The 62120-nt window shown below is 45.5% G+C and overlaps 2 protein-coding genes and 1 long non-coding RNA gene across 5 annotated transcripts in view; 1 reads left to right on the top strand and 2 right to left on the bottom strand.

Annotated features, from left to right (window-relative positions):
* LOC113181525 (uncharacterized) overlaps positions 1–1282 on the top strand; it is a 2294-nt gene extending 1012 nt beyond the window's left edge. Inside the window, exon 3 of the long non-coding RNA XR_003300596.2 lies at positions 994–1282. This is a non-coding gene — a long non-coding RNA (uncharacterized LOC113181525). The remainder of the gene's footprint in view (positions 1–993) is intronic.
* A 5721-nt stretch (positions 1283–7003) lies between these two features.
* Positions 7004–13982, bottom strand: Slc35b1 (solute carrier family 35 member B1). Of its 3 annotated transcripts, none has more exons than XM_026386998.2 (9): positions 13769–13982; positions 12858–12961; positions 12161–12291; positions 11838–11868; positions 11079–11236; positions 10153–10279; positions 8877–8983; positions 8330–8483; positions 7004–7728 (listed from the first exon to the last, which is right to left on the bottom strand). In XM_026386998.2, the coding sequence occupies exons 1-9, from the start codon at positions 13978–13980 to the stop codon at positions 7676–7678; spliced, it is 1077 nt and encodes a 358-aa protein (XP_026242783.1). In that variant the 5' UTR covers positions 13981–13982; the 3' UTR covers positions 7004–7675. The 3 variants fall into 3 exon arrangements, with proteins under 3 accessions (XP_026242783.1, XP_026242785.1, XP_026242784.1); XM_026387000.2 differs by having other exon boundaries at positions 12161–12266; positions 13769–13850; XM_026386999.2 differs by lacking the exons at positions 11838–11868; positions 12161–12291.
* Positions 13983–16412: 2430 nt separating this feature from the next.
* On the bottom strand, positions 16413–60744 carry Fam117a (family with sequence similarity 117 member A). The gene is made up of 8 exons (XM_026387037.2): positions 60549–60744; positions 34686–34855; positions 25470–25565; positions 23986–24096; positions 23423–23557; positions 21973–22171; positions 20619–20769; positions 16413–17556 (listed from the first exon to the last, which is right to left on the bottom strand). Exons 1-8 carry the CDS (start codon positions 60742–60744, stop codon positions 17256–17258), a joined length of 1359 nt encoding a protein of 452 aa, XP_026242822.2. The 3' UTR covers positions 16413–17255.
* Between the last annotated feature and the right edge of the window lie 1376 nt (positions 60745–62120).

Raw genomic sequence — 62120 nt, 5'->3', positions numbered from 1 at the left:
TTCACTTTTGATTCTGTCCTTTCCCTGAGCAAAAGCCTAAACAATTCAGGATCCTTGCCCCACTGTCTCTGCCCTCTCTTCCCTTATTCCCTTTTCCCCAAGACCACACACAGCTTGGGACCACAGTCCCCTGGGTGCTCCTGTCTCAGTTGGTCACTCTGGGACAGAAACCTGATCTAGAGCTTGGAGTCTGGGCCAAGTTAGCACTGCCTGCAGGAGGGATTGCTTCCTGGGAAGTCCTACTTCAAGCTTCTGGCTGGCCTAATGCTGGGTAGGGAGCATAGGAAATGTGGATACCGGGGTGGTTTTGGCTTTCAAGGTACCTCTCTTCAGAGAGAGTGAAGCATGGGACAGAAATTTCCATAGACCAATCTAGAAAGTGACTCCAACCCACTGAGATGGCCCCAGTACCCTCTGATCTGTCCCATTCAGAAAATTGCCACTTCCAAGCCTCCCAGGTGATTTCGGGGTCAAGATGGAGGCTCTGATTCTTGAATGATGTAGTTACTTCTCAGAGAAAATATACCTTCTGAAGCTCATGTGTCTACTTTTCAAAGATATGTCCTTATTCACTGGGAGGGGGAGAACGCATATGGGTTGCTCCGTGTGGGCGTGAGGCAGCATCCTTGCTGGATAAAAAGGACAGCACACCTTTCATGGAAAGTAGCAGACTACTCAGGGGTCAAGTGCCTGCTTTGCTTCTGGGGGCTACAACAAGGAGTGTAAGCCACCCCCATCCTTCTCTTTTACTTGGGAGTTTTGATTGCTCATAAGTGTCCTCCCCCAACGCAGGGTAAAGGATCATTTTGATGATCCCGTTTTGGACAAGTGAGAAGAGAAAGCCTTTTAATTCTGATCTGCATGACTGCTTGCTATGCAGTGGGCACTCGGGTGGGTAGGCAGTGGGTGGCAGCAGCTGCCAGACACCTTCCCCTGAGGATGCATCAGTTGGTGCCAAAAGCCTATCTAAGCTCTTTCTGATCTCTGTGCCAGGGGCAGCCAGTCCTGGAAGGAAGCCAATAAGTCCACCATGAGACCTGCATTCTTCTCCTCCCCCTCATCCTCCAAGAACAAGAAGGAGTAGCTTGAGAGCCCACAGGAAAAGGAGCTGATGGGTCTTGGACACATTTTCCAGCTGTCACACCTGCTAACATGGGAACTCACACTTGTATGCACACACTCACACTCAGCAATAAATTCAGAATCAGGCTTTCTTGTTCCATCTGTCCTCTGCCCAGAGCAATGGCAATAAGAACTTCCATCAATAAACTGTTGTTCCCACTTTGTCTCCTCCCTCTCTCCTTCTTTTCTCCCTTCCACCAATATTTATCAAACTCTTAGATGAGCCCGTCACACTGCATTAGGGGTTAAAGATACAAATATATAGTCTTGGGATTAAAAACATCTATGAGCACTAATATGATAAAAGGCGGGCTGGGATTGTAGCTCAGTGGTAGAGCACTCGCCTAGCACATGTGAGGTCCTGGGTTCGATCCTCAGCACACATAAAAATAAATAAATAAAATAAAGGTATTGTGTTCAACTACAACTAATAACTTCTTTTAAAAAAAAAAGCAATGATGCAAGTGGTGCAGTATGGAAGGTGACAAACTGGTGGCCCTGGGCCAAATCTGACCTGCTTATATGTTTAATCTGGCAAAGAATTCCAAAAAATGGGAGAGTTCATGAAAAATCAGGATTTCCAGCTTTTCTTTTCTTTTTTTTAATGTTTTTTTTTTTTTAGTTTTTTAGGTAACACAATATCTTTATTTTTATGTGGTGCTGAGAATCAAACCCCAGTGCCTCATGCATGCCAGGCAAGCACACTACCACTTGAGCCACATCCCAAGCCCCAGCTTTTCTTAAAATAACAAATTTGGCCTCAATCAGGAAGTGAAAAGTCACGCACATTGTAGGTGGGACAGGCACTCTCAATTTATCACAGGTCATAGTCCCCTTCACTGGCTGCTCACTCCCTTCCCTACTGACTTAAACCTAACTGCTTCACTCCTGCATGTTCTCAGCAATGATTTTGTGGGTGTTGGGACTTAGAACCTTCAACATGAAAGCCATCAGAGGCCCTAGGTATGAACAGTCAACTCTATTTGAGTAAAACATGTTAGTTAACCCTTGAACTAACTGCCTTGTTTATTTGTTTGTTTATTGTCCCTCTTCCCATCACCCTCAATGTGAATTGTAATCAAGGCTCCAGTCAGTGGCCTGCTTCATTGTACCTGCAATGCAGAGTGTGGTGCCTGTCATGTGATCCATCTGAATGCATAATGGTGAAATGTGTTGAATGAACAGTCACTACTAGAAGGACCAATTGGAAAAGGAATTCTAAGAGGAAATTTCAGGCACAAAGGCATGACAGTAAATAGCATACAGGGAAACTACAAATAGTTGCTGGTGAATGGGGGTGCCGGGAGTGTGAGGTGGGTGAGATAAGCAAGCTGGAAGTAGCAGGAGTTGATGATGCTGGGAAAAGAGACTCCAGTAGGATCCTGAAGGGCTTATTTTATGCTGCATTGAGAAGGTAACGGTGGAACCGTGTAAGTGAGGAGTGGAGTGACAGGATCAGATTCTTGATTCACAAAAATAGCTTTGGCAGGATGGCAGGGTGAGAAGTGAGCTCCAGAGGAAAGACAGGAGCAGCAAATAGAACCTTCGACTCTCAAGTGTCCCCCCTTCCCCTTCCTGAAGCCCCTGGAACTCTCTTGGGAATCTATTTTTAGAGAATGGTGCCCCCTGCTGACCGAGTCTGAACCTGCACCTCCCCTGGTCCATGAGAGGAATTATAAAATTTTGGGCCCAGAACAAAAGCACCTGAAAGCCTTGCACACAGAACTTCAAGTTGTGATGTATGTGAAAGTGCCTTCCTAGGAAGAGAGGAGACTATGAGAACATTCGTGATAATGACTAATGCTACTGATAATGTTGCCAGATAAAATACAGAATGCCAGTTAAATTTGAATCTGGGGATATACTTAAACCAAAAAAGTATGTGTTGTTTATCTGAAATTCAAATTTAGCCAAGCATCCTGTATTTTTATTTGTTAAATCTGTTAGCCCTAGATAGTGTGTGGATGATGCCAGGTGAAAACTAGAAATGAAGCTGGATGGGTTGCTCTCCTCAGGTATTTCTGTATCCTCAACCCTAGTCCTCCATGCAAGCAGAGATGCAGGTGATGGCTTTTCATATTTTACAATTCTATTTGGGAAATCACCTTTAACTAATGGAGTCCAATGAGTATGGTGGAGCCTATGTACTAACCCCCTTGTTAATCTGAAGAGATCTGTATATTCCTTTTATTAAAAAAAAAAAAGTGAACCTACCAGCTTGACATATCTCCTCTCTTCTCTCACGTGTGCTTTGTGTGTGTGTGTGCGCGCACATCCACACACCCAATTTAATAAAATTTCAGAGAGTTCCCAGCCTTTACATAGGAGTAACACATTCCCTCTAGGGCAGTTTGGGGTCCTGAATAGGAGCAAACAGCATCTGGTCCAAACTTAAGCTAAAACAAGGTGCTCCTCTATTCGCTCTGGACCCCTGAACCCTGTGACAAAACCAGAAATAGCATTGTCCCTCCCCCTCGGTAAATGCTTTGAACCAATTCTTTTTTTTTTACTGCTCCCAGAAATTACAGGGAGTCAGGCGTATTGGGACAGAAAACCCAACAGCCCTTGTGGGCTCGTGCCTCAGCTAAGCGGAAGGTACTATATGAATCACTCTTCAATTCAAGTCCTTCTCAGTTCCCATTCCCATCCTTCATGCCAATGGCAGGCCCAGCCCACTGGCTCCCAGTCTGAGGACTGCCTGTCAGAAACTGGCTTTCACCAGTAGATGGCTACCCTTTAGAATACAGTCTGGACCCTCGACTGAGTGATCAAAGCCAGTCTGATCACTGTGAGCATGCTGGGGATATATATCTGGTAGGGCTGCCCAGGTCTCCTCGCAACCCTTCCTGGAAAGCCCTTGGAGCCTCTACAGCCTACTCTCCTCGTGGCCCCACAGAGGGAAAGCAGCAGGAGCCAATGCCAGGGGATGTTTTTGGGTTCTCAGAATGTTCTAAGTCATGAAAAATCTCATCACAGTCTGCTTCTATCGTTCTCCACATTTATCTGATATTGTAGTTCCTTTGCATTGCGCCATGGAACATAGCTGCCAAACCCCAAGTTGTATCAGGCAAATAATCATAACAATATACCCTACAATATATTATCAGAGTAATATTTTCTGCATTTAACTTGCAATTTACAATAGCAATATGGTTTCCAATTATAATTACCTTGAAAGGCAGAAAGCCTTTCCTAATTTTTTTTTTTTTTAGTTAAAATGTCCTTTCCTAACCTACAATGGTAATTAACTTTTTAAAAATGTCTTGAAAAAATAAACGCCAGCATACCTGTATCAGACCACCAAATTATTTGGAATTTCAACTGGGAATTTCTAGAGAACCCAAACAGCTGGGATCCACTGGCTTAGGTGAGGGTTAAAGAGCTCCCTGACCCCCAGTGGTGGGAAGTCAGATAAGAGGCTCACTTCTGATTCCCACACTCCCATGGAGTCCTGCCACCTTCAGGTGATGCACTTGGGTGGGTTTCAGGATTCCTACTCCAAATATGGAGAGACCTGCTTCTGGCCTAACCTCTCCCCCAGGAGTGTTCTAAGGATAAAATGTCACGTACTAAAGAGCTTTGGGGAAACAGGAGCTCTATAAATATATGAGATTACTGTTCCTAAAGACAGCTGGTAGGTTTTTGATGGGAAGGGCTGAATGATCCCGCAGAGACCTGGGACAATTTCTCTGCCAGGGCATCTGGGGAAAATGACCAGCTCCACTCATAAATGTGCAAACTGTTCCCTGACAAGTGGAGCCAGACAGTGGAGGCTATAGGGCTTCTGAAGAGCTTTATTTTCCTTCCTTGGAGGACACAACTCAGGGACATACCCAGGAACCTACTGCTAGTCACCTTATATTCTTTTAGGTTCTTCTATCTCTAAAAAATGCAGAAGTTTGCTCAGTCCTCTTTACAAGGGTATTACAGAGCAGTGGAAAAACACATCATTTATTCCTAAATACCCATTTCATTGCTTATCCAGTTAATGTTTAATTCCTGCCAATTGAAGTCCTTTATAAAACAATGTGATTTTTATTTCTTTTAATGTTTACTTCCAGAATAGCTTATCCTAGGATGGTACCCCAAATTACATTTGTGGGTCCCTCCCCTTGCTGTAGACTGAGGTATACAGGAAATGAAAAATCACTATACCATGAGTCTATGCAAGAACAGCAAAGGAGGTGGACCTGATGCTTTGACCAAAATAGAAATAAGTACAACTTGCCCCAAACTGAAAACACAGGGCTTGGAGAAATTTGCATGCTGGTTCCCTCCCTTCTGCACATAGCTGAGAATTAACTGCAGATGAAAGTCCTTTGATCTTTAGAAACCTGAGGCATCAGGCCGCCCAGGGTTAGTGATCAACAACGCTTCTGTTTGAACTTGTCTGGTATTTCACATTTATCAGCCCTAATGTTACAAGCGAACAGTGGTACCTATTTTAGTCAAATCTGGCACTCTCCGTCCCTGTGATGCTACAGGTAAGTATGTCACCCGGGATAAGCTGGCAGCTTACAAAACATTTTCAGATTATCTTCACGTTGAGTAATGAAAGCTATTGTCCTGCCATGTGTTCTCACTGGAACTGACCAGAGGGGTAAAAGGGGGAGCAGTCAGGCAGTTGAAAACCCTTTTCCTGCTTGGCAATGCTGCCACGCTCCATCTGCTACTTTCATCTTCCTACACTTTCCAGTCAAGCCTCACCTTGCCTGGACACCTTCCTTCGTTGTTATCCCTGCATTTCTGAGAAGCAGTGATTCGGTTTTCTTATCTCCCAATTAGACTGTGAGCCCCCTAGAGAGTAAGTACTAGTTCTACTTAACAGAACTCCCAGCTTGCTCACAGTGGGTGGCATCCAGAAGGAAATAAATGTTGGATGAATGGACAAGAGATTGAGTGAACACATTAGAACAGGACCAGCCACCACTGGTAGAACAGGCTTACCCTGTGAGCCATCTCTCCAGGATGCTGAGCTGCTGTCACCCCGTCTTGCTCTTGGTGATTAGTATTAGGCATTTTTGAGACAGCTAGTTGGGAATGGCAGAGGGAAGCGGTGGAAGGGCCAAGTCTGATAGCTGAGAAGATGTCTCTTTTTTAAACAGCAGGCTTCGATAATGCTTGCTTGTCAGCCCTGACCCCGTAACCCGATCTAACCATCTAACTAATCTGCAGAAGACACTGGAAGAACTATCAGTCTAGCAGGCAAGAAGCCAAATGATGAAACCTTCAGGATGAAAAAACAGGGGAAAGGGTGGAGAAAGGAAGTTAGTTCAGCCAGATGTACTTAAAACTTCTCAAGGAGGAGTTAAAAATGGGGGAAGGAGCCACTGTGGAGGCAGGGCTGCAGTGACACCCTGGCCCCTAGGGAGCAAGATGAGTGCAAGTGAGGCAGGGCTTGAAAGTCAGGGGGAGGGGGGGTGCCAAGGCTGTGTTCAGGAAGGAGGCCGCGCGCTCCCATCTGGAGAGCCAAGGGGCTGGGGCTGTTGAACAGATGGAGGGAAAGTTGCAGCTGGTGGAAATGCACTTTCATGTGTAAAGTTTGGTCCTTGGAGGATTGTGATTTCCAACTCTGAAGGCAGAAGTGGGCAGGTGGCTCTGCTCCATGCTCCGCCTTCTCCCCCCATTACCACCCAGAAAACTCTACAGCGGCTCTGTGCCAGGACTCAGCCACCATGCCTTCCGCCAGCATCCCTTTCAACAGGCAGAAGCTGGCATGGTGACACCTTGGCACAGCCAGGATGGCAGAGGACTGCAATGCTTTCGCAGCTGAAGGGGGGCAGGGGAATAGGAGGGATTAATCCAGCCTCCCTGGAGGGGACCAGGTGGACTGAGAACAGACGGAGAGATGGAGGGAGGGAATAGGAAAAGTACATTCACAGACTTTCCAAAGCTGTTTATGATACATGCATGGGGTCTCTCTGTCATGCTTTGGCTGAGAGAGGCAGTGGGGAAAAGAGAAAAACTAGCAAATTCTGGGAATCTGGGTTCATTTAACCCTAACCTTGAGGTACTTCATAAGGAGAGAACATACCTTCGGTTTTTCATGACATGCTTGCCCACCCAAACTTAAGAAGTGATGCCTACATCCGTAGTTGTAACAGTCAGCCCCCTGTCATAGTATATTTAGAGCTTCGCCCGTAGGAACAGAGACTTTTGGCACAGCCATACAATCATACAATCTCTCAAGGTTCCACCTTATCATGCTCAGACTCTTGGGGAATCACTTGGCCAACCATGCCACCCACACCTAAGAGAGCAGCCAGGGGCAGAGTGGGATGCGGGCAGACCCCTGCCTCTTCCTTCTCTCTTTAATTGTACTAGACTATGCCCCAGTTGATCAAGAACAGAAACTGCCCACTCATCTTATGAAAATCCAAGAGCTTTTTTTAGAGTATGTGATTTTGCTTCCTTTGATTAAAAACAAAACAAAAAAAAAACAACAAAATCTGGAACCCAGTTCCTTATCACTACTAAGTCCATTTTCCCAGGAGATGTCACTGTTGGAGATAATAACTTAAGTATTCTTGGAGTGGAGGTAGTCTCTCTCTTCCTAGTGGGTTGTCTTCTTTGTTCCCTTCCCAAACTTGGCATCAAGACCAAGACCTATGGAAAGGAGAAAATGGACTTAGCTTCATGGGGAGACACAAAACCTACCAATGATTTTGGGGAGTTAGTCTTGGTTCTCCAAATGGGGACTTTAAATAAACTGAATTTCAGAACACTGGTTCTACATAACTTTCTCAGAGACAACAAAATAGCACCAAACAAAAAAACAAACAAAATGACCAAGATACTGGTTAATGACAAATATATGTGTGTGCACGCATGCATGTTCACATATGCATATTTGTGTGTGTGTGTGTGTGTGTGTGTATACATATAGCAAGTCTGAAAGAAGGTTGAGTCAGAATGTCTAAGATAGTTTTCTCAGTTCATCTATGTCATCACAAGTTAGTAGGGAATAGCATAATTTTGTCTTGCTCAGGATCTGGGTAAATCAAGTCAGTGGAAGGAGACCACTGAAGAAAAGCACATTAAGAAGAATACATTAGAAATAATGCTTCCTTTTCTCTTTTGAGAAAGTTTTCTCTAAAACAGCTAAATTTTCAAATATATAACTATATTTTAGGGGAAAAAACATAAAGAGCTCTGTCATCGCCCCTCTGTGTAGCCAAGAGAGGTGTCTTCTTTGGATGGAACTTACCCAGGAACACAAGCACAGTGCCTACCCATTGCATGGGGCTAATGGGGTTGGCAAAGAGGATCACAGAGGCCAAAATAGTGAAGAACTTCCGAGTTGTCGTGATGATTGAGCAGGTCAGGGGACCAAAATACACAACTGTCATGAAGATGAAGCTCTAGAGAATGAGAGAAAGGTGGCTCAGGTTGATTCTTGGGTATCTTACCATTAGGTCTAAAGTAACAGACATCAGGGCTAATTTTTTTTTTTTATTGGTTGTTCAAAACATTACAAAGGTCTTGACATATCATATTTCATACACTGGATTCAAGTGGGTTATGAACTCCCATTTTTACCCCAAATACAGATTGCAGAATCACATCAGTTACACATCCACATTTTTACATAATGCCATATTAGTAACTGTTGTATTCTGCTACCTTTCCTATCCTCTACTATCTTCCCTCCCATCAGGGCTAATCTTGACATTTCTTATCCCAGCCAGGCCAGTCTTTCCTAAGGAACCAGCCCTTCCACAAGGAAGCCAAGATATCCCCTCTCAAGAACTCACCTGACCCAAGGCACTGGTCAGGCCAAAGAGCAGGATATTATAGATGATGATTGGGTACCTTTCAGCAAAGCTCAAGAACTCCCAGAGCTCCCCAGTGAACAGGATTCCTAAGAAGAAATAGTAAAAGATAAATGGCACATCTTATGTGGCACACACACCTATGCATGGTCTGCTCCAGTACTATGAAGGAGGATGAGTATGGAAAACTATATGGAGTGCCTTTATATTGCCTGTCACACATCTTTCTTATGTTTTTGTTTTGTTTTCTGATTAGAAAAACTAACTAAGGACTTGATTTGGTGAGAAAGGCTTGAAAGTTAAGGAGTTACTTCCACTCCAGTGACTGGAGGCAGCAAAGATCCTTGGGTGCTGTGGAGAGAGATAGTGACCCATATACCTCTCACTCAAGGAAGCTCCTTGCATTAGTCACCTCCAGCCACCTCTAGCCTCCTCCACTATCCTGATGTGCTACACAAAAAATACTTTCTACAGGTGCCCAGATTTGAAAAATTAGGAAACAATCATTTCAAAGCAAAATATAAGCCAGGGAAAGTGGCAGATGCCTATAATTCCAGGCTTTAGGGAGACTCGGGCAGGAGGATTGTATGTTTGGAGCCAGCCAGGGAAACTCAGTGAGACCCTGTTTCAAAATATAAAAAGGGCTGGGGATATAGTCCGGTGGTAGAGTACCCCTGCGGTTCAATCGCCAGTACCAGGGGAGAAAAATGCACTCACATTTGAATTGCATTCAGTGTATACCTGTTTGTTTCCTATGAACACTATTCCAATAACTTGTTTGCCTCTAAGAGGGAAAGTTCCCAGGTACTTCCATGTGCTTTATTTATTTATTTATTTATTTATTTATTTTAAAGAGTGAGAGAGAGAATTTTAATATTTATTTTTTAGTATTTGGCAGACACAACATCTTTGTCTGTATGTGGTGCTGAGGATCAAACCCGGGCCGCAAGCATGCCAGGTGAGCGCGCTACCGCTTGAGCCACATCCCCAGCCCCACTTCCATGTGCTTTATAATGTGTGTGTTCCCGTGATATCTGACGCAGAGAGAGACCCCTGTTGCATTTGTGACAGGTAGTAAGCAAATCCTGCTAGTGCAGGTCATTCCAGGAAGGTTTCTCAGGGTTTAGACAGAAGGGCATCTTGGAACCAAGCATTGGTCTGCACAAAGTAAGCAACTGGCTGCAGAGACAGGATCAACTGGACAAGTGCAGTCTGCCCTCTGGTGATACATGGAAAGAATAGCAGAACTGCTCCTTACCAGCTCCTAGCAGCAATGTCGACCAAAGGTTGATGTTCAACATCATGTGGTTGGAGCCTGTTTGGTAATGAGCCCGCATGTGGTCCTGGGAAACACCTGTCAGTCCATCCAGGGTCAGAGACAATAGCTGGGAAAGAAAGGGAGCAACCTGCAATGCAACCACCAAGTCCTCTCCCTAATTCAGGACACAGGATTCCTATCCTCAGGGCTCCTCAAAAAGCCACTACCCCAGGACAGAAACCTGATGTCATTTGGTCCTGGGTAGAAGGTGGGCAGAGATGATGTCCGTCCCCCAGGCACTGAATTGACAGGCTAACTGAGCTGTAGAATGGAACTATAATAAAGTAGAGCTTTCATTAAAGCTGGAGAAATCTAATCCCATCAGGTTAGTTTCCTAGCTTGAAGTACAGTGCTCCAAATAACGGATTCTGTGGTCAGACTGCCTGGTTTGGAATCCTGACTCCACCATTTAAATAGCATGGACAACAAGCCTCAGTTTCACTATCTGTAAAATATTACCTGTGTTAGGAGATTGTTGTAAAAATCAATTAATATGAAAAAGATTTGGAATGGTCCCTAACACATAAGCAATAGCTCCCAGTGTATTATTTTTAACCCTGGCCTCCACACTGCTTAGAAGTTCACAGTAAGAGCTACATTATTCCTTTTTTCTCAAGTCTCCATGACCTCACATTATGATCTAGACACAAACCTCAGAGTTATCTGTTCCCCAGAAGCTGTAGTTAAATATTTCAGGCTTCCCATCATGGGTTCAGCAGAGCCCTGTAGCAGAGCCCAAAAATGGAGGGCAAGGAGTACCACAACCTTTCTCAAGATATGTAACTAACCTTCTGTCTCCAAAGTTAACCAGGGCTGTCCTCTGGTTAACTTTGCCAGAAAAGTCTGCCCTCCCCAGGACTGCATACCAGAAGTAATTCTCCATAGCCGATTGTGTGTTCTTCCATCCCAACTACTTTCTTGGGTTTGTACATGAAAAGAGCCACTCCAGCCACAATTAGTAACACACACAGGTACTTGGCCAATGGGTACTTCTTCTTCAAGAGGGTCACCCCAAGAAGCATGACTACAGGGAAAAAAACAGAGTGGAAAATTCAGGTACTCACAGGTATCAATTACTCCGGTTACCCTCCTCCCAGGAGCCAAGAAAAGACTCAGGAAGAAAAGAATGTCCGAGAAAGAAGTCCTAAAGAAAGTGAGAGGAGGGGTGCCAAGCTGGCACCTAGATAAAGATGATTGAGCAACAAGCTTGAGTAGAGTATAAGGTGGGGAAAAGGTAGAGGACAAAGGTGAAAGTTACGGGAAGAAATGCAGCATGAGTGGGAAACGGTGGGGAAAGACGAGGGGTTGAGAAAAAGAAACTGATGAGAAAAATGGGACTTAGGATATTAGGATATGTAATAATAATGTAAACACATGGACACCAAAATGACTGACCACGTGAAGCTGACTAGGCTAGTCTCCAGCTTGCACTGAGGTTTACCAGCCAATACACACCACAGGAAATGGCAAAGATGCCTAGATGGGCAGGGAGAAGGACTGAAGGAAACTCTTTGGAGAAAGCTATGATGAAATCCAGAGAGACACAGATCTCTCTGGCAGAGGAAAAGTGAGTTTATTCCAAGAAAAGTGAGGACAGAAGATGGAGACCATCTTCTTCTGCTTACCTGGGATTGGCTTGCAGGATTTACCAAGGACCTGAAATTAAATTCAGCAAATAATTTCTGAGCATTTGTGACATGCCAGGAACCATACTACATGTCACATTAAGTAAGCAAAAGGCCTACATGGGGCACATTAGCCTCAGAAAGCAGCCCTGTCATGGCCCAACCCACCACTATACCCTAGCTCCAGGTTTTATACTCTTGAATTTCTCAAATACTATTTCCCAGGGCTGTTTCTTTTTATTTAAGTCACAGACATGACAGAAGCCCCCTCAGTCCTTTTCAAACAATTCTGAGCCAACACTCATCCCACCCTGAAGTTTCACCTGAGTTGGGTAGTTGACAAACTGTAGTGCTGAGTTGCTGGAGACCATAGCACCCAAATAGGACAAAGAACAGGCAGCATAGAGCCAGCTCCGAGTACGATCCACCCTGGCAGTGTCAAAAAACTGGATCACTGGGAGAAGAAGAAGAAAAAAAAAACATACAAGAGAAACCTGGTGGGGCTAGGATGGACCACTAAGCAAAAGTTGAAGCTGCATGAAAGGAATTTGCCAAACTATTTCTATCTTCTTAGACTGAGGAATTGCTGAAAATCATTCCAACTCCCCAATTCCACCTAAACTAACACAAGATGACATGTTGGGTGGAGATGGAGGTCTCATTCCATTCAAGAGAGGACTTAACCCTGCTGCTAGTCTCCTGGAAACAAAAAAAGTTCAAAACATGTTTGAAGATGACACACAAAGGAAAGTCAAAGGGCCAAAGGAAAAAAAGTTTTAAGTATTCTCAATAGGGATTTAGAACACAAAAGATCCACTTTCTGCATATTTCTAACTCAACTGTTGGGCTAATGTAAGGAAATAATATTTAATCTCATTTCAAAATTATTAGTTTTACAGACTGCAGAGAGGTTGTGTGATTACTAAAGTGGGTGGAGTTTGAAAAAGTAAAACTTTAAGGTGAATGTCCAGGGTGGCAGGAGGTGGGGGACACTCAACAATTTACTATTTAGGTACTCACAGATCTTGGCAAACACAGCATTGATCACACACTGGATGAAGACCAGGGTTAAGGCAAAGGTGAACGTCTCCTGTTTGGCTCCCTCCCCATATTTTCCTCTTGTTCTAAAAATAAAATGCATGAGAAAAAAAGGGGGGAGATTAGTATATTTCACTCAATTTCATCTAGTGTGCCTAGAGCCACTGAAGGCTTTGGAGTTACCTTTCCTCTTTGGATGTAGGGAGAGAGTGTCTGTAAGGATCACTGGGCTCATTTACAAAAGGGACATAGGCATCTCAGCCTGTGTATCCCACAGTCGAAGGAAATAATATCCATAAAGGACAGAGATAAAGGACACAAGTAAAATGTGACAGTGAAACGAAGTACCCCAGGCAGAAGTATTTGCACTAGACAGCAAAGCCGAGAGCAAAAGAACAGGCTGGGTGCAAGCATCTGGGAGTTTCAAAGAGCAGCTGATTCAGGTCAAGGAAACCTGCTCTGGGGTAGAAGTTCCAGGTTTTTTGTTATTGTTGTTGTTATTTTATTTTGAGACAGGGTCTCGCTAAGTTGCTGAGACTGGCTTTGAACTTGGGATTTTCCAGCCTTAGCCTCCCCAGCCGCTGGGCTTACAGGCGTGCACCACCACGCCCAGCAGTTCAAGGTTCTTGAAACCAGCAAGAGCAAAAACACTAAAGGAAGAAAATTAACCAGGTACCGAAAATCCAGAGGCCAACTCTGGTGTTTTGGAATTAGCGGGTGGCTCAACTGGGGATACAAATGTAGCGGAATACTAGGAGAGCCAGAGCCAGGCGGAAGAACAAGAGGAAAGCCCAGGGCCAGAAAATGAAAGTCTTGAGAACTGGGACGCAGGCTGGGCAGAGGGGAATGGATGAGGGGGAATGTCTGCGTTCCCTCCCCGGGGGTCCGCTCACATCTTTTCCTGCAGGATCCCATAGTAGAAATAGCAGACAAAGACACCAAGGAAGCAGAGCGGCAGGCGCAGCCGGTCGGGCACCAGAGATTTGCTAGCGGCCATGAGACGCCCGGACGAGCCGACCACAGACCCGCTCACAGCCGGTAACGGCACCGGCGGCGGAGGCGACAACTCCAGGCGGACATCGCCGACCGGCGGCAGGGGCCTCATAGGAGCTGCATGCGACCGCCTCTCACTAGGCCCCAGAAGTCACCTCCAGAATTGCCAGCTCAGGGCTGCCGAGAGGGAAATTCCTTAGAACCCAGCAACCGCCTTCTAGGAAAGAATAGCGACGCTGAGACCTTGGCTCCATTCCTAGTGGTCAGGAGAATAGGAATTCGCAAGGTTAACGCCTCGCTAAAGAGATTCTTTTGACCAGGCAATTCCGAAGACAACTGCAACCCGGAGCTCACAGGGGTGGCTTGGGAGATACCCGGCGTGTAATGATGACGTATAAGGATGTGGAGGTCACCAATTGGCTGCACTGCGTGAAGATAGACAGGTGGGCGGGGAAGGAGGAGGGGCGCCGGCGGAGCTGATCAAATAGTCTTTCTACGGGTCGGCAGCCCGGCTTCTGCTGGGTCCTAACACCAAGAAGCAGGTGGAGCCTTGGCGCCCTCTAGCTGCTACGTAGCGTCAGCAACTCGAGCGGGCTCCTCCAGAGCGTTCAAGGCCTGGCTTAGAGGAGCTGGGGTCTTTACAAAGCGGTGGGTCAGGGCTCTTGTCACTTTAGATCCGGGCATCCTACACGTGTAGTCTAAATTCCGAGCCACGTTCAGAAAACTAGAGAGATAATTAGTAATAGCCGCGTTGTCGCCCCTTGACTGTTCTGAGGATCAAATGAGCTGAGGTTTATGAAAGTGTTTTATAAACTGTAAATTGTGATGTGGAAATTTAAGATATTATTGGTCATTACTGTTTCTCAACTCCGATCTTATTTCATCACATCCTGGAGGTGGAAATGCAAGCTTATTTTGAAGTGAATTTTCTTAAAGGCCTTCCAGCTCACCAACAATGGAGCAAATACTTTGGCTGCCCCCCAGCTTCTTTCCCACCATTATTAAGCCCTCTTGGGACCCCCCCCCCCCCCCGCATCCAAGGGTTAGATCTCCACCCGCTGAACAGAATTGCCAGGGCAAGACTGACACTAGGTCTTTCCACTGCCACCCCCCACCCTCCACTTAATAACTGGCCCAATTCTCAGGTGGCCCCTTGGACTCTGAGCTTCTCTCTAGCAGCTTATTCCTTTGGCACCACCTCAGGCAAAGGAAGGAAACGCTGGGCAGCACCACACCCATCGCCTGGGGCCTGACTCACTAAGGCTTTGGGGGCAAGCCAGATATCTTTCATGGAGTGGGAGGAGTAGTAGATAGAAGACAGGGTCTGTCCCCAGCTCTTTTTATGGGTGGGAGACAGGGGTCCCCACACCTTTGCTCTCTTGCCTCTTAGCTTACGCCACTGAATCAGGTGGCACTTCCTGGGAACCAAACAGGAGCTGGGACCAGACCTGAGTTCTAGTTCCAGCTCTGCTTCTTTGCCAGCTGGGACCTCAAACAATTCACCTGACCTCTGAGTCAAGTTTCCTCATGTAAAATTAATGGGAATATAATAACAAGCAGGAGAGCACTGTCATTAGAAGCATGGACAATGTATTCAAATGATCAGGTTTCCAATCCTAGCTCCCCCACTATGTGTCTGTCTTTTGGGAAAAGTTATTCAATCTTTTTGACCTTCCCACATCAGTACAATGGGACTTATTACATTTCTCTCCTTGGGTGGTTGTCATATTTTGATGGCATTTCATATGAAGCACCTAACAAGGTATCTGCTGCTTTACCAAGCCCATGAATGGTTACAAGTGGCCTGAGATAGGTAGAGTTATTTATATCATTATTGTGACTCTTCTTCTGGTTGTCAACTTTTCATCTATGCAGTGGGGATGTCCTTTGTGAGAATGCTTTGTGAATTCCAAAGCACTGTCAGAATGTTTAGTGATTATTCAAATTTTCACCAAAAGCCTCAGAACTCTTACAGATGCAGCACTGCACCGAGAGACTGCAAAAGGGCAAGGACGGTTTCTTTGTATTCTCTAAGGTTGCACACTGTGCTGGGGGGTACTCACTGAGAATACCCATGGGAGCAAAGCCTTCTTTACTGTGCCATGGGAGTCCACCTGAGTAGTCTTCCCTGGTCTTGTCCCCCTTGCCAGTGCAAGGGCATACTGTCTTTCCTTGGTCACCTTCTTTCCTCTACGAAACCCATTCTGCTTAGACTCATAGAGAAACAGGTAATTTCCCTAATGATTCCCGCACCCCACCTCCAGGACACACCATTCTGGAAAGATTTTTCTTGGACCTGTTTTTTTTGTTGTTGTTTTTGTTGTTATTCTTGGGAAGAGTTCATACAGCACCCAAGCCCACTAGTTATATATTAAGGAAGGGCTCCTTCTCTTGAAGACAAGACCAAGTGATGAATATGGTACCCTGTATCTCAGCCCCACTCCTCCTACCCCAGGTATTTAAACAGAACTTCAAGCTGCTGGGAATACTTATTGATTTATTTGGTCTATTAACACCAAGATCTGAAAAAAAAACTCTAAACACAAGATAAGAAAACTTGGAACATTAACATTCTTCTTCAATTTTGTGTAAGCTCTGCAGTACGGAAAATATACAAACTTCAAACAGCTGCAAAAATAGTGTCTTTGGGAGAAAATAGAGTTTCTACATTGATACAAGAAAAATAGGCATTTTTCTAATCCAGCCCAGCCCTGGGGCAGGTGGAGGGTGTAGAGTCACCACTTGCCACCTGGAGGAATGCCAGCCCTCCCTCTCCCCCGCCACCCACCTGGGGCTGGGCTGCTGCTTAAGACAATCTTTAGTCAGGGTGAAAGTGAGATGAAAATGCCACTTGGGAAACACTTGGTTCCTCCCTCTGCCAGCAGCTGAATTGGTCAAGTGTTGTGGCCCTCTAGGGCCGCTTTGGTCAGCTCCTCCAAAAAGAGGGAGGCATGGAGCTGGGATGTCTGTCTTCTGGACTTCTCTTCCGTGTTTCTGGAGGTGGAGAGGGAAGGGAGTCTGGCCTTCCCCTCTCCTTCAATCACAGCCAGCTTACTCCACCACAACAGGAGCCTCCTATAAGTCATTTGGACTTGCATCCTGGGGTGGGAGACTCAAGACCTTCTTGGGTGAGTTTCCACTGAGTGAGGGAAGCGGCAGGTACACAGGTGTGAGTTGTCAGCTGCCCAGCTGCTAAAGGAGAAGGCAAGTCCCCTCACATTTGGAGGGGCTGGTGTCCGTCAGAAAGAGGACCTGGGGCTTTGACACAATAAGTGAAAGTGCTCAAAGGCCGAGAGGGAAGGGCTCCTCCATCCCCCTGCTTGGGGAGCTAGAGAGGGGCCTGCCACCAAGGCACTGGTCTCCATGGTAAAGTTGAGGGGGGTCCCCTCAAACCACCAGGGAGCTCTGGAAAAGCACAGACTCTTCTGATGGTGGGGTGCGCTGCCATGGCTCGAATGGCAGTGGGGAGGCCTTGGAGGCCTCTGGATCCTTCCGAGACGGTGCCCTGGGGCTGGGGGGGGGAAGGGGAGACCCCGGGCTTGAGGGGCAGTTACGGAAGATGAAGCCCATGCCAGGGAAGAGTGGCTTCATCAAGCTGACAGGGCAGAAGGCTGAGCCGGTTGGGTTGAAATGGACTTTGTTCTTGTCAGGACAGGAAGTCAGGAAGGCCAGGTCAGGACCTGGGGACCTGGAGGATGGAGAGAGACAAACACATACAAACACACAGAAAAGTGGCCAGTGAGAGAGGGTGAGAGATGTTGCCAGCAGCCAGAGAACTGGGTCTCTGCTCAAACAGGATGGTAGCTTTTTTATTTTTATTTTTTTTAATATTTATTTTTTAGTTTTAGGTAGACACACAATATCTTTATTTTATTTTTATGTGGTGCTGACGATCAAACCCAGTGCCTCGCACATGCCAGGCGAGTGCGCTACCACTTGAGCCACATCCCCAGCCCCAGCTTTTTTATTTTAAATGGCACTGGGGATTGAACCCAAGGGTGCTTTACCACAAGGCTACATCCCCAACCCTTTTTAATTTTGAGAGGCTCTAAATTGCCCAGACTGGCCTTGAACTTGTGATCCTCTTGCCTCAGCCTCCCAAGTTGCAGGGATGTCACTGCACCCAGCTCAAACAGGAGAGTAACTTGATCGATCAAAAAATGAAAGGCTACAGTCTTTAGGCTCCTCAGCTCTCTATTTTTTAAAAATATGGCTAAACAGATGAAACACAATTTAGCTAGAAATAGGAGGAACAGTTCCCAGTAATGTGATTCTAGGAGACCAAGGGATCTTTTCATTGGAAAATTTTCTCCAGGGAGTAGTGTTTGAGGGGCAGACCACATGCCTGAAGGCAGAGATCTAGGCACAGTGACAGAATTCTAAGACTTTATAGCCTAAAGCAGGGTTCTTGGCCTTAGTGCTACTGACATTTTAGCTGCATAATTTTTTGCAGAGGCGAGAGTGGGAAAACACTGTCCTGAGATCGCAGGATGTTTAACAGCATTCCTGGCCTCTGCCCAGGACAGTAGCAATACCCACAGTACTATGTTCTTCCCCCTTCATACACACTTGTGACAACTAAAAATGTCTCTTAACATTGTCAAATATCTACCTCAGGGCAATTATGTCTCCTGAAGATTCTAATTCTTGAGCAGGTTTGGAAGGTAAGATTATCAAAAACTTTCACTGGGAGGAAAGGACAGCAACAACTATGAGAAAGGCTGTTAGACTTTCTCAGAAGGTCTGGATTCTGACTCCCCACGTCTCACCTTTAAAGTGGGAAGAATCATCCCTTCCCTTCTGACCACTAGAAGAAATGGAAGGATGAAAAGAGGTGAGTTCAGTGAGCTCCTGAGTAAGGAATCCTTATGATAAAAAGTGATCCTTATCCTTATGATAAGGAATCCTTATGGAGTGAAGCAGCCCTGAGAAGCTGCTGGCTGTGAGGCTTCCAGTAAGAAGACAAAGGTGTGGGAAGATGATGGAGCTCTATCACTAGTGGTTCCCTTTTCCGGTACTTTTTATTGAAGGAAAATATACATGGAAAAACCCACTTAGGGGGCTGGGGATCTAGCTCAGTTGGTAGAGTACTTGCCTCCCATGCACAAGGCCCTCAGTTCAATCCCCAGCACAGCAAAAGAAAAAAAAAAAAAGAAAGAAAGAAAGAAAAAAGAAAAACACACTTAGGGTAAAAATTGATACATTATTTTCCATTTTAATCCTAGAATCCTAATAATTCCAAGGCCTGAGAAGAAGAGTGAGGTGGGAGAAGAAGAGCAGAGTTCTGGCACTAAGTGGGAAGAGGTGGCAGGCGTGATAGGCCACTGTGCCAGGGGAAGGCCTGTGGGCCCGGAGACTTCAGTGGCAAGGTGTTCCCACCAGAGAAGGGTTTAAAAGAACCCCTCTTTATGGAGGAGTGGGAATGGGCAGAAGAGGGAATGTTTTTGGTGTGTGACTAGAGGAGTCCAAGCAACAAAGAACATGAGTGCAACCAGCATGACCTTGAGCAGCCAGATACCCTCCCTGAGAAATCTAAGCGATCTCAGAGGAAACAGCAGCTAAGAAGAGGAAAATGTCGCCAAAAAAACTCACTGTACACGAGAACTCCCCAAAGGAAAGATGGTGAAATGAAGAGACCTCATGAGCTACAGAATTTCAGACCCAGGATGTCTTAGAAAACAACGGATCAGTCACACTCTCTTACAGGGGTAATGCAGAGGCAGAAAGCTAGATGAGATGACTTGAAGACTACTTCCAGCATTATGAGTCTGTGAAAGAATCAGGACATGCAATAGCCTAATTTCTACCAGCATTTCCAGGATGTGACTATTAATCTATAACATGGAGTGAGGGAGGACACAAGAGCCTGAGATCTGCTTAAGCTGTAAGTGCTGGCCTTTTGCTTCCACAACACCTCGTTCTTAAAGGACACAAGGCAACAGCAACAGCAGGAACAATCTCCTACCCTCATGGGTTGTCTTCTCTATTGTTTGAGATACAAATGGTGCCCTCAATGCCCAGAACCCAGTCCTAGCTAAAGCTTCACTCACACACCATGACTGAATTCCCTGACTGCCACTGAAACCATGACTTCCAATGTGAATCTGCCCTGATGGATATGAAGCTGCAGGAGAAACCAGAGGCCCTTTAGGGGCCTGCTAAGGGGTTCTGTGTGTACCTTTGGAAGGTGACCTCTCAATCTTCTGCTAACAGGAGGAACTGTAAAGAAGTCACAAAAGAATGGCCTCTGAACTATCCAGTCTGGTTTGGGAATATTCCACAGTCCTTACTTGCAAGGTCTGGAACTTTCTGTCTGCAAGTTCATGATACTTGATCCATTACAGCCACAGGATAAAGAACTATTAGTATGTTCTCTCTCTCCCTCTCTCTGATCATGGTTTAGCAAATTCTCACACTTTCCCTAGGGATAAAAAAATAAAAATGGAAGAAACAAAGGGCTGAAGTTTCTGATATCTTTCCTTTTCAGCTCCTGCTGTGCTTATGGCTGGCATGTGGGCAGAGAACAGGTTTCTATGGAGATAATGATAAGCAAAGATTTAAGTGCTCAGAGTAGGTAATGTCAACAAGTTTGATCATGAGAAAACTGCAATACTGAAAAATCTGATGTTGCCAACACCTCTAGAAAAGACAGAGTGCAAGAGTGAAAAGAGCCTGGCAGGTGGGATAACACAGGGCTTGACCTCCATCTTTGTCCCTCCCTCCCACACCCTGTCCACTTGATGTACTCACGTGGCCTCTTCAAACACGCGCACTCTCTCACAGCCTTCTGGGGGCTCCCGTTTGAAGACATAGCTGTGATTGGGCCGAGGGGAGGCGGCAAAGGCAAGGACTGGAGATGGGCTGCCATCTTCAAGGAAGGCTGGGTGACCTGGAGAATAGGCTGCAAACAAAGTAAGGCTGAGTCCCAGAAGGCCTCTGCATTCCTCAGCTCAGACCTTGGGTGTAAAGGGGTGAGGCTGGGAGGTACGTGATAAAGTAGGTGGTAGTGGTTATGCTAACCAGGCTGCTCTGTTTCATATTCACCTTAAAAAGCCTTTGAGGTAGCTTACAAACATACATAACATATGACAGAATACAAGAACAGTGGAGTTGATGGGAAAAGAATGTCTTATAATACTGCACTCTTGGGAGGTAGAAGAACACTTGGACCTCCAGACCTCAGACTTAAAGGAATCCTATATAGCATCCCTCTTTGCCTTCTCCTGAGACTGTGATGCCCCTGACTGTCCCTACCTGCCAGCATGTCAGGACTTCTCCTTGCTGCAGTCTGGAACATACATCGCTCCTTGCAGGGAGCACTCTTGTACTAACTTTGAGGAACCAACTTTACACAGGATAAAATTTTATCAGAGGATAAAATTCTTCTTATTTTCTACCTAGAGACTGTACTTTGCCTAGGTTACAAATATTCACTTTATCTGCATTTATCTCATTTATTCCTTGTTACTCCTGGCTCTATTTACCTATGTGTATTGTTAGATCATTCTGTCCCTGAGAAATCCAGCCTACATCATGTGCCCTTGACCAGCCTGCCTCATGAAGTGGCTGGGAGAATCAAATCAGGGGATGCAGGCACAGTGCTCTATAACATATGGATCATTAGTAGGAGGCAGGAATCCTATCTCTTCTTCCCCATGAGAAGTCAGGGCACAGGAGAAAGTCAGGCTTTGGAATCAGAAAGTTCACGTATCAGTCTGGTCAAACTGGGCCCTGGACCACATTCTCTTATTTTTTATCATTTCCAGTCACCCTGAAGGCTTATGCTGGTAACAAGTAGTGTGGACACCAGAACGGAGATGCACTGTCCTCCTACTATAGCACTCTAACCCTCAGCCAAAAGTAGAGACAGGAAGGATTGCTCTTCTGGACTCCACTGAAGATTCAGTAAAGTATAGGTATAGAATTTATAAATTACAAATCAGAATGTCATGAAAGGGACATTATTGTTGGTATAGTGTACAGAATGAAAGACTAACGTTTGGCTCACAAATTGTGCTGGGCCTAAAACTGCTGGGTGGGAAAAGGGAGAGATACCCTTCTTGCAGTCCAATGTCAGTCCTGCTGCCTTGGCTCCGTGGCTTACCTTTGTCACTGGGGACAGATGCCAGCTCAATGGCACCCCGGTGCTCTTCACGGCTGGCCCTGCCAGAAGGCTGGGGGGATGCCAGGGGCACGGAAGGAGAGCTGGCAAGATTGCCTGGCTCCAGCAGTAGGAGGGAGTGATCACAGCTGCCATTCTGGGGAGGAGCAGGAGCACGGTGTCCATCAGGGACTTCAAGGATCTGACAGAGAAAGAAGGCGAGACTCTCAATGCAGGATCTTCTCAGGCCTACAGCACTGCAATGACCCCAAGGGTACTCCCCGCATCCTTCCTTTCAGCCTCTATTCAGAACACGCACACAATAGAACACCATGGGCTCGAGATCTTGATTTCCCTGACCTCAACTCCATTTCCCCTCAGTCTAAAGAAACCCCATTTCTCCTCCCATGGCACTTTGTTCTTTTCCCTCCTAGCACTGGCAGTCCAGTGTATCATCACATATTCATTTGTGCAGTGGATCAATGTGTCCCCCCACTAGTGTATAAGCCTTATGAGGGTAAGGACCTTCGTGGGCAGGGCTCCGGGAACACAATGGTGAGTGCTATATGCAGGGGGACACATATAGCACTGACATTTAGTGGTCTATGAGTGTGTCATTCACCCTCAGCAGTTCCTCTTCACCCTGCTCCTTCACAAGAGACAGGGCACCAAGATGTGCTGTAAGCCATCGCAGGGTGAGTATGCAAACGATTATCATGTATAAATACCTATTTTCTCCCTCCTTAATAAATATCAACAGTACTTGTACCCACAGCTCACTAAATTGTACACATGTGTTTTGGTGTATATGCAATCCTGCATATATCCAAATTAAAAATAAACCAGGAGGTAAATCATAAACCGAGGAGTGTGCCCATTAGAATTATATTAATACTGTCCAACTGGCATTCCCCAATTGTACTGTGTCAGTATAAAAATGTGCCTGAGACTGCAGAAAAGGTAGCACAGAATTCTGCCTGGGAGTGGGGCAGGGAGAAGGCTGCACAGGGGCAACTGGGCACGAGGATGGATGCGTGTTACCAGGTTAAGCTGGAAGGAGGAAAGTGGCGACAGGGCAGTGGCATGAACTGAGGTACAAATGGGTAAAGTTGCCAAAGATTCAAGGAATAGTGAGCTGGCAATGTGGCTGAAGAATGATGCCCTGCCTGCTGCTTCCTGCTGGGGACCCTCTCCTCTACCAATCCTTGCTCCTTTCCTCTATTCACCATCACAAAGCCTTCCCCAGGTACAGCCACCCCCTCTGCCACCTTGTGCTTAAGTCCACTTGAGACTAATGAGCTCCCTGTGTTGCTCTGGCAGGCAGGTGTTTGTCCATTCTTGTTTACACAGCTAGAGCCTGAGAGGCCTAGACGGGCACGCCCATCTGCACGCCCATCTCCCCTGACACCACCTGTCCACCTGTTGCTGCATACAAGGAGCAGCTGCCACTTACTCTCAGCAGTTCCTCTTCGCCCTGCTCCTTCACAAACACCTCCTCCAGCTCTTGGTTGAGCCCTTCCAGGCTCCTGTGCAGGCAAGGGCTGAGTCGCAGGACAGGAGACCCTGAGGGGAAGCTGGGAGGCGACGCCTGAGGCCGTAGCAAATGAAACAATTAGGTGGAGCTCCACCGAGACCTATCCAGCTATCAGTTCTGACCAGAGGGTAATAGTGTCCACACAGCAGGACCCAATGAATAAAGGACAATTTGGTGACAGTTACAGATTGTTATTGGCCCATTTGGTTTCCTCTGGGAGTTGGGACTTTGAGGTCTAGAGTGTGATTTTAGAGTCATTGTCTCAAATGCTCAGGGATGGGGTAGAGAACAGCAAGAAGCCTTTCCAGTGTCACTCAGATAAATCCAAGTTTGGACTAAAACTTCACCTGTCCCCCATGTGGCCACAAAGCATGCAATGTGGTGGGACTCAGTAGCCATAAGATCCAAAAGAACTCTGCCCACCAGGAGAGTCCACTCTGGAGGGAAACAGAGGGGACTGTGTCTGGGGAGGAAACACATACCCTCAGTGCTCCCCGCACAGCATGGTCCCCTTGGAGCGGGGAGCTCCGCTCTTTTTCCTTCCCACTGCGGCTCAGCTTTGTCCTCTGCAGTTGTTGCTTCAACTTGGTAATCTAGAGGCCAGAAAGAAGAAGAGCAGAAGCGAGTGAAGCCAAACAAAAATGTACTGGGTCCCTCCTCCCAGGTATGTCCTCTGTCACAGGCCCAAAGACACATAAAGGGACATGGAAGTTAATCTTCCATCTCAAAATAGCTCAGCAGTGATTAAAACCTGTGAAGATCAGTTCCTCCAACAAGGTGGATGTTTCATGAACCAGACTCTTGCATTCTTAAAACATTACTATGTATTTTATAAACAGATCAGTCTTTAACCATTTGAAAATATGCAACACTGGAACTTTTTGTCTCTTACAGATTGCAAAAGCATGGCATACTACTCCACTAATATCGGGAAACTGTTTTGAATGTCAATGGCCATACATTTTCAATAACACCAGCAGTCCTGAGACGGGAAGGATGGAAAGATTTCCCCCCATTTAAAACTATACCATGCAAAGATAGGTTCTCTAGAAGTCATACCACATTTCATCTTGACTCCATGCCCTGTCACAATTACAGAGTATCATCAACAAGTTTGGATATTATTCTTGTCACATTTGTAATGCTGGACCTTCTTGCCCCCAGCTGGCAAATGCTCACGGGATACAGAGTTGTAGAAATGTGAGCCTAAAGGGAACTCAGAGAGATCTGCTGTCCACAGAAAACTTGTGAAGAAAAGTGAATTTGTCATTGTGGATCACTCATAACATGACTCCCCACTTTGTGTGAGTAACTTGCATACTCTGATCGTTAAAGACTTTTAAGTACTTTTTAATTTAGCCTTAAACTTAGCCTTAAACTCTCTTAGCTTTAAACTTCCAGGGCATTCACGTCATACTTTCTCATTGTTCTCAGCAATGAGGAGGACAGGAGCAACTTTCTTTGTGAAGGGGTTGAGAGTGAGTCCTGGCAAATTGATCCTCATGACATGTCGAGGAGCTGGATTGAGAGCTCTGAATTCCAGCCTATGACTCTAGACTCAACTTTGGTGTCCTGAGCCCTCCTGAAACAGAGGGAAGGCCAGAACAAAGCATTTAGGAACACATCATGAGTGAATAGTTAAGTGGTAATTGAGGTTGGGAGTTCCTAATTCCCTGGAACTTGTTCCCTATCTTCCTTCAGTTTCTGAACCACTTATGTGGCTCCAACCTCAAATGTAAAGTGAGAACAGCAGCATCTACGGCCCTGTGCCTGGCTGCCAAAAGGCAACAGCAGCCCCTGGCCTGATCTTTCCCTAGCAGGAGGATCTGGGCTGCTGAGAGTAGGCACTGAGGGCCATCTCCTCAAGAAAATGCTGGGTGGAGGCAGGTGACACTGGAGGTAAAGTGTGGCTGCCCTTTGGAGCAGAGGCAGCTGGCCCATTCAGAGAGTCCAAGAGGGCAATTACCTCTTTTCGGTGGTCTGTGCTGCCCCAGGATGCTGAGCGCTTATGTGTGCAGGAGCTGGCCCGATCACCTTCTGGCTCTTGCCAGGACAGGGGTGTCTGTAGGGGAGAAACACAATGAGACTGAGCAGTTTCAAAGGCAGGCCCAGGAAGCAGAGTTTCCTGGGTAGGGGTGGTGGCTTGTGACGCCTTCTGTACCTGCTCATCAACCTCCTGTTGTGTTCTTCCAGGCAGGACCACCACGGGCACTGCCTCCTTCCTGGTGTACATCCTCCAGGAAACCCTCCTGATGCCCCGACAGGGCCAGCCTCTCTACTCTGTTCTGGCTTTCAAATAGGTTTTGTACCTACAGTTATTGCAGGTGCTCTCAATGGTAAGGACAAGTACTGTTCCTCCTTTCCTAACCAGCTCTCAAAGGGCACAAGCTCAGGGAACCTCTGCAATCTTTGTTCTCCATGTGCCTAGCACAGGCCTGGGAACCTGGGGAAAACAGTAAACAGATCCAGGGAGGAGTCAGTACTTGGTAAAATAGGAAAAAGGCCAACACCCTCCTACCCCCACCACTACTGAAGCAGGAGGCTCCTGTATAGAGCAGCACCTCAAGTTTGCTCCTTGATCTATTCCAGCACACAGAATGGGGCCCCACAGTCCTCCTGAATAAATGAGCCATGAGTCCTTTTCAGAAAGGAGGGAGCCAGAATTCTTAGCCCAGCCCTGATTTCAGACCCCTCTTGGCCTTATCATTTCTGGTCTTAGGCCCTCTTGCCCTTCACAAAGAAGGCCTCTTCATCCCCTATCTTCCTTCCCCTGCTGCATGAAGACAGGGGTCCAAGATGGAGGAAGGTTTGGGGGATTTGTAGAGCCACTTCCTGACCCCCCCCCCACTAAGGAAGGAAGCTGAGGGACCCAGATCTCTCCCCACCAGCAACATCCCTACTTCAATTCCAAGGGAGAGGCCTGAGGGGAACACTCCAGCGGCCCAGCTCTTCTCTGACTTGTGTGCATGCACTGTGAAAAACATGACAGTCTGGGAACTGTCTCCTCCAAGAGATCTGCTGGCCTCCCCCAAGAGGTTGCTGCAAACAGAGAGGGGGAGGAGAGGGGAAAACACCACCACTCACCACCCAACAGCTGCTAAGGGGAAGCTCAGCAGGCAGTCTGAGCCGGATTGTGAGAGCAGACTGCCGGGTGTGACAGCTGTGTGGAGGGGGCCACTGGGGACTGAGTCTCCTAACTCTTCCTGCCCCCAGCTACCCACTGACCAGGACCTCTCTTAGGCTGTGCAACACGACCAGGGTGAGACAACCATCCTAACTTCCTTATCCTGATACTAGTGTCACAAGGGAGGACATCCAGAGATCCATTCCCACCATTCCTCCTTTAGGACAAGGGCAGACAGCATATCCTATAGGCCCATGGTGTAGGCTCTCGGGATGACACTGGCTCTGACAGTTTCTGGAAACCAAGCAGCTGGAATTATTCCACATGCCCCCCCCCCCCCGGTACATCAGCTCCTCTGAAATGGCTACAGGAGTGCTGAAAAGGGAGAAGGAAGCCCATGTCTCCCTCAGCCACCTGAACCCAGCAGACACACACGACCTCCCTTCCTAGGGTGCCAAAACCAAGCCTGAAAATGACTAGTTCTGTCAAAGCTGAGTCCCATACAAACCTGTCATCCCTTGAAAGGTGGCAGGGGCCACAGAGGAGGGATGACAACAGCTAAGGAGGTGGTGCCCATCCCTTCCTCCAGGAAGACACTGTGCTCACAGAAGGGCAGTGAGAAGGAGAAAAAATAGCCATGTACAGCCTGTCCCTGGCTACTAACTAAACTCTTCTCAGACTCTTTATCTATCTTCCTTCTTCTGGGATGTGTGAGGGGTGGAAGGAGGACATGTGGGACAGCACAGGATTTAGAAAGGATATGAAAATGTGGCCGCTGGCATCAGCTCCTCCCCACCTCTGCTCAGGAACACCACTGTTGCCTACTCTGTGGAACTTCCTGCTAAGGCCTCGCTTGGTCTCAACACCACTCCATGGCCATAGGTACCACAATCTCACCTTGCATCCCAGGGGTTCTGTGTCTTGCCCAGGCAAACCCATCTCCAGCTCCTTCTTCATACTCACCCCTTGGCCTCTAAGCCTGGTCTGCCCACTAAGAGGTCCACCTGACAGCCATTCCCAGTCTTGTTATCAGGGGGCCTGTCCTCACTTGTCTGCCTCGTACTAGGTGCTCCTCTGCCTCATGTCTCCCTGGGCACATGGGCACGGTGTACATCATTCATGCATTCAATAGTTACTGAATGCATACAACGTGCCAGGTACTGATCTAGGTGCTAGGGACACAACAGTATACAAAACAAGAAATATCTTGGACCCCTGAGTTTATATTCTAATTGAGGGCAGAGTTTAAATAGTGATTTGTGCGAAAAAGAAAAATAAGGCAAACAAAATGGATAGGAACACTGGGCAGAGGGACAGGATTTGAAATGCCAGGGAGGTCCTCAGTGAATAGGTAACATCTAAATAAAAACAGGAAGAAGGTAAGGGAGCAAACCACGTGGGTATGTGAGATAGGAGTGACAGAGGGAAGAGCAAATGGAAAGACCCAGAGGCAGAGCAAGGCCAGTGTTTCAGAATCATTAGGTGGCCAGGGTGGTGGGAACAGAGTGAGGTAGGGGCAGAGTAGCAGGAATAGAGGTCAGTGTGACAGGGTGGAAAATCTTCAGAGTCAAAGGGGGATTTTTATTTTCTATTTTAGGCTTTTCAAGATTTTATAAACATTCTCTAGTGCTTCCTGATCTCTACTGGCAACAGTATTGGTTCTTCTAATTATAAAATGATGTATGTCCACTGTAGGATATCAAAAACTTTTGAGGCAAACCTAAGTGTATCTGGGGGGCTAGGGTTGTTGCTCAGTGGTAGAGCACTGACGAAAGACAAAGCCTATCACATGTGAAGCACTGGATTTTATCTTTAGCATCACATAAAAATAAATAAAATAAAGGAATTATGTCCATCTACAACTAAAAATATTTTTTTTTTAAAAAGTAAGTGTCTCTGCTGTATTTTGGTGTCACCTCAGTGGGGTATGTAAGATCATAAAATGGTTTTATTTTTTCTAATATTTCCTCCAACCATATTCTGTTGAATTGCCCAGAATAACTGATGGAGGGAGAAAAAGAAAAAAAAAATCCCAAAGATTTAGAAACCTACAAATGTTACCTTATATGGCAAAGTTTTTGCAAATGTGATTAAGTTAAGGATCTTGAGATGGGAGGATTATTCTGGAATCATCTGGGTGGGCCCTAAATGCTATTATAAGTATCCTTGTAAGAGGAGCAGAGGAAGACTCTACACACACAGAGGAGGACAAAGCGATAACCACAGAGGAGAGATTGGCTACAAACCAAGGGATGCCAACAGCCACTGGAAGCTGGATGAGGCAAAGAACAGACTTTCCAAAAGCCTCCTCAGGGCGTGTGGCCTTGCCAACACCTGACCTTGGCCCACCAACACTGAATTTGGACTCTGGCCTCCAGAATTATGAGAGAATGAGTTTCTGTTGTCTTAAGCCACTAAATTTGAAGGGATTTGCAAAAGCAGTCCCAGAAACCTGGCATGAAGGCACTCCTGCTTGAAGCTGTTGGCATGCTGGCATTGAGTATTATTAGGGCAGTTGTATATTTAAGTGGGGCTTTAAATCCTTCAAAAGAACTGGGTGCATCAAAGTGGGGCTGGGGTTGTGGCTCAATGGTAGAGTGCTTGCCTGGTGCATGTGAGGCACTGGGTTCGATCCTCAACACCAAATTAAAAATAAATAAATAAAATAAATATATTTTTTAAAAACTGAGGACCAGGGGCTGCAAACAGAGCTAGTGTACACAAGGCCTTGAGTTCCATCCCCAGCACTGCAAAAAAAATAAAGAGTGGGAATCATGGCCACTTATTTCCAGCACCCCTGAAAGGACAGGACTCTCCTCTTGTGGATCTCGCCACAGAAGTCTTGATCAAGATCTCCTTAGGGCATAGAAGAAAAGTCACTGTGAAAGGCAGCCACCCTTCAAAGAGGTAGCCATGCTACATGGCAGCACTCTGAGTACTCATTCCAGATGACCCTTTGGAAACAAGCATAGCTTGAGCACAGAGACCAAAAAGTCATTTGTCCAGGGGACTCGTGCACCAGAACAGACTTATTTCACAGCCTGGCCTGGGGCACAGCTGAAAGAGAAACAGGGCTGGTCACTAACCATGAGTGGCAGCGACAAGCTCTGCAGCTGGTACTTAGATTGCACAAAACTGGATATGGTCAGACCAAAGCCTTGCCTAGAATTCTGAGGTGCCAGCATAACATGTGGGAGGATAACTGGGCCTGGGGATAGAGCTCTTCCCAAAGAGCTGCCTAATATAGCAAGAAGGAGGGGCAGGATAGAGCAGGAAACCCTCCACACAGCAATGCCTTTCTTGGCCTCCAACCTCACTAAGTTTCTACCAGGACTCCATGTCCAAATGCAGGGAGAATCCTGGCCTCACGATCTCCAAAGAGCCTGGTACCTGAGTAGGTTTATGTAGAGCTGGGCTGGGCCCTGGGAACAAAGCCCACTGTACCTATTGGAAGTGCAGAAAAAACAATGGCTGGCCTGGAAGAGATGCTCAGGAACTAACTATGCAGTGAGCTGATACTTAGCAGGGACTCAGTCCCTTTGGGCTCTGGCCAATCAAAAAGGCAGGAAAAGGTTCTGAGGGTGGCCCACTGGCCAGCACTGAGAACCCTGGCTGTACGTGGCCAAGGCCACCATCTCTGGCCCTACCATGATTAGGCAGCCCTCAGATTTTTCCATCATGGCCCCATGTTCAAATATTTGCTGCTGTTGTCAAACCATATACTGAACAACTGGTCCTGGTCACCAATTTGGAAAACAGGCGCTGTGCCCAGGCCCCCACACCCACAAAGAAAAACATTTTTTAAAGGCCTGTGATGGTCACACTGAATTATGTGTCATCACTGAACACTGAAGCACTGGCCTGGGAAAATGGGAGGATGGCATGCAGGTAGGGAAAACGCACAACAGGGAGTCCCCCTGCAAACCGCATGCTCACCTGCACCCTCAAGACATTCTATGAGGTTTTTCAAGGACTTAGGCTATGTTTTTTCCCAAAAGGAAGTCAGGGGTGGCGAAAAAAGGAACATCAAAGCTTCCCCATCTCACCTGGAGAATGCAGAGAAGTAGGGCTGCAGAGGAGTGGAATGGGGTAGGAGCAGGCAAGGTCCCATCTGTGGGCAGGATGAGACCAGTAGGGGAACTTGTCTCAAACAGTCATCCCAGCTGTGGTGAGACCACTTCCTCCCTCCAGAAGAGTGCAAGAAGACTCAAATGTTTTGCACAGCAAGAAGGAAGAGGGGTGACCACAACCACTGGCATGTTCTGCCATTACTGGCCCTGGTCTAGACACAGTCACTAGAAGGGGCAATGCAAAGCACTTGGTGGCCACCTCTGTGTTACCAACTGACCTGGGGGAATATGGGCCAGAGAGGAAAATGTATTCAAACAAACCTGGGGAATTCTGAAAAAGTGCTTCCAGATACAAAGAAACTTCCTACAGACAAGGGTGACACCATATAGGAGGCTTCCTAGCCTTTTCTGGCCAGTCACTGTGCATCCAGCTCCTGCTGGGCCCATCTTCCTTGTACTCACTAGGCTGATCTCTGGGACACCTGGTCATTCCCTCTCCCATTATTCCTCCTGGCTCAAAACATGTTGCCTCTCCAAAGCACTTCCTCCCCAGTGATCACATTCACACCTCTTCCTCCTTCCTAAAAAAATCAATTTCCCAAACAAGATCCATCCATACTTCTCCCAGTCCTGTTGCCAAGTACTCGGGTAACCAGCTCTGCATGTCAGACTGTGAATTGCCTGAGGACAATCCTTTGTATCTGCCTAAGAGCTTAAAACAGCCAGGAAGTGAACACTGGCGTTGTTGGCAACACTGGAATAGACTCAAGAACTAGGAGCTTTTAACTCCATCTTCTGCCCTCCAAAGAGGCCTTGAGTACAGAGCAAGCCAGCTATCTAATGGCAGGAGTTCTGTTCTTGCTGCCTTGGTCTGAAAACTTGGTTGGAAAGTGCAGGGACCTTGTTCCCTTTAGGGGATTCAGAAGAAGAGGAGCTGCTTAGCCTTAAATATAACTATGGCTCCTCCCCCTAGGAATGCTGGGGCTGATGTGGTCTCTAAACATACAATCTGGCACTGCCTCTGTGTTGGGGAAGTTAGGCAAGTAAGAGAGCAGCAGTAAGTACTGCCAGTTATGCTAGATAAAGCGGATAATAAACTTCTACACTGCTAGTGCTAAGAGAAAAGGGCAGGAAGTGGGAGTAGGGTTGGGCATAGCACTTCCTAGCTCAAAGCAATTGGGGGAAGTCTGGTATCCATCCATTTTTAACAGTTTAAAAAAGCTTTCTATGGGTTGGGGGATACTGAAGTTCAGTGGTAGGATGCTTGCCCAGCATGCCCGAGGCCCTGGGTTCCATCTCCAGCACTGCAAAATAAATAAATAATAAAGCTATCAAGGACTTCAGTAGTCTCGGTCTCTGTGTACCTACCAATAAAACCTCTCTTCATCTCCAACCGTTCTGGGTGATCTCCCTGTGCTCAGTAGGAAAGGAACATGCTATTGAAGGAGCTGTCAGGAGAACCATAGGCTTTCACAGTGCAATACCAGCATTGCAGAAGGTAGCTCATGCCAGGCCAGGGGCCTCAAGCAGGAATTTGAAGGGAGCCCAAAACCTAGAAGCAGAAAATTCCCAGAAGACCAGGAATGAAAATGGGCAGAGCACATATTTTGGTTTGGATGCGTATGCTGATCAGAATTCTCCCATCTCTTGCCTGCAGCCACAATATTGACAGGTTGCTAAGAGTTCCTCGAGGGCTGGAGCCCATCCCAGGAAAAGAGGAAAGCTGTATGGCTGGGCCTTGCCAGACCCATGGAGGCGCATCGCTGACCTCTGTCTTGCTGTGGCAAGAAGCCCAGACTTGTTATATAAAAGATCTGGCCTACAGCTGGAGCCTGAGCAAAAACACGCAGCCTGGAACCCACGCCTCTCCACCCAGCCAGGGAACATCTGAGGCCAACCCTTCTTGCACTGACAAAGAGAAAGTTATCTAAGGGGTAGGATGGTGACTTCCTAGAAGGCTGGCAGCAGGAAATGACAGAGGCAGAGATGGGTGGGCTACACAGAAACCTGCCATCTGGCAAAGCGGGAGCCATGGTGAGTCCATGTACTCATGTCCTGTTCCTCCAGGAAGCCTTCCCTGACTACATTATTTGGCCTGAGATTTCTCTAAAAAGAGAAAGGGACATGTGTTCCCAGGCCCATTAGGGAGGAGCATAACCTAGTTGGCTTGCCCTTGTCAAAGGTTAAAGGACACTGGGCTCCCAGGAAGTAGACCACTTTCTGTGCTACCTAGAGTGTATTCTCTTCATCTTCTACCTGAAGCTCCAAGGAGGGCCATCAATTTTAACTTCTTTTGTTTAAATTCTTGTTGGTTCAAGGGAGTATCCCCAGAAGAATTCTCCTCTAAACTTTGCTAGACATTTGGCCCCATCTCCGCCCTTTGGCTGGCTGCTCACTGGCCTTCATGGAACTGGAATCCAGGCTCAGAGAGGCCAAATCTTGTCTTCATTTCCTTATTCTCCATTCCAACATGCCAAGAACAGGACTGGGTATTCAAACATTCACTAGTGACATTTGAAAATGAATCTCATAAAAAATAAGTAAAAGAACCGACATGATGTGCTCAGGAGAGGATGTAGAGTGAGCTGCAAGGGTAGGTACGCTGGCATGTCACCTGGCCGTCAGGATGCCTACAAATAGGCAGAGCAGGCAACTTCACCTAACATGCAAAGAAAGAGCTGACTTGTCCAACAGCATCCGGAAGAGAGGGCTGACCTTGAGCCGAGTGTCCTTTCCTCCCTGCTTACACCTGTCTGGGAACATCCATTTGTTTTAAAGGTGAATTGCTTTAAACTGCATCAGAAGAGAGACTTGCTTCCTACCAACTCAACTGCTAAGAATGTTGAAGTCCTGAATCAGATTACGAAATATCTTTGTATGAGATGATTTCTTGCTTAGGCTAATACTATTTTACTCAAAAATTGACAAATGGACTGGATGGTCTATGAGACTTCTTCCAAGCTTAGGGCTTTATTTATTTATTTATTTTTAATACTCTAGATGAACACAATATCTTCATTTTATTTATTTATTTTTATGTGGTGCTGAGGATCGAACACAGGGCCTTGAATGTACTAGGTGAGTGCTCTACCGCTGAGCCACAACCCTAGCCCGGCTTTTTTTTTTTAGCACCAGAGATTGAACCAGAGGCACTTAATCACTAAGCCACATCCCCAGCCCTTTTTAATTTTTATTTTGAGATAGGGTCTCACCAAGTTGCCAAGGTAGCCTCAAACTTGTGGTCCTTCTACCTCAACTTCCCAGGTAGTTAAGCTTAAGTTGTTGTTGTTGTTATTATTATTTTAGTTGTAGATGGACACAATACATTTTATTTATTTATTTTTATATGGTGTTGAGGATCAAACCCAGTACCTCACATGTGCTAGGCAAGTGCTCTACTGCTGAGCCACAATCCCAGCCCAAGCTTAGGATTCTTAATGAGAAGAATAAACATACTGAAGGAGAGGAACCTGGGCTCCACAGGACTCAAAATCCCAGTCTGGGCTACAGGCAAGGAATAACTCCATTATCTGAGAACTTTCCACTCCTAATTCTCCAGTGGGATTGATTCTGGCTCAGCATATTTTTTGGCCACTTCCTCTGGCTATCTGGGGAATGCAAACTCAATTGAATGTTGGCCTTAGTTTAATTTTAGCAAGGTAAATCTCATTTTTTTAAAACCTAGTCTAAATTCCAAAGTCAACTGTTGATTACCTACATAAGTACTGAAAGTCAAACCGAAAACCCAGATTGACGTCTCCCTTCCACCAGTCAGATGGAATGCAAACTCATTTTCATGTAAGTTTACAAAAAAAAAAAAAAAAAAAAACACACAAGCTGGTAAACAGCAGAAGATGAAAAGCTATTTACATGTATAACCAAAACCAAGGACAAATCATCTCAATGACTGAGAAGGGTATGAAACCAGAGGCCTCCACAGCCAGCCCTCCCACCCCATCCTGATCCCATTAGGAGCGAGTTGCATTACCTGGGTGGCCTTGTCATTGGTACAGCAGGTGAAGGCCCCATCAGCATCTCGTGGCCACTGGCCCAGAAGGTAGGAGCTGAGGATGGTGTCCAGGGAGAAGGTACGTCGGACCTGGGGTGGCTGAGGCCTACACACTGACTTTTCTGGGGCCACCGAACATGGGACACTGGCTGGAAGAGAGCACAGCCCACACACCTTGTCATCAGCATTAAGGAAGGAGACATGGCAACCGGCCTTCTCTCCTCTAGGAAGCCTTGCCTGGTTGCTATGCCTTCACTTCCCACCTAGAGGAATGTGAAGCAGCCTACAAAAGCACAGTCTGTCAAGGGGTTTCCTGACTTAACCGCCTAGGCTTTATCATTGGAAGCAATTTAGACATTTTGTTATGGACTTCAGAGTTACTTTATACCTGTCCTCTGTCTTTTTCCTGTTCCTAATGCACATGAACCATGAACAGTTTCCTGAAACTAGCAGTGTTTTCCATCATTAGAGGGAATTCTAAGTGTACAAAAACCAAGTTTTTTCCCATCTTTGGTGTCTGTTTCCCCTTCCTCCTCCAGCACACATTGCAGGGCTCCTGCACACTGCTCAAAGTCAGCTCAATTAACTGAAGGATTCTTCATACTCCCTTTAGAACAGTAAGCTCCAGGGAATCTAGTGACTGCGAATAGGAAAATGACATAACTACTTTCAACTCTCTAGGACTGAGGAGTCCAGTTTAAGAAAATATCCAAGTCATTTGGTTCTCTCCTCTGTCTCAATAGGATAAAATGAGCAATTATAAATTCATTCATTTTAATCTACCTTGGTTAAAGATTTCTGGGAGAGGGCAAAAGTTGAAACTGTTGATAAAATGCAAGGGTTCTGGAATCATCTGGAAGTTTCAATGGTCTGAACTGACCCTGTTTTCCATGGCCACATTAAAAACACTCCACTATCTTAAGATCTATAAAGACTCTCTCCTTTAAACAGAATAAAATGCTTTTACATCTGTAGTAATCCCTTGATAATTTATGTGTATATTAAGCACAGCAAAAAGAACTAGGAACTGTAGGTATAAATAGACTTGAAGAGTTTTATATTAAAAAGACACTAAAAAGTTGGCAATTCCTCAAAATGCTAAACATAGAATTCCCTTATGATCCAGCGATTCTGCCTGTAGGTACATACACCCCCCTCCCCCCAAAATAAAAGCAGGGCTTGAAAAGGTGTCTGTGTACCCATGATCACAGCATCACAAATCACAAGAGCCAAACAACAGATGCAGCCTATGCTACAACACAGATGATGGCAGGTGAAATGAGCCAGACATACAGGCAGAAATCATGAGTCCATTTATTCATGGTGCCTAGAAACCAATTCACAGGGACAGAAAGGAGAATAGAGGTTACCAGGGGTTTAGGAGGAGGGAGAATGGAAGTTTTTTAATGGATATGAAGTTTCTGTTTGGGATGATAAAAAAAAAAAGTTCTGCAATTGGCAGCGGTGGCCAGGCCCACAGTCCTAGCTGCCCCAGAGGTGGAGATGGGAGAATCACTAGAGCCCAGGATTTCAAGACCAGCCTGGGCAACAAAAGGAGACCCCACATCAACAAACAAAACTAAACCCCCAAAAGTTCTTGAAATGCACAGTAGTTATGGTTACACAACCGTGTCAATGTATGGCAAATTTTATATTATTTATATTTTACCACAACAAAAGACATGCCATCACCTTCTCCAAATTCATTTAAGTAGGTATTTATGAAAATCTTGACATATTTGTAATCAATATAAAAGGTACTACATTTTGTTCTATCCCATTCCACTCTTTTTACAACTCCATTTCCAAGTATCAATAATCTACATATTTGTCATTTTTAAAGACTGTATGTGATTGATATATCACCAGGTTGACGTATGGTAATTTGCTCAGCCATTCCCACATTAGTGAACATTTGTGGAATTCCCCTCCAATTTGAATATATTATCAATGTGATTGTAAAGCCAACTTTCACTCTCATTTTTTATCTATTCCCTGGCATATTTCTAGATCATCTCCCTCAGCCGTCATACAATATTGGCTCAGTTAAAAGAATTTATAGGGCTGGGGATGTGGCTCAAGTGGTAGCGTGCTTGCCTGGCATGTGCGGGGCGCTGGGTTCGATCATCAGCACCACATAAAAAAATAAAATAAAATAAAGATGTTGTTTGTGTCCACCAAAAACTAAAAAATAAATATTAAAAAAAATTCTCTCTCTCTCTTAAAAAAAAAAAGAATTTATAAATGACTTCTAAATACAAAGGCAGTAAGTATGAATTGTGAAAGTGTCAGGAAACATATAAACAAAAAGAACAAATCTCAACACCCAGAGATAACCACTGTCACTACTGTGAGATATTTATCCTTGTACTCCTTACCTTCTGTGTGTGTGCATGCATGTGTGTATGCTTTAGAATTAAAAAATGGTATCATACTGTATATACTATTTCACTGCTTTCACTTTATATCATCAACTTTAAGTGAATACATACTGACTACAACATATCATTTTAAATGATGTTAACATTTCCATGTTAAAACCCTTCACAAACTGTTTCAAAGATGGAAGTCAAAAGCTTCATGTTCTGGTCTCACTACCTCTTTACAACTCACTCCTTTCTAGGTCTTGGACCAAGTACATTACACACCACTTCCCACCACCGTCAGGGCCCTCCCTCCTGAGGTTTTGCCCAACGTTTAAATATGAGCCACCTGCCAGGGCCTGCCTAACTGCCTCCACCTCCAGTGCGCCTTCCGGATCATGGGAATCCCCTGCAAGGAGAGTCTCAGGACATTCTGAGTTTCCTCAGTATACTTTGTACTCTTTCAGTACTTATCATTCTTTCTCTTGGGTTGCAGGTATCTGTGACTCCTAGATAATAAACAACCTGTGGCCAGAGGACTGGCTTTGATTCATGTTTATATCCCCCACAGTGTCTACAGCATAGGGCCAGCAATTAGTAGGTACTCAAGAATTTGAATAAAATTGAATAATTGAGCCGGGCACAGCAGCACATGCCTGTAATCCCAGTGGCTTGGGAGACTGAGGCATAAGGATCGAGAGTTCAAAGCCAGTCTCAGCAATTGCAAGGTGCTAAGCAACTCAGTGAGACCCTGTCTCTAAATAAAATACAAAATAGGGCTGGGGATGTAGCTCAGTGGTTAAGTACTCCTGGGTTCAATCCTTGGTACCCCCCTCTCCAAAAACTTGAACAATTGATACTAGTAGGGATACTAATTAATACCATAGATCCTGAGTTTGCCTGTCATACACATCCAAACCCAGGCCAAACCCAAACCCCATGAGCTACTTGACTTTCTCTCAAGTCTGGAAGACCCAACCTCTTTCTTGCCTTCCCTGAAATCTCATAGCCCAGTAAGTTAGTGACAGGTCTGCTGGTTCAAGCCCCAATTTTACCTCCTATACAGCATTTCAACTATTCATTTTCCTGGGCTGGCAATCCGAATATTTCTGGAAGCTTCTGGCCCACATCAGCAGCTGGCTCACAACTGAAACGCTGTCCTGTGGGCCTCCAAAAGCATCTACAAGAGCCCAGTGATGAGGGAGGGCCTTTGGAAAGCAGATATGCAAAATTACATGACAGATAACCAAAGAGGCAGGTGGGAGGTAGGCGAGTGAGTAAATAAGATGAAGGATAGAATGTTCTGATTCCAGAAGCCAAAAGGAAGGAGACTATGACTCCAGAGCTGAAAGACAGAAATGGGGGAAAGTTCTTGAAGCTACCTGTCCCATCCTCTCAAATGAGTCCCTGCAAGAATCTCCTTTAGGTGTTTTTTTTTCCCCCATAATTAAAAATATAAAGTACTATCTCATGTTCATATGGTACTCTCAAGCTTTGCCCCATCCACAAAAAGTCCTTTGTGTGATATAATCTTTTATTCTCCTGTCAGTTCTAGAAGCGGCTGAGGAGAGGCTGATAAGGAAGACAGGCACAGAGCAGCTCAGATGGGACTCTACCACCCAAAGAGTCGCAGAAACCGAGATCTAAATCCAAGCCTCCTTCCTATAAAGTCAGTGTTCTCTCATCTGTTCCCAAATCTCACATCCTCTAGCATTGGGAACCTGCTGGGACACCCGCCTGGATACCTGGATGCTGGATTGCATTTTTTTTTTTTTAGCTTCTGTTCAGGAATGGAAAACAAAGAGGAGATGGCAGGCCTGACCTGGGGTTTTCTGGTGACCTGTTTTTATTTTTTATTTTGTGTATTTGATTGTTTCTTGAGGAAGTCTTTAAAACCTAGTATAAAGGATTCTATCTCCTTGGGACAATTTTAACGACACTCATTTTGCATGAATTCTCATCACCCTCATGTTCCACCCTATTCCATGAATTTTTGTTGGGGTCTAACCTCAAGAACAATAATCATAGTGGTACTTTGCCCCAGTACTGGCTGGGCTAGGATAGGGTGCACCCAGAATCCTGGAATTTGGTGTGAGAATCCAACCACCCATTTTGCTCAATTCCTCATTTTTTCCAACCAAAGTTATCTGCAATGATTCTGCAGACTTCAGGGGTCCTGACTTGCTCCTCCATATAAAAAACTTACACAAATAGTAAAAAGAAAGAAAGAAAAAAAAACGAAAGAAAAGAAAAGAAAAAGGAAGGAAGGAAGATAGGAGAGAAAGAAATGAGAGAACAAGTACTGCCTCACTCTCCACAGCAGACCTGCAAAGCTCTCACTGTATCTGGCCCAATTGGAAGTCTTGCCTCAGTTTCTCTTCCTTAAATGAGGAGTCAGCTAGACCTCAGCCACACCTAAGCACAGTACCCTGGCTCCACTCCTAGCTGGCCACAAGACAGAATTTCTACTGTCTCAGAACCCTCAGCACGGCTCCATTGTCCCTCCCAAATCCCCAAATTCTTGGCATGTCCAGCCCCTTAGAGGAGGGTAAAATGCCATGTTTCTTATGTGCCTAGGAAACAGAGGGGGCACTTTTAAAAAGATTAGATTTTGATAGGGAAAAATAATCTACTCCTTCTTTTATAAACCTCCACATGGTTTGATAAGCACCAGCTTCTTTGGACAACAAAACTAATTAAGAACTAAACCAAGATGTCAATTTCCCCCAAATGGAATATAAATCAAAGCCCAAATCAGGCACTGGTGTGTTCCCATGCCTTCCTTAAAGGGACTGCAGGCTGACAAGGGCAATGTGGTCCCTTGATATCTGGCAAGGGCTGAGATGCGAGCAACACAGGTCTGACTGCAGCTCTGTCCTCACAAGGATACAAGTGCAGTCAATATGACCTACTTCACCAGGCCTGCTCTCCCTCCGAAAACAGGGTCCCCAGCTGGCCTGCGTTACCCCTTAGGGATGCTGGGAAGAAAAGCAGAGATGAAAATATCATGAGTGAGTCAAGAAAAAGGAGACTACCCAGAAAAGACGTGACCAAGTTGTAGCCACCATGTCCATAGGCCTGTGCTCTCCTGCTCCCTGGAAAGATGTGTGCATGTCTTTTGTGTCAAAGCTCTTTCCTTTAGTAGTGACAATCTAACAAAGTCATGGATGCCACCTGAGATAAATGGTGACAGGGTGGGAAATAACACAGCTCGCAGATTTGGGCATCAGCAGCTGCAGGTCAGCACTTAAGTTCTGCTGCACAATGAGACTGACCTCAGTTGCAAACAGCCCCCTAGGAATCTCATGAGTGTAAATGCAATAGGGGTTCTTGGGCTAATCATTCATGGGCATACCGGAAAGATCTGGGCAGTGGGTCCTGCCCTGCGCTTACGTGATTGTGACCAAAGGATAGGAAGCATTGAAAAGTCACAACGGCTGCTTGTGGTTGGAAGATGAATTAGTTTCATTTCTGAAATGCACCCTCTCAGATTTGGGAAATGGCCATAATTGGCTCTGGTATCAGAGAAGTCTGTATCATGACAGGTCATGACAAAGCAGCAGGCGCTGGGGCATTGGCTGAGTGGCTGCGGGAGGGTGGAGTGTCCTGTTTACAGCACTGTGGGGTATTATCGGCCCATCGCATGCAGCAGCCTCCCCAGCCCAACCACCTGGTGAAGCACCCTGGCACCAGGCCAGGCCATTTCGCCATGTAGCTGAGCAGTGGCGGATGTGTTGGTTCTTGGGCAACAGCAAATGGAAAAAACAAAACAAAACAGCACATGCTGGAGATAAGAAGCCTTAGGTGCTATCTTCCAGAACCACTTGGCCCTGTCTCCCAACTGCTATGGGTGTATGGCTTTAGGGAGAGGGGCTGTCTGTGGTGGGGATTAGAGGTCAGGTGTCTGCCTGTGGGGGACAGGCAACAGGGCAGACAGCACACAAGGCAGACAAGATACTGAACCAACAGCAGAAGAGGGCCCGGCACACCACAGCACCCAACCCATTCCTTGAAGAAGCACGTTGAGTCCCCACTACATCAGCTCTGTGATAAACACTGGTGATGCTAAAGGAGTAAGACAAGAAGCTGCAGTCAAGGTCAAAGTGGGGAAGTAATGCAACTTATCCCTAAGTGCCAGCTACCACCAGGCACAATCCTTGAGAAGAACCACACCCATTTGTCTCTGCTGCTCCCAATACCCCTTGCTGGAAATCAGTTCCATCCTGACCATACCAGCACATCCCTATCAGAGGAACATGATGGAGAAGGGTAACGGCTCTTAGAAGAAAGGCAGGAATGGGTTCAGGAGAAGGAGGAAGGGAGCAGATGATGCAGGGAGTGAGGTGCTTCTGGCTGCTCTGCTTAGCTTGGGCAAAGAGACTCTTACAAGGCGAAATCAACCCCTGAACGATAGGTTCTAACTGGGCATCTACGGGGACTTTCCTCTGTAGAAGGGGCAATGTGGAAGAGAGAAGCCTGGGGCATAAAGACAAGGCTACCATCTACTCCTCCATCAGCATGAGGTCTAGTCATCCCAGAATACCCAAGGAGGACTGCAGAAGGAAGAGACAGCCAATGAGATCTTGCGCAGGGCAAAAACTCAACAACTAGCTGGTTCAACAAACAAGCTATGAGTCATTTTCTCGTTCTTCGTGCTTCAGTACTAGCACTAGCCTTCTCACACATAACCCTACCTTTTTTTCTTTTTGCAGTGCTGGGGATCAAACCCAGCCTTGTACATGCTAGGCAAGCGCTCTACCACTGCACTACATCCTCAGCCCTTGCTTCCCCTTTTAAAAAGCAAATAAATAACTCTTATCATAACAGAAGCTACACAAATTACAGGAAATAAGAAAATGCAGATGAGCAAGAAATAAAAAATAAAAAACTATCCAACCACCATCTATAGATCACCATGGTGCACATTTGTCCTGACCTTTCTTTGTGCACATAGGTATGCATATACATTTTCAATAAAAAGAGGTCATTTTATATTTTTCTACCACCGTTTTTTGTTGTTGTTGTTGTTTTCTTTGTCAATAATCTTCACTTAGAGAGGTGAAGCAGGCAGGGCCAGGGTAGTATGGCTAGACATTAAGGGAACAGGTTCTCCCCTGTTCTGTTCCTTGTGCTGTAGCCCTTTTGTTGGGGAGAATTATTATTCTTGAAAGGAACAAAGTCAAATAGGGATTCAGAATTTCCAAACATTTCCCCAGGAACAGATTTGAAGTAACTAGGGGAAGTTCTTCTAAGCAGCCTCATAGGCATTACTTTTCTGTTTCAGTACATGTACTGGGATTCAACAGGGCAAGCCTCTCCCGAGTTCCCTGTGGTCCAGTGCTGCTTAACTGCTTAATTCAGGAACGTGTGGGTTTGGGAGGGAGGTTGTGGTGAAACGGAAATCCCCAATATGACTATAAAAGAGTCAGAAAGCCCTCTATGGAAAGCCCTCGAAGACCCCATTCATCCCAGCTGGGGAAATTAAACCTGGAGCTTTGAACACCTTCTTCAACATCAAGTTACAGCTAACTTCAACCTCATCAGGGAGAAGAAACTAGATTCAAAAGAAAGGCAAAACAGGAGTAACATCATTTCCCTTATTAAGAAGGCTTATTACCCAAAATAAGAGTGATGGTGTTTGTGTATACATGAACTTCTCAACCAGGCCCTCCATCAATCACGGACTCCATATTTAAGTGTACAGATCAAGCGAGAGCCAATGAAAGCATTTCTGGCTGCAAGTCTGACTTCCCAAGCTGGAGGCAGCTGGAGAGATGAGCCAAGAGAAACCCTTCTGGAGATGTTACTGTGGGAAAAAATAAGGAATACGCTAACTCTTTGTATCAGTAAGGAGGCAAAGGTTAGCGAGAAAGAGAGCGAGAGAGAGAGAGCGAGAGAGAGAGAGAGAGAGAGAGAGAGAGAGAGAGAGAGAATATCTAGATAGCAGTCACTGACATTTGTTCAATTCTCAAGAAACTACAGTTAGAAGAAAAGGAAGTGGTGTGAACTTTTCACCTTTTATCTAAATTCTCTAAAGAGGAGCTCTGTAGGATTTCAACATTCTCAAGACAAAACAGAACCGCCAGCAGTTACTGATTGGAGCAGTTCCTTTAGGGTCTACAGGGCCTTTGCAATAACAGCACACAGTGGGCAGCCTAGCCCCCTCCCTCTGAACAAATCCTTACCCCACTGCTAGTTGGGAGTGATAGATTTGGGGGTGGCCTATACACTCAAAGGATAGGTAGACACCCTTCATATCTTTACTTCTTACAGCAATCCGATTCCTATCAAGTAGAAAAGGAATCATAATGCCCAGTCTGCTCTTGTCTTTTAAGATAGTGAGGCACAGGAAGAACCAGAGATTGAGGAGGTTCACCCATGAGAGATCTTGCAAGAAGACGATAGTGATTAAAACTGCATCCTGATTTCTGTTCTGAATATGTGCACCCCACACAGTCATGAAATCTACAGGGCGGGGCTTCCTAGTGTTTCACCCACCCTGTGGGGGTGAACTGATTTCTCCAAGGTCAAAGAGCAAAGTGAGGCTCTTTATTCCCCTCACAGAAGACTTTTCAAAGTACATTTCCCAGTTTTGTATTTCACTGTCAGACTCAGCTGTGTCACGACCTCCTGGCTGCCTTGGTTCAGGAACTGCTCCATGGACCAGAAGTTTGCATTCCCTTCCTTTGCTAGGAGTGAGGATGTTTGTTCCTGGGTCTGGGGAACACTGTTTTATCTACTAGGCATGTTAGGTCAGCCAAGGAAGGAAGAAGACAATTAAAAAGAAATACAAGGGATTCCTTTTCTAGTGAGGAAGGTAGAAAGAGAGTAAAAAAAAAAGGAAATCATACAGATAACTTTCAAATAATCAAAATAATTTTTGCTTTGTGAACAAACCATGACTACTTCTAGCCCTATCCAACCTGCCTTCTCTCTGACTTCCAGCAAACTGCCAGACAGCAATATGTTTAATTAAGTAGTAGTCAACTTAATGTTAGCCTAAAATGCCTATAATTGTTGATAAAATTTTGATGACGGCATTTTGTTGCCTTCCTCAATGATTTCAAAAGTCAAAAGAAAAAAAAATGTTGGTATTCCTTATTTGAATTGCTCACGTCAATACTCATGTTCATTAGTGTTAATTCAGAACTGGCTTTGTGCAGCTCCCAAGGTAATATCTCAATCAGGAAGTCAACCGATGCCAGAATCACTGGGTGAAAGATTGTGGGGAACAGAATATTTATATAATATCAAAGGACCACCCCCTCATCCACATGATAGAGAATAATGTGCTTTTGCCATGGGAGGTTGGTCACCACCTCTCATGAACAAATTGAGCATGGTGAGGCTAGGAATGCAGCTCAGTGGCAGAGCCTGTGCTTAGCAGGTACAAGACCTTGGGTTCAATCTCTAGCACTAAACTAACAAAAACACAAAAACCACTCACACACACACACACACACACAAATTTAGCAAGACTACTTATGGACATTATGTCATTATATACCTCCTAAATATTAGTAAGTGTACAACTCTTAACCCATGAAATGTCCTTGTTAGGAGTTTAACCTAAATCACTAAGGTCTCAGACCTAACTTCCCATTTATAGGAAACACAGGGGATAGAGGAACAAGATAAATGCCATCATGAAGAAACAGAAAAATGGAGTGTGTGAACAGCTGGAATACTACTTTTTAAAATGTCAGTCATAAAAAACAATGGTAGTCAGGGGGTAATTATAGATTTTTTTTTTTTTTTTTTTTTGGTACTGGGGATTGACCTAGGGATGGTTCACCACTAAGCACATCCCAGGTCCTTTATTTTTATTTTGAGACAGGGTTTCAATACATTGTTGAGGGTCTTGCTATTTTGCTTAGGTTAACCTCAAACTTGTGATTCTCCTGCCTCAGCCTCCTGAGTTGCTGGGATTATAGGCATGTGCCATTGTGTCCAGCTAGATTGAAGACTTTTTAAATGAGATAGATCTTAACTGGGTTCTAGATCACAAAGCCACTAAAGAGGAAATGTGAAAACAAACTATGTTATATGATATGAATCATAGTTAATCTCCTTAGGCATAATAATGTTATTATGATTATGTAGAGGAATGCCCTTATTCCTAGAATATGCTACTGAAGAGTAAAATGTCATGATATTTGCAACTTACTCTCAGAAAGTTCACCCAAAAGAGTGTATATCCTGGATGCACATATATGGATATGTCTACTACAAGCACAGGAGAAAAGACAGGTAAAAACTGTGGCAGAAAGTTACCAATAAATCTAGATGAAGGATAAATAGTTTGAAAAATCTCCAGAATAAAGTCCTGAGGGAAAAAAAAAAAACAAAAAACTGGCTTAACAAGATAGAAATACAATTCACTCTGCAGCAAAACCTACAATCTTTAGCATCCCAACCTTGGCAGGTTGTAGCCAAATTCAATGGTCACTGCTCTGGATGTCTAATTGGGGAAAAAAGAAGATGAACAAGAAGAAATAAAACCATGAAGGAAACAATCTGAGGCAAGGAATGAAAACTCACAAGAAGATGCAAGTCCAATCAAGCTAGAATAAAGATACTAAATGAAGGGAGACATCAAACTAAATTAAGGAGGGCCATGTCATCCCGAGGACAAAACTAAGACTTCAGGCAGAATTAAGGGGTTCCTAGGAGTCCAGAAACATGGATGGAGTTGGATACAACCTCAGATAGAGCCAGTCAAGTGACCCATATGCATCCATTTATCTTTACTGCCCTTCAAAAGGAAACCTGCAAGACTGAGAAAGATCCCAAGAGAGAGGGGTAAAAATGGCTAGAGAGATGGTAGCTAGACCCCAGGAGGAAGGTAAAATGAATTAAAATTTATCAGTAGCCTTCTGTGTTTGTGAAAAATGAACCATAAAAAGGTTTTAGCTGGAACAGGTGAGATTCTGGCTAAACAAAGGAGGAACTTGCTCATCAAAACTGAATGAGGGATTGGGGCTGGGGATGTGGCTCAAGGGGTAGCGCGCTCGCCTGGCATGTGTGCAGCCCGGGTTCGATCCTCAGCACCACATACTAACAAAGATGTTGTGTCCGTCGAGAACTAAAAAATAAATATTAAAAATTCTCTCTCTCTCTCTCTCTCTCTCTCTCTCTCTCTCCTCTCTCACTCTCTCTTTAAAAAAAAAACAAAACAACAACAACAACAAAAAAAAAACCTGAATGAGGGAGATTTAGAGTCTGCTCCTGAAAAGCATCAGGAAGAGATAAATTAAAAGTCCTCGGCCGTCTCAACATTCACCCAATGAAGCCAGGAGGTCACACTAGATAAGCCTGAGTCTCCTCTAATGTTACAATTCCCTAACTATTAAAGGATAAGTAAAGATGGCTACTGACCAATGCAGCTAAGGTGAAATCTCAGAGCTCATGCTATTCCAGGGGCAAGAAAAAAAAAAAAAGGCACGAAGTTAAAGGAAGGCTTGCCTTACCTAGGCTGCTCCAACAGCTGTGTTGTGAACTACCAGATGATCTCTCTCAGCTCCTCCCCTGAGCAGGAGAATATAAATAGTGCTCAATTTACCTGTGGCTAGCCACAAGCAGAAGACTTGGTCATGTGACTCGACAAGCTAGGAGTTAACCACCAAGCAGGCCTCAGAGCTCGGAGGGCAGGTTGGCCAGCTTGCTACCCAGCACTGGCTTGGACTATCAGGATCCTCTGCTCTTAACCTTGACTCTGATTTGATCTGCTCTGGGCTTGTGGGGGAGGGGATACATAAGGTTCAATAGATGCCTCAGGACCAGAAAGGTCACAAAGCCTGCTCTGCCTTTAGGGTCTAAGATCCTATTAGGGTTACTCTCCTCAACCATCACATCCTTGAAAACCTGTGTGAACCATCTTGTTCACTTTCACTGCTCTGAGTATCTACAGCCTCACTCAAGTTCTGCTCTACATCTCCAGCTATAAAGAGGAGAAGAGATCACCATATCCCACAGGGTGATTCCCTCCCCAGGCCTTGACCTTCAGAAACTGACCTTAAATCAGTGGCAAATTCTCATGCTATGCCCTAGCTGTGGAAAAACCCCAAAGTGTGCTGGGCAACATTCCAGGACAGCCCCTGCTCTGAAGCCCTGGTCTTGCAGTTGTTCAGATTTCCTAAGAGAGGCACAAAGGTTATGCGGTGCCTCCAGGGTAAACTAGTCTGAAAAACAAGATTAGGTGGCCCCTCCGGAAAGAATCTTGAAGGTATTACATTAGAAAGATTTTTTTTTTCCTACCCTCAACAGATGCCTGACTTCTGATGACTTCAACAGAGGGTCCCAACCTGGGTTACCTCCCTACATGTTCTTCCAGAGGCAGAGAAGGCACTGGAAGATAGTTATGCCATCTTTCCCTGCATATGATAGGCTTTGGGTCTGATCTAAAATCAGGAGCTGCTTCATGATAATATCATCTTTTATAATTTAGGTAAAGAAATGACTTTTTTCTCCGGATGCAAAAGGGAGAATTGGATCCAGGGAAATAATACGGGATGTTAATTACCAATATGTCTGAGTTGGAGATATAACTCAGTGGTAGAACACTTGCTTAGCATGCAAAGGTCCTGCACTCAATTCCCAGCACTACAAAAACAAAACAAAACCCAAAACAGAATGTCCTATCCAAGCCTCTTAAGAACTAGAACATAAAAGCTCAGTTGTCAGCTGAGTGTGGTGGCACACACCTATAATCCCAGTAACTTGGGAGGCTGAAGAAGGGGGATCACAAGTTCAAGGCCAGCCTAAGAATCTTAGCTAACTTAAAATAAAAAAATAAAAAGGGTTGAGGATGTGGCTCAGTAGTAGAGCACCCCTGGGTTCAATTCCAGTACAAAAAAAAAAAAACCTAAACAAAAACTCACTTGTCACAGTCCTTTCACTTGCACAGCAGCTCCAACAGACATCTAAGCTTCAGACAACCTCACAGGAATTTGGGAGCAGCCTTTTGACGCCCTCCTCCATCTTACCCTGATTCTGGTTGTCATCCACCTGGCACATACTCTGGGGTAGAACAGAGGCAGAATAGTCGGGGTTTAGAGAGAGGATGTCAAAGAATTGTAGGGGATAGTCTATATAACTTGACAACTGCCTGAGGACAAACAACCTGAGTGTATGAGCTGGGGTGATAATAATAGCAAATGCTCACTGATAAACTTCATGTAACTGCCTGGGCCCTTGAAAATCATCCTAAGGACAACTTTTAACCACAGCTAGATTAATCAAGTCTAGGGAAGCAGCAGGTAAGAATTTCACATAAAGGATGCACACTAAGGGGCTGGGGTTGTAGTTCAGTGGTAGAGCACTTGCCTCGCGTGCGTGAGGCACTGGGTTCGATTCTCAGCACCGCATATAAACAAATAAATAAATAAAGGTCCATTAATAAATAATAAAATATTTTTTTAAAAATATGCTCACTAGGGCTGGGGATGTGGCTCAAGTGGTAGCGTGCCCGTCTGGCATGCGCGCGGCCCGGGTTCGATCCTCAGCACCATATACAAACAAAGATGTTGTGTCCGCCGAGAACTAAAAAATAAATATTAAAATTCTCTCTCTCTCACTCCCCCCTCACTCTCTTTAAAAAAAAAAGAATGCTCACTAAAACAATTTTAAAAGAAAAAAAAAATATGCTCACTAAAACAATTTTCAGAAAGCATTTTTTTTTTCCTGTTAAGAAGTAAGACAGGGGGCTGGGGTTGTGGCTCCAAGGTAGAGCGCTCACCTAGCACGCATGAGGCACTGAGTTCAATCCTCAGCATGACATTAAAAAAAAATTAAAAAGTATTGTGTCAGGAGCTGGGGATATAGCTTAGTTGGTAGAGTGCTTGCCTTGCATGCACAAGGCCCTGGGTTCAATCCCCAATACCACAACAACAACAAAAAAAGTACTGTGTTTACCTACAACTAAAAATATATATATATTAAAAGAAAAAAAATAGTAGTAAGGTAGGGTCAGGTAGTGGGGTATACTTATAATCCCAGCTACTCAGGACCTGAGGCAGGAAGATCACAAATTCAAGGCCAAATAAGAAGAGCTGAGGGTGTAGCTCAGTGGTAGAGCACTTGCCAAGCTTTCATGAGGTCCTGGGTCTCATCTCTAGCACCACCAAAAAAAAAAAAAAAAAAAAAATCCATGATTTAAGGGCCTTCAAGGAGCACAGATACCCAACGTGTGGTTGAGCGTGAAAGAAGACACCATGCAGGGTCTACTTCCCTAACTCTGCCTGCCTAGCAATGATCCAGCTCCCCTTTGCCCCGCGATACAGGGAAGGTTCTCACTAAAAGTGAGCCATTCCTTATTGTACGAAGTCATAGTTCCCATCCCATTTGGGAAGATACACAGCACTGAACCACACAAACATCCTCCCCTGAAGTCCATGACATTTACAAGGCAGTGGGTATACCAACTAATGGCACCATAGCGGAGGAAAGCTGCCTGGCTTAGGCCCATAACCTGGCATCGCTTTCTAAACCAAATTCACTGCTTCCCCACTTAGAACTCTACTGGGTAAATGTGAAGTGGTATTACATTACTCCATGGCTCTGGTGCAGAAGAGCCTTCCAATTTCATGTAATTCAAGAAATGAAGAGTTGAGGAAGATCACGGTGAGAATGTGTAACCTTAGAGTAAGGAGGCGGTTCTCCCTAAAGGTACCTGGACATCCTGAACATGCTCCGTATTTCAGCACACTGCTGCAACCCTGCTGACTCCGCTGCTGGGTCCACGTGTAGCAGGGGCTGGGCACTCACAGGGCAGCAGGCACCCAGTCAGCTGTCAGAATCTGATGCCAACCCTGTCCAGTGTGAGAGGTAAGGCCCAGCTGCAGTCTCCTGAGAGGTGGCCTACTACAAGGTCCACACCTGGACCCAAACCCTGCCTCTACCTCAATGTGCTTCGTGAACTCAGATGAGTCACCTAACTTCTCTGGGTGTCAGTTGGTCCGTCTGTTAAATGGGGAAGAATAAGAGATGTTATAAGGATGTAGAAGAAAACTTCCATTCTAAAGATCTTCTGATAGACAAATCAGCCTAGCACAGTCATTTGTTAAACATTTTATTTGGAAATCATTTCAAATTTATAGATGCAAAGATAAGAATAGCAGACAGAGCACCCACACAATCTTTACCTAGATTTGCCTATCAACATTTGCTCCGTTTGTTTTACTGCTGGCTTTCTTTCACATGCACTTTTCTCTACACATGTGCTCACACACACATTCATGCCTGTCACCCACTCATTCACACACAAACACACATACACAAGCACTGTCCTTCCTGGGTTTTTGTGTGGTGTTCTGTTTGAAAAAAAAAAAATGGGAGCTATCAGAGGGTGGGAGGTCGGAGCTGAAGAGACAGCACTGGAGGCATCGCTGCTTGGTGATGGTTCCACAGTTCTGCTCCCCACCACCCCCCCGCAATGCACACTGCAAGCACTCAAGTATTTTGTAGTAGAGGCGAACTAGTACATGGAAGGGGACCAAAAGAGGTAAAAAAAGTTAAATAAAGTTGTTGGTTACTCTTTTTTTTTTTTTTAACAACAAAATCCACAAAAACAAAAACAACAAAAAAAAAACAACAACAAAGCATTTATATGAACCATGGAAAAATCTTTATTATATATACAGAAATGGTTTTGTAATATTTATTATCTTATGAGGCTGGAAAGTAACAGGGAAAGAAAAACTCCACACAAGCATGTGGGTATTAGAACATTAAAGTCTATACAAAATCTGGTTTGGAGAATTAGAGTTGCCCATAACCCTTTAGGGAGGGTTAGATACCTCTAAGAAGCAGGCCAGGCAATTCTCCCTAGTGCCAAGTCCCCAGACAGAGGTTTCTCCCAGAGTTCCATCCCTGTTGTCACCCTCACTGGGCTATATTGTGTATACATCCCCTACTCCCAGCTAACCTTAAGTGAGGAGAGGGAGACATGCTCAGGCATGTCAGACGTTCCCCCAGGCTCCCTTACCACCAAAGGGGAGTGGGTACACCAGGGATTCCCTTACATGGCACATTGCCACCCACTTGCACCTATATCCCACCATGAGAATGTACTACCCACATTTTTCCCAGATGCTCTTTTGGTTTCAGACTGTCACACATTAGAGAGATAGCCTCTCCTACTAGCTCCATCTCAGCATATGCCCCTGACAAGTTCCCAGCTCTGTAACCATGATCATGACCCCACAGAGGCAGGACACCCCATCTGCCTCTGGTGCCCTCTTTATGGTAGTGGCACATTCCACGTGGAAATTGCATCCTCAAACCAACTAGAAACCCTCAAAAGCCACACCACATCACATATGTAGTTATGCAGTCACCATCACCTTCCAATTATCTACATCTGTCTATACCTCACAGGGAAAGGAGGAATGTGGAAAGCCGGAGGGTGGATGGTCACTCTGGGGTGCTTTAGAAACAGACAACTTTGAAGCCCAATTTCCAATTCTTTTTTGGGTTGTCTAACAAATCAGTCTTTGCTCCTGGAATATAGGAAAACAATCAGCAGGGAAACAAAGGCCGGAGAAGTGCTAGGCAGGCAGCGGGATGCCCAATTGGGGTGAAATTTACAACAGATTCCCCATACATATGTGGGAAGAGCCCTTTGCTTAATAAAGCAAAAGGATTTTATCAGTCACATGGTCTTGGGCTTCAATTTCCTTATCTGCAACAAGGACACATTACCTGTATCAATAGGACAGTTGTGAGGATAAATGATAAAATATCTGAGTGCTGATTTTAAGAACCAAGAATGAAACACATGGAATACACTGTCAAAACTAAAGCTATCTACCCTGGATTCAATCCCCAGTACTGCAAGGAAAAAAAAAAAAAAACCCTAAAACTATCCATAGTCTGAAGAATACAGGTGAATTTTAGGGCCTTCCAGAGCTGGGATTCACAGACTTCTACAGAAGGAGCCATTTTAGTTTTCTGCTATGAACACAAAAGTACCCAGGATCAAGGTTCCACTGAGAAACCATCCAGGTGCTGCTTTCGGCTTTTAGATGTGTACATCCCTCTGTGGATGTAGTTCCACTGCCCTCCTTTCCCCACTCTCTCAATCCAGACTAGGCAATATTTACTGTGAAAGCCCTGGGTGGCATCCCCTCTATCATGCCACATGCTATCCACACCTGCCCCACCCCCAGTTTGTACGTCATATCTGATGGGCAGACAGACAATCCCCAAACGGGGGCTGTGCAGCAGGTTTCTGCCAGCCTGCAGCTGTGGGGCAGGGAATGCACGTGTTATCAGCAGTGGTTCTCTCAAAGCCTCAAAGCCGCGTGGGCGATCAAACAGGCATGGAGCACAAAAAACTCTTAAAAGGAAGGGAGTGTGGAGGAGGGAGGAGGAGGGAAGAGAAGGGAAGAGAAGCTGCCTATCCTCATAATCGCATTTTATTCTGTTCAAGTTACATTCAGCTGGGCAAGTTTATAAAGTCATTTTGACTAATTCACCAGACCCATGGCTGGCAACCTCAAAGGCAAAGGAACACAGACTGGGAAGGACAGTTATTTGGGGAATGATAATGAGCACCTCTTTCATGCTTTTTCCTATAGGTGGGTGCGGACAGGGAAGAGAAACAGCAGTCTCTGGTATCATAGAATGATGCCTGGCTTGGGAGAAGGGGCTTCTGGTCTATTCACACTTCAGAAGCCACCCTAGGGCCCACAGGTCATTCTGCTCCCTGGCCTAGGAGGTCAAAGATTTCAATTTTGTTGTCCTGCTTTTCCTTACTATGTGGTATTGCACGTCTATTCTTAGTAGTGCTTGGTACAATATACTAGGAGTGAAAGGATATACAGCATTTGTCTACAAAGCCCATCACCCATATCTACTTCTAAGGTTAAAGACAGGTGATCTGACTTTTTAACAAAAGCGTAACCAAACCCTACAAATTGGCTATTTCCAAAGATTAATGTGGTAACTGTCCAAACTCACCCTCTGGCTTTAAAATGTGTTGGGAAGAGAACCTACAACCCAACAACGACATCCATGGAAATGCCACGTCTTTGCCACCAGCTGGGCTTTAAGCCCAATGACAGAGATGAATAGGAGACCAGTGATTTAAAGAGAGAACACTAATGCATTGGGGGTGGGGCGTGCTTTGTAAGTTGCCAAACAGAGGTGTTACAGAGGGGAAGTGGTGTGTGGATACCAGAAGTGGGAAGACTATTACAATCGAGCCTGGGGGATGTGTGGCTCCCTCTCCTCACCCCATCCCCTTTCCAGCAACTCAATCCAACAAGTATTTATTGAGCATGACACTCCCCATCTGCCCTGGCCCTCCCTCTGCAAAAACACTCAAATCTGTTCAAGCTGCATGGTGAGTTCCATTGCACTTGAACTTGAAACATAAGGTGCCAACTTCTTAAAAAGGCAGCACACAATTTCCAAAATGGGGCAGAAGGAACTATAGAGGTTTTAAAAAGTTAAGAAACACAGCTGACCAGAAAACACTACTTCAATGTTTCATTTTCTTTCCTTTTTTTGGGGGGGTGGGGGGCCTCAAACCTAGGGCTTGGCATCTGCTCTACCACTAAGCTACACCCCAGTCCCAACAATGTCACTTTGAAAGGGAGAGAAGAAAGTTAAGAACTCAATTTAACTTTAGAGAGAATAACAACATTGGCCAATCAAAAAAGAAAGAAACAAACAAAAGCCTGCTCAAAACATTCCAGTAGTGCCGGGGCACAGTGGCACATGCCTGTTATCCCAGTGGCTTGGGAGGCTGAGACAGGAGAATTGTGAGTTCAAAGCCAGCCTCAGCAACTGCAAGGCGCTAAGCAACTCAGTGAGACCCTGTGTCTAAATAAAATACAAAAATAGGGCTGGGGATGTGGCTCAGGGGTTGAGTATCCCTGAATTCAATCCCCACTACCAAAAACCAAAAAACAAACATACAAAAACATTCCGGTCGTTCCCTAGCCTTACCACACAGTGAATATACACTAATTCTATGCCTCCTCCAGCTTGAATTTATATTTTATTCACTTGTAGATGTACTGGATCTGTTTTGGAGTTGTGTGTTGAATCCTACTTTTGGCCCCTAAGGACACAGGACCTTAGTACTCTTGCAGGTCTTCATTTAGGATCAGATAATAAAGGAATCCAAGTGGCAGAGCTGGTGGTAGACTAGGCAGACTGCTCCCTAACAAGCATGGCTCCCCTGGAAAAGTTACCCACCATGTGCAGGAAAGAGCTCAAGGTCAGAAAGGAGGCACCCCAAGGCATAACTCCACTGTGCCAAACCCTACCTATCCTGAGAAGCCATGCTAGGGCAACCCCAAGGAAAGAACACAGTCCTCAACTCCTAACACAGGCTGATTGCTTCAGAGCAGCCAAGTGCTCCCCACCTCTCCCCGTTTGATGAGGCAGCTAGAAATACAAACTTCTAAGGTGCGGGTAGGGCTGAGGCGAAGGCACTCCACCCACCCCCAGGGCCAGCTGTCTGGGGCTCCTGAGCAAACCCAAAGACCTGGGTGCCTAAACAGGGCAGAGTAAATGTCTGTACATGGCCTGAACTTTCAGTTCCAGGTCCCCCAGGGCTGGACTTGAAATTTTCCTATTATGAAATCTTTTGATAGCATTCTTTTAAGTTTATTAAAGCCACCCTTGATTGGCTGTGGTGCTCCCACACAGAAAAGTCAATTGAGGCTTATTTGGGCCTGAGGATAAACATTTAAAAGACTCCAAAGCTAGGCATTCAGCTTTGTCGTGACCCTAGAGGGAGAACACAGTGCCAGAAAACCAGGAGGTCTGAAGGGCACCAGGAGCTTGAGTCTGCTGTTCACAGTCAGCTGTACCAGAGCTTCCCACCACACAGCTGTGCCCAGGAACCATGGCCCTTTCATGAGCTCCACATGGCTGTGGAGGAAATGGAGCACAGATAATTTATAAACTTCAAATAGCATCCCAAACTTTCCTCTCTGACATCAGGATTTGTTTTTGACCTAACCATGTGAATAGATTTGGCTAATGTTTGGTTAATTCATACCCTGCAAACCAAATAATGGAATTCTCTATGAAGATGCAACTCAGCAGAGGAGAAAACTGACCAGATTTCCCACTCAGCCTTTCTTAGCTTCTACTTTCTCTTCCCTGCTCCCACTTTTAGGACAGAAAAAGGCAACTTCCATCTTGGAAGAGAGGAAAACTTATTAACCCTTAAAGAGACTGTCCACTCTCTAAATTAACTTGCTAATAGGCATTCACCTGTGCTCTGAACTGGAAAGGAAACACCAGTTTTCCCCTCCAGCCCTTCAAAGAACTTTACACTGCTCCTGGAATAAGAGTAAGCCCAGGTAAGCCAGTCAGAGCACTTGAACTAGTATCAAATAGCATTTTATATATGTGACAGTTTCTCTAAGAGCTCCAAAAAGCAGATCTGTCCCCAGAATATGAAGACTATGAAGTCTGAATCCTTTGGCAAAAAGGCTCTACTTGAGACTTCTAAGGACCTAGAGAAGGCCCCTCCACTTCTAAGGTCTTACCTAGAAGAGGATACTGCATATCTAACAGTTCCACCAAGGTCAAGGAATAATGGGGCCATGGAGCCCATCGTGCCATTCATTTTAAACTGAATTTAGCAGAGAATGCAGGCAGTGTTCTCTTGGCCACTGAAGCCCACCAACCACTTTGGCAACATTCCAATTAACCCCATCACCATGAAAGTTTGCAATCCTGCCTCAAATTTCCTAGAGACCCATATCTGGATGTCATTTTACCACTATACCCCACTGAGGTTTTCACCCCTCTACAACTGACCTCAAAGAGTTTAAGATCTTTTAGTTCTACATTATGTAAGTGGAGAACTTCCCATACCATCTAATCCCATGCTATTCAAAACAGTAGACCCACACTCCTTTAGGTACCAAAGAGACAGTTAGACAACAAATTTAAGATAACATTTAAGAGTCAGATGCTTTAGCAGTGCATTTTGCTGACCATGTTCCTGGCTCTGGCAAAGCTATCAAAAGCAGCAGTTAGCAGTGTCAGGCTAGGAAGAGCCTGGGGTTTTAATGATGCCCCAATAGAAGCTGCCTCAATCACAGGTTATAGGACAATTGTATTCCTAAAGGACTTTAACTGTACCCCTAAGCCTCATTATAGCAAGATGGCTCCTTGGCGTAGAAAGTTCCAACTCTATTATAATCTCCAGACTGTTTCTGACACCAGAGGCTGGAAAGACCACAGTTTGATGAGGGCTTTCTCTCCAGATCTCTAATTTGCAACCTCTTTGATATGGCTCCATACCTAGCTAAACACCCATTCCCCCAAAGGACTAACCTTTCAAAGCACTGCAAGAAAAAGGGCTTAATAATTACCAATAGCATTGCTAATAACAATGCTGCCTTATATTCATGAAGCAGCCATAATCAACATTTGATAAAAACTACCCTTCCTATGTCCCTGTAGGGAAGCCAGTATTTTAGGGCAACCATGACTACTGCCAGCTCTCAATGATCTGTTCAAAAAACTGAAAGGTAATGAGAAAAATTCAAAACAGAAGATATGCCTAAAGTAATTTCCATCTGATTTTAAAATGTGTTCACTGCAATTTGAGTTGTTAGATTGAGAAGAGGGGGACCTAGGGAGGAGGGGGAACAAATTTGCCTAACAGTTAAGCTTTTATGTATATTCAAATTAGCTATGTCTACTGAACACATGTCACCTGACAGCAGTGGGGGTGGGCAGTCTGGATTCATATGTGCTGATCTTCCACAAAGACTGAGAACTGACTGGAAACAGATGGTCCCCTTTCCCAGGATGGGGATGTAGCTCAGTGGTAGAGTGCTTGCCTAGCACATGCCAGGCCCTGGGTTGGATCCCCAGCACCAGTGGGATGTGGGGGGATGGTCCCCTTTCCTCTAAAATACTAGCAGGGATATAGGCTTATTAGTTACTTTCTTTAACCTCAGGGTTTTCTGAGGAGGTATATATTACACACATTTAAACTGCTCTTTATGTAAGAATAATGGTCAGGTATATTACTTAGGACAAGGGTCGGCAAACCTGTAAACTGCCACACAGTGAGTATTTTAGGCTTTGTGGGTAGTTTCTATCACAACTACTCAATGCTGCCACTGACAACATGAAAACAGCCACAGATCATACCTAAAGGAAGAGTGTGGTTGTGTTCTAATAAAACTTTATTTACAAAAACATGTAGCATGTAGCCTACAGGCTGTAACAAGCTACTGGTTTTAAGAAGGTTCTGGTGGATAGAGAAGGTTCCAAGGCAACATTTGGCTTCAGCCAGTTAGCCCCAGAAGAGAAATAATTAGCAAAGTTTGATTAAACATTATCTTCATGGGGTTGCAGCTGTAGCTCAGGGGTACAGTGCTTGCCTAGCATGCACCTAGGCTCTTGTTTCCATCCCAGGACTATAAAAACAAAACAGAAACCCATTATCTTCATTCTAGGGCTAAAGAGACAGAAATACCAAATAGAATAGGTAAGACTGAAACCCAGAAAAATCCACCTCTCAGCCCTGATCATCAGTGGTCCTGGAAGAACCAGTCAGCAGCCTCTAACTGACCTAAGACACAAAAGAGAATTTAAGGGGCAAGTACAGTAAGAAATTTATTTTGGGTTTCTATTACCCACTAGTGGTTTCTTAGGTTTGACCCTCATTTTTCTTTTCACTTTCTTAGCCTTCCTCTCTCATAGCCCAGACTCATAAAAATGAAGTCATTCCTCGCTTTATGAAGATGTCTCTTGTGGATAAATGGTTGCAGAAGGTAAATTCCACTCCTCACGCCACAACCCTTTTTACAAGATCTAATATATCTTGTCAAGAACACAGTAGGGTGTGCAGTGTGGAGATAACTGCACAGCCTGAATGTTACATCATTTTGGGATGAGAAACAGAAACAGTGACGACACTTGATTGTTCCTGAAACCTAGTCCCAGCTCATATGCCTTTTTAAACAGTTGGGTTTCGGAGCCCTGTTTAGAAAGCTCATTTTAAAAGATGAGGGAATAAAAACACACAAGGAGCCCTGAAATTCTGAAACCTGCAGTACTGGTTTCAGACCAACCTAGGTTTGCTCTTTGAAGCCTGAAAAGGCAATGGGCTCTGGCCAACAGTGCTCTCACCTTGGCTCTGCCAAGGGAATAAGCAGCAGCAAACATTTCTTAATAGAACCTTCTGTGTGTCAGTCACTATTCTAAGTACTTTATGAACTCATTTGATTCTTAGGATGTAGATATTATTACCCACAGATAAGGAAACTGAGGCACAGAAATTAACCAACTTTCTCTAGCCACAGCTAGTAAAACCTGGATTCAAAACCCAGGCATTCTGATTCTCAACACCAAGGGATTTTCCTCCATCATGTATCTCTTACTGACCTAGAGGGAACCACCCCTGCCACTTCCCAAAGCAATGGAATGAAAACAACCTTCAACACGGAGGCTAAAGTTAACATGCAGAAGATCTGATGTGCCAGGTACATTCCTCTAATGCCTGGCCACAAAGAAGTCCACAGGCTCAGGCTAGTCTTTCCCTCTACTTTTTTCTTTCTCCTACCTTACTGCAGATAATCCCACCACCCACTAGGTAAATGTCTTATTAGTACCTCTGGGACATTAACAGGTGGAGAAACCATCAGCCTAATACATAACAAGAGATCTTTCGATTTGCCCTAAGGTACCTGACAAGCTATGCTGAGTTCTAGCTTCCTGTGTTTTATTAGTACCTTAGGACCCCTGATGTTACAAAAGAAGCAAGCCATGTAAAGAATTTAGGCATCCAAACCTACACTCTTCCCCTCTGCAGATCATCCACCACTGTTTTTCCTTTTAATGTTAGCTCTAATTGGAGTCACAAAATAACTGCTCTCAAAATATGATTGCTAATCAATTTCTACAGCACAGGCAAGCCATCTGTTGTTGATTTCTATTAAAAGTGACTAAGGTTCTGGTGCTTGTTGTTCCACTAACTTCCCATGGTTTTAAGGAAGCCCAAACAAAACCAACAGGTTTGTAGTCTTGTGGTTTGCTTTATAGCTCATGATAGGCATGAGTTGTCTGGGCATTGCCTTCTTTTACACCACCAGATTCTACAATTACTTTTATTACTCTGTCACCATCTTGCTACCAGATTTGACCACGTTTCTATGTTCTGAGATGTGATGCTAACACAGTGAGGTCCAAATAGATTTGGGGATTTTCTACCTCACAGACTTGATTAATCTCCTTTTCTACCAAGTAAGGCACGGTAACAGCTATACTTTATGGATGGGAATGTGCAGCAACTAAGCTTTGTAATCACCAAAAGCTCAAGAGATTCTGGTTTAGAGCATGTCATTAACTGTTAAGATGGCAGGAACCATGACTTTCATACATTTGGTACAGACTCAGGCTTTGGAAGTGTGCAATGAATGATCTTTTCACATCTGGTGTGAATCAAATGCAAGCCTCACTTTCAACTTATTGCCAACCTCCTCATGCAAGTAGGTTCCTTTTCCGTTCCTAAGTGCCTGCATTTGTGGGTCCCGTCACAGCTTTGAGTGTGAAAGCAAAGTTAAACTTGCTCCTCCCTAGTTTCCCCACACCCACATCAAGCTGCTATTAAGAAACTGTTTCGGTGAAGTTCAGAAAGTGGGGTATTTGCCACAGCGTACTTGAATGTAGCCCTCACCCCACTGCCACGTTGGCCGGCAATGCTCTGGACAAAACCACCTGGTTGGGGGGATGGGCAAACTCCCCGGGGTTCTACACACATGCACACTCTACACGGGATGGTTGGAATGAGACAGCCATATCAAGCAGGTCAATGATCTGGGAACAACTTCCAGACCACACTAAGAGGAATGTAGGGAGAACTGAGCGATTGCACTGCAGTAAAAGCCGTTAAACTAACTTATTCCAAAGGATTGAAACTAAATCAGCTCCCGGAGGTGGCAAAAAGGAAAGCGCACGTGAATGCGTGGAGAAAAGATTCAGAGCTGTAGAGAGGGATGCTGGGGCCAAACTCAAGCTGGAGAAGTAACACATGGCTCCACCGGGCTCTACACTACGCCCCTCCCCCTCCCCCTCCCCGTGCAGACGTCCAGCGCCCACCGGCTCCTAGCTCCCAGCGCAGCCCTCCGCACAGGGCGCTCCCATCACTCGTCATTCCTCACACCTCGCTCCCACTCCCTGCATCTTCCACTCACCCCCATACGACACCTCTGCCCACTTTTCGGTTACGCCCCCAAACCAGCCTCTATCTGCCAGGTCCCTCCCCTCACCTCCTGGGCCAGATTCCCTGCACACACGGTCCCGGCGCTGCACCCCAGGTTCACAGCTCCTCGTTCTCTCTCCCTTCTCCCTCGCAGACTTTATGTGCTCCCGTTTCTCTTCCCTACTCCTCTTCCACTTCCCCCTCACACTTCTCCCCGTGCCCCTCCCCCCACCGTGCGCCCCCTCCCCCAACGGCGCCTCCCCAGCACCCGCTCCAGGCCCGGCTCACCTGCGTGGCCACCCCCGTCCCGGCGCTGATGCGGCTGCTGCAGCTGGAAGGGGACTGTGGCCCTGAGCGGCTGCAGCCCGGCCCGGGAGGAGCCGGCGGGGACTGGTGGAGAGCAGCCCCGCCGGAGCCCCCCGGCCCCTCCGCGCCCGGGTCCCCAGGCACCTCCGCCTCTGCCGCCCGCTGCGGCCCCTGCCATCGCCCGCCCAGCCGCCCGCCTGCCTCGGCCCCAGAGCGAGCCCCGCACAGCCCCCCAACCCCCGCGGCCGCTGCTTATCTGCCCTACGGGGCGGAGACCGGCCCCCAGAGCTCGGAGCTCTAATTGGCGTTCAGAACCCCAGACCTCCCCTCTCAACCAATCCACAGCGGCCTCTTCCTTTGACAAGGCTGATTGGTCGCTGTGCCTAGCGATCCAAACCAAGACCCCACCCTCACCCCACCCTCTCCTGCTTTCCTCTGTCCGAGAGGCCGTGATTGGTCCATCAGGAAGAAGGCTGGTTCTCCAATGCCACCAATGAGAAGGCTCAGAAAGGGGGAGCGTCACACCCAGTCCCAGGTAGTATGCAAATACGGTGTCACGTGACGTCAAATGGTACTGGGTGTGGGGCCGGGTGTAGGGCGGAATGAATCACTAGTGAAATCTTCATGGGGGGCAGAGTGTCAAACTTTAAGCGGTTGACTCCCCGTAACACAGAGAAAACAATGATTTGTAAAGGTATTACATTTAGTTTAATCTAGAAACCTCATAGAAGTTCAGTGCAGCTTGCAAACTCCACACTAAGACTCTATAAATTAATGCAAAGTTTGCATACCGTTTGCCTGCCATTTGCATTGAATTCGTGCACTTAATAGCTACCTTGCCTCGAGTGACAAACACATCATTTGTCTTTCTCCATGTTTCCAAGTTCCTACTTGGGGTTTATCCAACCTTAAAACAAAACAAAACAAAACAAACAAACAAAAAAACAAACAGCTGTTAGCCTGCAAATTAAAATGGGACTCCAAAAGGGAGCTGGGAATTTCCCTTCTGTCGTACATTCTAAGTCTACCTCAGCAGAGTGGAAGGAGCAAAGTGACTGAGAAACGTGCTCAAGTTTGCACAATAACTCCACTTTTCCCAGTTCAATGTTCTCTGACCTACAAGTCAAAATGAGATTGGATGGTCTCCAAAGAGAATGCATGCGGTTATGAAAAGCACAGGCTACAATATATATGTGAAGGTATTTGGTAAAGAAAACAGCATTTAAGATACTATTAAAAATCATTACTCTTAAAAAGAAAAAAATAATACACACACATATATATACATATATTACTCTTGGTATTTGTTAACCATTTTGTTCTATATATGGAAGAAGCAAAAGTCAGTCAACCTGGGTTGCTGTGATAAGGGACCATTCAAATAATTGGATAATTCCCTCTAGATTTATATTTAGCTATAAATTCTATTTTTGATCTTACTTCAGATTTATCTTTCTATTTCTGTTTTTGCCTAGTTTAATGTTAAAAGGAAGGTATTCCCTGAAGCCACATGAACTAATCAGAGAAAAGGAGGTAAACTGGTAGTATGCTGTG

The sequence above is a fragment of the Urocitellus parryii genome, chromosome 7, assembly GCF_045843805.1.
Source record: "Urocitellus parryii isolate mUroPar1 chromosome 7, mUroPar1.hap1, whole genome shotgun sequence".
In the NCBI taxonomy this organism is placed as follows: Eukaryota; Metazoa; Chordata; class Mammalia; order Rodentia; family Sciuridae; genus Urocitellus; species Urocitellus parryii.
The sequence above is the reverse complement of the archived record's forward strand: the minus strand, read 5'-3'. Positions and strand labels throughout refer to the sequence as shown.

Bases quoted from the DNA above. Each gene is read 5' to 3' on its own strand.
- Slc35b1 (XM_026386998.2), bottom strand. From the start codon at position 13,980: ATGAGGCCCCTGCCGCCGGTCGGCGATGTCCGCCTGGAGTTGTCGCCT. The intron at 8,984-10,152 runs GTAAGGAGCAGT...ATTTCTTCTTAG, and splicing joins GACATTGCTGCTAGGAGCTG to GAATCCTGTTCACTGGGGAG. The intron at 7,729-8,329 runs GTAAGTTCCATC...TCCTTTCCATAG, and splicing joins CACTGTGCTTGTGTTCCTGG to GTCTTGGTCTTGATGCCAAG.
- Fam117a (XM_026387037.2), bottom strand. From the start codon at position 60,744: ATGGCAGGGGCCGCAGCGGGCGGCAGAGGCGGAGGTGCCTGGGGACCC. The intron at 24,097-25,469 runs GTAATTGCCCTC...TCTGGCCTCTAG, and splicing joins GCACAGACCACCGAAAAGAG to ATTACCAAGTTGAAGCAACA. The intron at 22,172-23,422 runs GTAAGTGGCAGC...TTTCTCTGTCAG, and splicing joins GCGAAGAGGAACTGCTGAGA to ATCCTTGAAGTCCCTGATGG.